This window comes from Salvelinus namaycush, chromosome 11, assembly GCF_016432855.1.
Source record: "Salvelinus namaycush isolate Seneca chromosome 11, SaNama_1.0, whole genome shotgun sequence".
Classification (NCBI taxonomy): domain Eukaryota; kingdom Metazoa; phylum Chordata; class Actinopteri; order Salmoniformes; family Salmonidae; genus Salvelinus; species Salvelinus namaycush.
Window position 1 is genome coordinate 33,183,217 of NC_052317.1, and position 70,349 is coordinate 33,253,565.

The 70,349-nt window shown below is 44.1% G+C and overlaps 5 protein-coding genes across 7 annotated transcripts; 2 read left to right on the top strand and 3 right to left on the bottom strand.

The window, feature by feature from the left end:
• The first annotated feature begins 296 nt into the window (after positions 1–296).
• Positions 297–2,428, top strand: LOC120056041 (microsomal glutathione S-transferase 3-like). 2 transcript variants are annotated; one of them, XM_039004180.1, is made up of 6 exons: positions 297–423; positions 1,286–1,420; positions 1,535–1,608; positions 1,740–1,797; positions 1,975–2,047; positions 2,143–2,428. In XM_039004180.1, the coding sequence occupies exons 2-6, from the start codon at positions 1,304–1,306 to the stop codon at positions 2,271–2,273; spliced, it is 453 nt and encodes a 150-aa protein (XP_038860108.1). In that variant the 5' UTR covers positions 297–423; positions 1,286–1,303; the 3' UTR covers positions 2,274–2,428. The 2 variants fall into 2 exon arrangements, with proteins under 2 accessions (XP_038860108.1, XP_038860109.1); XM_039004181.1 differs by lacking the exon at positions 297–423 and adding an exon at positions 656–773.
• A 5,714-nt stretch (positions 2,429–8,142) lies between these two features.
• On the bottom strand, positions 8,143–13,110 carry LOC120055621 (mucin-2-like). Its single transcript, XM_039003506.1, has 5 exons — positions 12,937–13,110; positions 11,241–11,567; positions 10,142–10,525; positions 9,871–10,028; positions 8,143–9,727 (listed from the first exon to the last, which is right to left on the bottom strand). The coding sequence occupies exons 1-5, from the start codon at positions 13,001–13,003 to the stop codon at positions 9,677–9,679; spliced, it is 987 nt and encodes a 328-aa protein (XP_038859434.1). The 5' UTR covers positions 13,004–13,110; the 3' UTR covers positions 8,143–9,676.
• Positions 13,111–13,707: 597 nt separating this feature from the next.
• Positions 13,708–30,853, top strand: LOC120056042 (importin-13-like). The gene is made up of 21 exons (XM_039004182.1): positions 13,708–13,984; positions 14,642–14,767; positions 14,929–15,602; positions 15,771–15,911; positions 16,114–16,255; positions 16,470–16,636; positions 16,885–17,005; positions 22,549–22,696; positions 22,855–23,036; positions 23,185–23,211; positions 23,339–23,473; positions 23,710–23,841; positions 24,015–24,095; positions 24,331–24,468; positions 24,682–24,778; positions 26,511–26,563; positions 26,887–26,953; positions 27,048–27,106; positions 29,307–29,396; positions 29,761–29,942; positions 30,154–30,853. Exons 1-21 carry the CDS (start codon positions 13,910–13,912, stop codon positions 30,251–30,253), a joined length of 2,937 nt encoding a protein of 978 aa, XP_038860110.1. The 5' UTR covers positions 13,708–13,909; the 3' UTR covers positions 30,254–30,853.
• On the bottom strand, positions 30,825–37,362 carry fzr1b (fizzy/cell division cycle 20 related 1b). The gene is made up of 12 exons (XM_039004183.1): positions 37,233–37,362; positions 36,889–36,990; positions 36,503–36,694; positions 36,308–36,390; positions 34,387–34,570; positions 34,076–34,141; positions 33,799–33,901; positions 32,952–33,133; positions 32,423–32,656; positions 32,029–32,133; positions 31,609–31,701; positions 30,825–31,496 (listed from the first exon to the last, which is right to left on the bottom strand). Exons 1-12 carry the CDS (start codon positions 37,305–37,307, stop codon positions 31,455–31,457), a joined length of 1,461 nt encoding a protein of 486 aa, XP_038860111.1. The 5' UTR covers positions 37,308–37,362; the 3' UTR covers positions 30,825–31,454.
• A 19,124-nt stretch (positions 37,363–56,486) lies between these two features.
• On the bottom strand, positions 56,487–66,871 carry LOC120056044 (cytochrome P450 2J2-like). 2 transcript variants are annotated; one of them, XM_039004185.1, is made up of 9 exons: positions 66,412–66,871; positions 60,534–60,696; positions 60,284–60,433; positions 59,919–60,079; positions 59,392–59,580; positions 59,017–59,155; positions 57,577–57,761; positions 57,181–57,322; positions 56,487–56,973 (listed from the first exon to the last, which is right to left on the bottom strand). In XM_039004185.1, exons 1-9 carry the CDS (start codon positions 66,586–66,588, stop codon positions 56,795–56,797), a joined length of 1,485 nt encoding a protein of 494 aa, XP_038860113.1. In that variant the 5' UTR covers positions 66,589–66,871; the 3' UTR covers positions 56,487–56,794. The 2 variants fall into 2 exon arrangements, with proteins under 2 accessions (XP_038860113.1, XP_038860112.1); XM_039004184.1 differs by having other exon boundaries at positions 59,017–59,158; positions 66,412–66,870.
• Between the last annotated feature and the right edge of the window lie 3,478 nt (positions 66,872–70,349).

The following is a 70,349-nucleotide window of genomic DNA, read 5'->3' on the forward strand; positions in this document are numbered from 1 at the left end:
AGGGAACTTCCCTCACGCATGACATTGTCACAATGACTAGGCTGAACAGAGAACCAGAGCTCAAGGGGTTTGTGAGTCAGATATGTCCCTGTTTGAACTCACATAGGGAAATGAAGAGGTTGCACTCAAATAAACATACTTTAAATAGGCTTGTGAAACACTAACTGTAAATAAAGTTATTATATTAATTTCACTCTATTTTATTATATTACTCAATGTCATGCTAAAACTCAGAATTATTGGTAGTAGTCCTACGATCTGATACAGCCCAAATGAACTCTACCCCACTAGGGGGAGGCACCACGCCTCTTCTGTGTGTTTTATATAGGACTGACTCCTTTACGAGTAGACGACACAGGATTACTGACTGACAGCAGACGGACCACTTTCAATTGCGAACATTATTCAGATCGTCATTAACAGGTAAATAACACTTATTTTACAAACGGTATTCAACGTTACGTATTGTTGCTGGATAGCTTATAATGTTGCACTCCAAGTTTTCCATTGGCTTCACGTTGGCCGTGTTCGAGAGGATCAACCACGCAATGTATTGATTGACTGATCTACAAATACTCATGAGTAGTTATTTATGATGCAAGGTGATTTGTAGATCAGTCAGTCGGCAGTCGCCTACAATCGTTCTGATGCTCTCAATCACGGCTTTTGTTTTGGGAGCTTTTAGCGTAGGGGTGTCAAACTCATTCCATGGAGGACCTAGTCGTGTCTGCCGATTTAGTTTTTTTCTTTTCGATTAAGACCTAGATAACCAGGTGAGGAGAGTTCCTTACTATTCAGTGACCTTAATTCGTAAATCAGTTACAAGGGACGAGTGAAAGCCCGCAGACACTTGGTCCTCTGGAGTTAGGCATGTGTTTTAAACTGAATTACTCGCTTGAAAATGCGAAGATATGCGCCTTTTACGTAGGCTATTGTCTATTTGTAACTTTTATGTGCGCCTTACTACATGCATAGATGGTTATTTTGTGTCACATTTTGAGAACTTTGCTGAGGGAAAGGGTTTTTGCAGTTTAGTATCCTAACAGTAAGTAGGCTACAATAGACAGAATAAGCACATTCCATATTAGCATAGAAGCCTATTTTCCAAGACAATGGAGTATATTCTGGTTTCAACGGCTTGACATTGATCTAATGTAATTTATTAATTTAGGGCCTACTAACTAATCCGTTTACTTATTGGACTTTCAACCAGTGTCTTATCTACAGTGAATGTGAAAGTGGGATTGACCAACTCACCTGTAGGCTATGTGTTTTTCTCTTGCAGCAGGAGATCAGTGCCAGAATGGTTGTGCTGTCTAAAGAATATGGGTATGTGGTTCTCACTGGTGTTGCCAGCATGGTCATGGTCGCCCACCTCGCTGTGAAAGTTGGCAAAGCTCGCAAGAAGTACAAGATCAATGTGAGTTGCCCGGGAACTGCCCCACTGTGTGTCAGCCAATGAATCATCTAAAGCTTAAACTAGGCTATAAAAACTCAGGATGGTTCCCCTGATTTTCTCTTCTCTGTTGGACAGTACCCTCAGATGTACAGCAATGATCCAGACTCTGGAAATATCTTCAACTGCATCCAGCGAGCCCATCAGAACACGTATGTACTATGTAGTATGAACATTTAGTATGTACTTCACAGAGGCAGCAGAGGAAACAACCAGATGTTTGTTATAAAAACCAAACATTTCTTGTAATATTAGGTCAAACTTATTATTTTTTTCTTTATAGCCTGGAGAGCTACCCTGCTTTCCTCTTCAGTCTGGCCATTGGTGGTCTGCATAGTCCTGTGAGTTCCACCATTTATTAATTTACTATATATGTTAGATTTGCGTACCATGCATCCCAGACTTTACAGCTAGTTAGTCAGAGTACTCCATAAAGACACTCATCTGGATTCCCTTTTATTAACACATTAAGACTCTTTAAGAGTCTTTTGTTTAACAGGGAGCCATTTGTGTTACAGCGCCTAGTCAGTGGACTTGGAATGACATGGGTTATAAGCAGGGAGATCTATGCATACGGATACTCCACTGGAGGTAAGACAATTGATAAATATGCTTATAATACAATAATTTATTAAAACAATATAGCAGCCTTTACTCAAGGGTTTTGTTCTATGTATTCCTTTCAGATCCTAAAAAAAGGATGCCAGGGTTATCCGGGAACATTGCTCTGCTGGGCATGATTCTGACCGTAGCCAACTTTGGCAGAACCCTGTTAGGCTGTGGTGACTGGGTGAGGCCTGGGATGAGACCAGGATGAGGTTCTCAGCTCCCTTTCCCGCTGCCATTCCTGCTACCATTCTTCAGTGAGAGGCACTGCAACCCCACCTGACCCCAGTCTATTAGTAATTGTAGGATGTCCTTTGTGTATGATATGTACAGACAGAGTTCAGTAAACATTTGGAAGAAGATGACCACGGCTGTTAGTTTATCATTCCATAACTACCACACCACACCAACTCCTCCCAGACCCCCTCCTCAACACTGATAGGCCCAGATAAGCTGTTCATGGTGCTTCACCAGCTATTCTTTGTTAGAGTGTGGTATTTTTTATGCATAATGTTGCCAAAACTGTATTCCACAGGAGGTTGGGGGCACCTTCATTGGAGAGGACAGGCTCGTGTTAATGGCTGGAGCAGAATTATTTGGAATGGCATGTAACTCATGGTTTCCAGGTGTTTTATAGAAAATAAAGGAGAGCCGCACACTCTAGGAGCTCAGATGCAAAAATATTTAATTACCAACGTTTCGACAGGCAAGCTGTCTTCATCAGGGTACAATCACAGACACTGCGGGATGACTCGTTTATATATAGTGTCAAGACACACAGGTGTCTGTAATCATGGCCAACAGTGGCCTAATATCATTGGTTAATTACTCATATTAAAACGGCATAGAATGAGCAACATACAATTAATACAAATGGATAGCATACGATCATAGACACACTAAAGACCACACAAGCCTACAAACAACCACAATGGCAAAGTCACAACAATCACAACAATCACAAGAATGGCTTCAGATCAAAGTCCACATTAAGACCGAAGGGAGCAAGGGTCTTTAAGTTAAATATCCAAGCAGCCTCTCGTCTTAACAATAAATTATCAAGGTCACCCCCTCTCCTAGGGAGGGTGACATGTTCGATGCCAATATAACGCAAAGATGAAATCGAGTGGCCTGCCTCCAAAAAGTGGGCCGCAACTGGGTAGGTCAAGTTTTTGCACCTAATGGTGCTACGATGCTCTGAGATACGTACTTTTAATTCACGCTTTGTTTTACCCACATAATTTTTACCACAAGGACAAGTTATGAGATAAATAACTGCCTTAGTGGAGCACGTAATAACACCTTTGATTGGGATCGATGTCCCTGTTTGTGGATGTTTAAAGGATCTGCATTTATAAGTGCCATTGCATTGGGCACAGCCATTACACTTATAATTACCATCCAATAGGGGCGCAAATAGACGTTGTTCAGGAATATCTTGGGGGGTTAAATCAGAGTGTACCAATTGGTCTCGGAGATTTCTGCCCCGCGAAAATACGACCAAGGGAAGGTCAGAAAACACATTACCGAGACTATCATCGGATTTAAGAATATGCCAATGTTTGTGAACGATTCCCTTAATTTGTTCAGAGCGCTTTGAATAGCGGGTAGTTAAAATGCAAGAATGCGTCTTTTTGCGAGACTGCACTTGAAAAAGGTCATGTCTCGTTTTGTTTTGAATTTTCTCAATGGCATTATTAATCTGATCATTTTTGTACCCCCTCTCCTTGAACTTTCTTTGCGTCTCAGCCATATTTCTGTCGAAATCTGATTGTTTTTTGCAAATTCTTTTGATTCGACAGAATTGGCTGTAGGGCAAACTATTTTTCAAGGGAAGTGGGTGACAACTGTCAGCCCTCAACAAACTGTTACGATCAGTAGGTTTCCTGTAAAGATCAGTGTATAGAACATTATTTTCACACAAGATCAGAAGATCAAGAAAACTGATTTGACGTGTATCAGATTGCATAGTAAATCTCAAATGTTCAGAACAGGAGTTAAGAAAATCATGGAACGCCTGGAGCTGTTTTACATCACCCCTCCATAGAACAAAAATATCATCAATATACCGTTTCCAAATAATGATGTTAGGCAAGAAAACATTTTTGAGAGGATTGAAAATAGACTGTTTCTCCATGTAACCAACATACAAATTAGCATAGTTAGGAGCCATGGGGGATCCCATAGCAGTACCCTTCGTCTGAATAAAGAAATCATTTAGAAACATGAAATAGTTGTGTGTAAGTACTATTTCAGCCAATGTTATAATGCATTCACTGGAAGGTAGTTTATTGGGGTCACGTTGCAGAAGAAAATGTTCCATAGCTTCAATACCGCCCTCGTGAGGAATATTAGTGTATAACGACTCAACATCAAAAGTAACTAACAATGTGTTCTCAGGGAGAGGATCAAGAGATTCTATGATAGAGATCATACTGCTGGTGTCCTTTACAAAGGAGGGGAGCTGTTCTGCGAGTGGTCTAATAAAAAAGTCAACAAAAGTAGAAAGAGGGGCCGTTACTGCATCAATGCCCGCTACAATAGGGCGCCCTGGAGGTTTAGACGAAGGGTACTGCTATGGGATCCCCCATGGCTCCTAACTATGCTAATTTGTATGTTGGTTACATGGAGAAACAGTCTATTTTCAATCCTCTCAAAAATGTTTTCTTGCCTAACATCATTATTTGGAAACGGTATATTGATGATATTTTTGTTCTATGGAGGGGTGATGTAAAACAGCTCCAGGCGTTCCATGATTTTCTTAACTCCTGTTCTGAACATTTGAGATTTACTATGCAATCTGATACACGTCAAATCAGTTTTCTTGATCTTCTGATCTTGTGTGAAAATAATGTTCTATACACTGATCTTTACAGGAAACCTACTGATCGTAACAGTTTGTTGAGGGCTGACAGTTGTCACCCACTTCCCTTGAAAAATAGTTTGCCCTACAGCCAATTCTGTCGAATCAAAAGAATTTGCAAAAAACAATCAGATTTCGACAGAAATATGGCTGAGACGCAAAGAAAGTTCAAGGAGAGGGGGTACAAAAATGATCAGATTAATAATGCCATTGAGAAAATTCAAAACAAAACGAGACATGACCTTTTTCAAGGGCAGTCTCGCAAAAAGACGCATTCTTGCATTTTAACTACCCGCTATTCAAAGCGCTCTGAACAAATTAAGGGAATCGTTCACAAACATTGGCATATTCTTAAATCCGATGATAGTCTCGGTAATGTGTTTTCTGACCTTCCCTTGGTCGTATTTTCGCGGGGCAGAAATCTCCGAGACCAATTGGTACACTCTGATTTAACCCCCCAAGATATTCCTGAACAACGTCTATTTGCGCCCCTATTGGATGGTAATTATAAGTGTAATGGCTGTGCCCAATGCAATGGCACTTATAAATGCAGATCCTTTAAACATCCACAAACAGGGACATCGATCCCAATCAAAGGTGTTATTACGTGCTCCACTAAGGCAGTTATTTATCTCATAACTTGTCCTTGTGGTAAAAATTATGTGGGTAAAACAAAGCGTGAATTAAAAGTACGTATCTCAGAGCATCGTAGCACCATTAGGTGCAAAAACTTGACCTACCCAGTTGCGGCCCACTTTTTGGAGGCAGGCCACTCGATTTCATCTTTGCGTTATATTGGCATCGAACATGTCACCCTCCCTAGGAGAGGGGGTGACCTTGATAATTTATTGTTAAGACGAGAGGCTGCTTGGATATTTAACTTAAAGACCCTTGCTCCCTTCGGTCTTAATGTGGACTTTGATCTGAAGCCATTCTTGTGATTGTTGTGATTGTTGTGACTTTGCCATTGTGGTTGTTTGTAGGCTTGTGTGGTCTTTAGTGTGTCTATGATCGTATGCTATCCATTTGTATTAATTGTATGTTGCTCATTCTATGCCGTTTTAATATGAGTAATTAACCAATGATATTAGGCCACTGTTGGCCATGATTACAGACACCTGTGTGTCTTGACACTATATATAAACGAGTCATCCCGCAGTGTCTGTGATTGTACCCTGATGAAGACAGCTTGCCTGTCGAAACGTTGGTAATTAAATATTTTTGCATCTGAGCTCCTAGAGTGTGCGGCTCTCCTTTATTTTCTAGTTTTCTACTCCGCTAGCCAGCACCTCGCCTACATAGGTGTGCGTTTCTTTTTTCTTCTAGATTCCAGGTGTTTTATGCCATTCCATTCTCTCCATACCTGCCATAATTAGGATCCGTCCTACCCTTAGCATCCTCCTGTGCTGTATTCTAAATGAAATTCTAATGTAGAAAATGACCATGGAAAATGGGCTTAAATAAAATTTCTAGGTTTTATCATGGACTTGTGTTTTAATGTTTGTATCCATGTGCGTGAGGTGTGTGGAGAATAAGGAGATGTTATTGCTTCAGAAGAACCAGAGTGAACCAAGAGGTTAATATGTGTGGTTGTCCTCATTGATCTGCATAGTTGTTCTAAGTTTACACCTTTTAGTCATTTAGCAGACGCTCTTATACAGAATGACTTACAGGAGCAATTAGGGTTAAGTGCCTTGCTCAAGGGCATATTAACAGATTTTTCAACTAGTTGGCTCGGGGATTCAAACCAGCAACCTTTTGGTTATTGGCCCAACTTTTGTTACCGCGAAGCTACCTGCTCCCCCATCACCTCTAAGCCTACATGCAGGCACAATAAATGCTTTACTATTATCTTAGCCATTAGGTAATGTTCTGTTCGTGGTTGGGTTAGGGCTGGGGACTGTACTACACTGAACAAAAATATAAACACAACATGTAAAGTGTTGGTCCCATGTTTCATGAGCTGAAATAATTTATCCCAGAAATGTTCCATACACACAAAAAGCTCATTTCTCTGTTAGTGAGTATTTTCTCCTTTGCCAAGATAATCCATCCACCTGACAGGTGTGGCATATCAAGAAGCTGATTAAACAGCATAATCATTTCATAGGTGCACCTTTTGCTGGGGACAATAAAAAGCCACTCTAAAATGTGCAGTTCTGTCACACAACACAATGCCACAGATGTCTCAAGTTTTGAGGGAGCGTGCAATTGGCATGCTGACTGCAGGAATGTCCACCAGAGTTGTTGCTAAAGAATTGAATGTTCATAAGCTGCCTCCAATGTCGTTTTAGAGAATTTGGCAGTATGTCCAACCGACCTCACAACCGCAGACCACGTGTATGGTGTTGTTTTGGCGAGCGGTTTACTGATGTCAACGTTTTGAACAGAGTGCCCCATGGTGGCGGTGGGGTTATGGTATGGGCAGGCACAAGCTACGGACAATGAACACTATTGCATTTTATTGATGTCCATTTGAATGCACAGGGATACCGTGACGAGATCCTGAGGCCCATTCTCATGCCATTTAGCTGCCGCCATCAACTCATGTTTCAGCATGATAATGCACAGCCTCATGTCGCAAGGATCTGTATACAATTCCTGGAAATTGAAAATGTCCCAGTTCTTCCATGGCCCGCATACTCACCAGACATGTCAACCATTGAGTATATTTGGAATGCTCTGGATCGATGTGTACGACAGCGTGTTCCAGTTCTCGCCAATATCCATCAACTTCGCACAGCCATTGAAGAGGAGTGGGACATTTGTTCCCAAGTATTCTCACACATAATAGAGAGACATATGTGATCTTACTCATTTTAAACCTTCCTTACATTTGAATATGTTTTAGTCAAACATATGTGTTTGGGTTTCTTGTGGTCAATTAGCAGTCTACAAATTATTTGTAATTATGTCCTGGGCCCCCCGACCATCCACTCGAGAAAAAAATCAGCCCTCGGCTGAATCTAGCTGATGATCCCTGTTTTAAGGTACTGTGACTAACAGATGCCAATCTGTATTACCAGTCATATGAAATCCATAGATTAGGGCCTAATGGATTTATTTTAATTGACTGATTTCCGTATGAACTGTAAATCAGTAAAATCTTTGAAATTGTTGCATTTATATTTTGTTCAGTATAATTAACAATACAATAGCTCTCTGAACTTGTGAATCACTTCCTCATTATGCTGTAGAGTCATAGGCACACAACAAAAAGGGTTTAGGTTTTATTATTAAAAAAGTCCTTATAACGTTCATTTTTTACAGTTAACCCTGCATCTGTATGTCAACCTCTTACATCACTTTTGGCACTTACAGGTAAATCACAAGTAAAACACTTAAACACTGTAAATATGATTTGTTGCGGTGCACGACAAAAAGTAGTTTTCTTCAGGTAATTTTCAATCTAAATGTAACTTAAAATCTCATAGTTCTAATACATACTCTGCTGTTATGCATTTTATTATTTCCAATTAACTTAAAGGATCATTTTCTGAGACACTCATAAATATCAAGTAAATAGTTAATAAATATCTAATTAAATAATTTCCTATGGCTTGTAAAGAAATACTAAGCATACATTTTGATAATACTATACTTTGCACCATTTGTGTTTAACAATGTTTATTAGCTGATCACTTCCACATGAAGCACCGCCGTCTCATCACCATTGGTGAAACTTTATCCCTTAACCTTTCTCCTCAAAGTAGTCCATGAATTGGATCTGTATCTATATGGCTTTGAATCAAGTCACGCTCATTGGAGGTGACCCTCTTTCTGCAGGAGCGGACTGGGACCAGAAATGGCCACTGGTATTTCGAACACACCAGCCCATTTTTTTTACCTTGAGGCCCCCATTATTAGCCAGATCATCATCATTTTGCACAAAAAAACAAAACAAGTTAGACAGGCCCACTGGGCTAAAAATGGACCAGCCGCCCCTGCCTTTCTACACCCCCAATCAAATTAGCTTCTCTGCATTCGTTGGTTGACTGTTTTTCTGACTGTTTTGGGTTACATTTACAGAATGTTTACTGGCTATCAAGTAAGAGCAAGTATGGATGTTTTTCAACCCACTAGGCATTCTGGTTTGAAAGAGCACTTCACTCATATTTGGTCAGTTCAAGGATTAGAATTGTTCTATAACATGGTTTATTGGAGACTGATAAACATTTAAATCAAGTACCTCTACAGTAAGCATCTTTCACTCCCTTTCCATTTCCCCTCGATCCTGGACTCAGGCAACAACATCCAACGTGACATTGTGTCTTCTTCATACAGTTCCAACTCATTTAGGGGCTTTGGAGACTGTGAGAGCACTGTGACTGTTTCTATAACACATTAAAGTGCAGCCTGTGCTGTGCATGACCTGTATCAGAAGAAGAGGATGCATTACAAAGGGAACTCGTCTCTGAAGAACAAAACAGACCCCTGTGCAGATGAGACGTCCGAGAGTTTCAAAGGGAATATTGAGGGTGTTGGCCTAATGTTTAAACGGAACCTCTGATGTTGGCCTAGTTTTGAAACTCCTCATTGGGTATTGAAAGCCCTCTCATTGTTAACAGAACACAATCAAATTGGAAACTGCTCAGAAGGGGGAATCATAGGGAGTCAACATGGGCGCTGGCGGAGGGCCTCGAGTCCAGTCAAAAGCTTTGCCAGGATCCAAAAATGGCAGCCCATTGGGTGTCTGCTGTGTAGCTGTGCTAGAAGAAAAGTTGACTGTTGTTGATGAAAAGTTTCCATCATCAGTAAGTGTAAGTGTATCTGGAAAGTGGCGTGTCTTCCATCAAGTCGTCCTGGACAGGAAGACAAAACAAGAGAGTCATAATGTTGCCAAACACTATATCACTTCAAATTAATTGAAATAATATATCTCACATTAACAAAATGTCATGCCACAGAAGACCTGAATCTAACATGTCAAGTATAGTATGGTCACCATGGGTAGATCCTGCAGCCGGTGGAAGTCCGGGTGGTCGGTCCGTTGGCGGAACTTGAGGAAGAGGATGACAGAGACTACGGCTGTGGTGACGATGAAGACAGAGACCAGGCCAGCCAGCACAGGGTCCAGAGGAGAGTGGAGATGTGGCCCTTTGTCTGGAACAACACGTTAACTGATTTATTGATTGATTGGCTAATTAGTTGTGTAATTTGTTAACTGGATAATGAGTGAATAATTTGATTGGTTAATTGGTATATTATCACCTTACCCTCATCTCCAACATTGAGCTCCGATGGAACCTCCTGTTGAGGCGGGCTGACAGGGACGTGGACTGGGGCAGAGGTCTGGGGGTGCTCCATGGTGAGGGGTTGGGTTGGGGAAGGGATCAGGGCAAGGGTGCTGGGTTGGACAGAGGACTGGATCGGTATTAAAACATGGGATGGAAGTAGGTTGGTATCTAAGGCAGGAGGAGTAGAGGTGGTGAGGTGGCCTCCAGCGAAACCAGGGTGGGTAGTGCCCCCTCGGGTGGAGGGGTGGCTAGTAGTGTCCCCTAGGTTGGAGGGGTGGCTAGTAGTGTCCCCTAGGTTGGAGGGCAGTCCTGCAGGGGAGGTGCTCTTCACAGGGGATGAGGAGGAGGAGCCATCTGGAGCGGCTGAGTGATAATCACATAGAAATATAATTACAACAGTTTTACATACTGTACAGTAATACACACTGTACATACAGTATATCAATGGAAGTAACAGATAAAGGTTCTGCAATGAGTCTTTTTTCATGTACCATCATTACTGCTTCTCCTAAATGAGTTTCTACTCATTGTTATTTGAAAGCAAAAGGAGAAGAATGAGAGAGAGACAGATATATTGAAATCTGGATGGTATTATGTCATATTGTATGTTTTGTCAGGCAGAAGAGGCATCAGACACAGCAGACTCGCTCAGCATTGACAGAGATAGTTATATTTGTGAAAACGACACCTCCTACATCAGGTTGCCACATCCCCCTCTATACCGCTCAACACCCCTCTACTCCCTGTTGCCAAGGCACACAGGTAGCCAGTCCCAGGGCATACTATGATAGAAGGGAAAGATGGAGACTTTCTATTCCCCTGGTAAGCTGTTTGATGCTGGGTGGAGCCTGAGGCAAGCTGTGTTTGCAAACAAGCAGCTTTTGCAGAATGCGGCTGTCTATTTTCAGACTGAACACTATATAAACAAGCTACTAGCTGAGTGGTGGCTGAGAGAAAATCACAGAGTAATATAATTACTCTAGTATTACATAGACAGGACTACCTCAGGGTAACCATGGGGAATATAGACAGGCTTAATGATGCTGATAGAAGTGAAATACCCTTTGGGTTACAGTACCTGCGAGAGTGGCATTGTCTTGGGTGGTGGTAACAGTGTTGACTGTGTGTGCAGGTGGAGACGTGGTCATCTGATTGGTCACAGCCATGTCATCGCTGTCACCAGCGTCTGTAACAGAATCTGATTGGTGCAGCTTGTCGCTGTTGGTAACAGCTGGTTTGGTTGGGGCTCTATCCGCTTGGTCTGGTGAGGTCTGATTGGCAGGACCTGGCTCTGGCCCCGGATCCCCATCTTCATTGATAATTGGGAGGGCTTGGGATGCAGTAGACACGTCCTCACGCTGGAGGGTAACTGGGATGAAGACAGGGGGCAAAGCAGTGCTCTGACCTACAAGAAAATAATGATGATGTCACTGTATAAATATAATGTCCTGGTTCTCCATGTTGTTGTGAATAGATGAATTACTGATACTGGTAGACATTACAAAAGCATGACTGGGAAATACATATTTATTGATTATTTTTCCTTTCCACTTAACCTGAGCAGGAAGAACTCAGGGCTCTGGTCAGGCCCTAGTCATGATTGTTGGCATTTTCATATATGTCTAGTGTATGTTCAAATGCCATTGAATTGATCATTGTTTTAGAGTATTGAGTGTTGCATAGATAATGTGCCAGTGGCCTGTAGCACTGTGGTGTTATATAATTAGGCATCTGTAGCCTGGTGAGCATACGTGGCTATTGCTGAGAGAGGGTACATCATTTCATCTTCCATTCTTATCAGCAATACTAATTGATCTGCTTGTTGATCATGTCATATGATATACTTATGTTATGAAATATTCATAATGAGAGCAGTTGGCAAACAATCCAAATGCAATAGGCTATACAAAAACATGTTTTCATAGGCTTACATTAGTATATGAGACTACAGTACTGAACGAGTATGCATTTAAATAAGAATGGAATATTCACAAGAATAATTGATTCAGTATATCAAGCAGGGTTAGGTTAAATTCCAATTTAATTTGAAATTCCAATTATATTATTGAATTCACTAATGAATTTAAATTGAATTTGAATTGTAAACACGAATTTGAATTCAATATTTGTACATTTCCCAGGTAATAGAATTAAATAATTTAAACTTGTATTTCTATATTTCCATTATAGCGAGGCTGTCTGAACAGTGAAATGATCAGCCTCAAACCCTGAGGGAATTTAATTCAAATTTGTGGAATTGTTTTGTTCATAATATTGAATTAGGAATGTAATTATTGGAATTTACCTAATATTGGAATTGTAAGGAATTGAATTATCTCTGAATTCAAAGACTGGCCTGGAATTTGAATTTAATTAAATGGAATTTACAGGGAGAGGTAATACAATTAGAATAGAATTTGGGCAATTAACCCCAACCCTGATATCAAGCAAAAGATCAGGCAAAATATGTTGAGAAATTCAAAGAATGTTCCTATTGGCCTCTTATGTCAATACAAATATCCTTACCTATAATAACCTCATAATAACCCGCACTGACAGGTAGCCCTAGTGTATGACCAGTCGATAAACACTGCCAAATGAGATTGGTAACATTACATTTACATTTAGCCTACATTATACAAATTGTCATCCGAATATCAGAATAACTGTTATCAGAATATTTTGTGATGATAAAGTAAGCTGAATGACGAGCACAAAATATATATTCTCAGCGGGCTGTCTATTCTAAACACAGCACACACACCGACACCTACCCTTTGTCTGCGATGATCTGGTAAGGATCACCAAAGCACAAACCACTAGATGCATTTCAATGTTCATTTCATGTGCCTCTTTCGTGGATACGATGAAAAAACGTTCAACGGCTTTTAACGCCTGTTCTCTTCTTTGCTAGAGAGTATTCTTTGCTGTTCTTTCGGTTGGTTATCTGACAGAGAACAGCATTGCTAAAAATACAGAAGGGTCTGGCATTAGAGGATATGAAAGAAGGGGTGGGGTTGAAATGCCTGTATGACGCGCGGTGCGCAATGTAGGACTAACGCACCGAGCAACACACAAAGTGAGTGTCTGCTCAGCTCTGTCAGGACGATGTCTGTCGATGTTAAAGGCCCACAGTGTGTTCTGAATGTGTCACTTACATTGCTTGCCCGCGACTGCCCTTCCCATTAAAGGGGGGCACGCTGCACCTCAGCCAGCTGTCACTGCAAGCCGCGTGCGCTCCTCATTGCTCCCTGATTAAAACAAGCATTTCTAGGCATTCCTTTATCAGAAATACTGATAGGCCCTACACAGGTAGAGTTATGGATCTGTTTTAAAGATTCACTATGTTCTTATGCTTATGAGAAAATTGAGAAAATTATAAAGACCAACATTTCCCTCTTAAACATTTCCCGAATTAGCCTTATCTACAAACAGAGGCCAGTGTTTCAATAGGCTGCTGTCATACGCTGCTAGACCTCTCGTTTGTGGTCAGCACTACGGTCAGCAGCACTACGGTCAGCACAGGTGTTAGTGACAAAAGGACAATGAATACTGAATCCGTTAACGACAACTAACTTTTAACAAGTAGCAGGCTGGCCTTCTGCCAGGGGGCGCCTCTGTGTCATCAACAGCACTGTCTGATAGAGGGAGACTTTTTAAAGCCCACGGATCGCGGGCAGCAAGCGCAAAAATATAAGAGCGGACATTAAAAGAAGAGTTCTCATTATAAAGCTTGTCATCTACGGGATGGAGCCCCCTGACAGCTCCATGCAGAGCCCCGACCTCGTGTCGTTACAATTAACGGTGGAAAACGTCGAAAAAGTAAGTTGTCAAACTCATACAGTGCGCGACAGAGAAGTGGTTCGTTTGATGCAGTAACCTACCAACAATGACAGCTCTCATTAAGTCTGAAAGCAATTTGTTCTTCTCAGTCAAGTCTTTCTAAATATCTCATCAGCATTGGGGTTTTATGCTTTGTGACAATGATATTTATTAGGCCTCCATATTATTTTCCAAATAGCCCAAATAGGCTACACAGATATAGGCCTATTGTTTGACAGTTGGAAAAATGCACAGACTAATTACAATGGAATTTTGACCTTTAACAAATAGGCTACAGAATAGCTTTTGAATTCATATTTCACAATGGGCAGTTCATATGGAGTAAGCTAGTTCAATGGGACATAGAGGGAAGGGGGCTGTTGTAATATGATATCAGTTACAAACATACTGTGCTAATTATAACCACCACCATGTGCTTGGGATTAGTTGCCATTAGCAACAGCCAGCACTCACTCATGCAGAGTTGGCCATCCTGTGTGATTTGGAGGCTGCTACATTACTCCCCTCGTACATTCCTTATCAGTGACAGTCATGCCTTCAAGGACACATTGTATGATAAGGACTCCGGTCACTTTTTAATTTCCCTCCCTATTGTAAATTAAGTTAATTGGAAATGTCCTCTCCTCCCTTCTCTAGGCCCTCCAGCAACTGTACTATGACCCAGACATGGAGCATAAGAATGTGGCCCAGAAGTGGCTGACTCAGGCCCAGACCTCCCGTCAGGCCTGGCAGTTCTGCTGGCATCTGCTCAGCCCAGACAAGGTCCGCTCCACAGCACCATCTTACAAACTCCCCTGTACTTTCTACAGACTCTGTTGTGTAGTAATCATTCCTTTCCTGCTTGTATTTCACTCCATGACGACACTCATAATAACCCTGTAGAACGCTCTATTCTTTTTACTATTACACCATTGTCAAAACAGCTTCCTGAGATCCAGTTCTTTGGCGCCAGCACCCTTCACACCAAGATCTCCTGTCACTGGGCCGACCTCCCCACAGACCAACACCAGACACTGAGGATGCAGCTCCTTTCCCACATCTCCCACTTCTCCTCTGGGCCAAAGATGGTGCTGACCAGGCTGTGTGTGGCCCTGGCCTCCCTGGCCCTCCACACCATGCCCCAGGGCTGGCCCCAGGCTGTGGCTGACATGGTCAGGGTCTACCAGCCAGAGAAGGCCGGGGATCAGGGCGGAAGTCAGGGTGGGGCTGGGGTTGGTGGAGGAGGTGGGGCAGAGGAGGAAGTGAACGCCCACGCACACTGCCTGGCCCTGCTGGAGCTCCTCACTGTGCTGCCAGAAGAGTTCCAGAGCTGCCGGCTGCCCCAGGCCCGTCGTGCCCAGCTGAGAGAGGCCCTGGCTGGGGAGTGGACGGCGGTATGTCCCCTGCTGCGCCAGCTGCTCCAGAGACAGGAGGGCAACAGTCAGGTGAAGGAGCGGGCCCTACGGTGCTTGTCTAGCTGGGTGGGACTGGATGTTCCTCTGCATGGGGAGAGCGAGGGGCTGCTGCAGGACTGTTTTGCTGCTCTGTCAGACCCAGAGCTGTTTGACACTGCCGTGGAGACCATTGTCAGCTCTATATCCCAACCTGACTGCCAGAGGTGAGATAGACACACACACACACACACACACACACATTGACAGAGACACACACACACACACACACACACACACACACACAGACAGATAGAGCACTTTGATAATGAGTTGTGTTGAGACACATTATATTGACTCAGCATACATTTGTGCGTGTGTGTGTGTGTGTTCAGATACACTGATGCTCTGGTGAACTTGATGCCCCTGGTGCTGGGTCTCCTTGACCAGCTGAAAGCCGCAGCGAGGGATGGAGACATGGAGACCTCCCATGGCATCTGTCGCATCGCTGTCGCTCTGGGGGAAACACACTCCAGGTACACATACCTTTAGGTTAGGGCTTGGGCTATGTTACTAGATAGTTAGTTTGCTAACTCTAGTAATCTAACTAAAGTTTGTTGATACTTATTTGAACATCTATGAACCATCGGTGGTGTTAGTATTAAGTGATAACCAGTTTTCTTGGCTCATTATGGACCTGTTTCACCTCATCTCCCTGGGTGTGACTTTGTGGAACAGGACTCTTCTGGAACAGGTGGAACACTGGCAGGGATACCTGGCCCTAGTCAACATGATCCTGTTCTGTACTGGCATCCCCGGGCACTACCCAGTCAACGAGACCACCAGCTCCCTCACACTCACCTTCTGGTACACTCTGCAGGTATGTACCCTACACCCTAACCCCTACACCCTAATCCTGGACACTATCCAATAAACAAGACCACCAGCTCCTTCACGTTTTGGTACACTCTGCAGGTATTGGTGTAGGGTTTGGGTTAGGGTTAGGGTTAGTGGTAAAACCTACAATGCTGGAAGTACCTCATCTGTACATTGTAGCATGGTCACTTCCTGATGTATTCTTCCTGTGGTTCCAGGATGACATCCTGTCATTTGAGGAGGACAAGCAGGTAGTCTACCTGCAGGTCTACAGACCAGTCTACTTCCAGCTGGTGGATGTCCTGCTCCACAAGGCCCACTTCCCCTCAGAGCAGGACTATACATCCTGGTCCTCAGATGACAAGGAGCAGTTCAGGATCTACAGGTAAACAGGAAGTCTACTTCTACAGAAGGGATGCGAGTTATAGTGCTTGGAGGAGCTCTTTGATTTTCACTTGAGATTTTACATTATTTGACCCAAGATTTTGTTGTACGATGTATGTTATGCTTTATCCAACACTAGTTTCTAGTCGACAGATCTGTTGAATGTTTTGACCAAAGTATTTCATTTTGAATAGAGCAGAGTGCCCAGGGCACATTGTGATTATACTGCATGTGTGTTTTGTGTGATAGAGTTGACATATCAGACACTCTGATGTATGTGTACGAGATCCTGGGGGCGGAGCTTCTCAGTAACCTCTATGATAGACTGGGCCGACTGCTGATGGACACGGAGAGACCGGCAGCATGGCAGGTCATTACAACCACCAATTTACATAAATACAGTGATCACACAACGTGTCACACATACAAAGACATACACTACCGTTCAAAGGTTTGGGGTCACTTAGAAATGTCCTTGTTTTTGAAAGAAAAGCTATTTTTTTGTCCATTAAAATAACATCAAATTGATCAGAAATACAGTGTAGACATTGTTAATGTTGTAAATGACTATTGTAGCTGGAAACGGCTGATTTTGAATGGAATATCTACATAGACGTACAGAGGTCCATTATCAGCAACCATCACTCCTGTGTTCCAATGGCATGTTGTGTTAGCTAATCCAAGTTTATCATTTTAAAAGGCTAATTGATCATTAGAAAACCCTTTTGCAGTTATGTTAGCACAGCTGAAAACTGTTGTACTGATTAAAGAAGCAATAAAACTGGCCTTCTTTAGACTAGTTGAGTATCTGGAGCATCAGCATTTGTGGGTTTGATTACAGGCTCAAAATGGCCAGAAACAAAGAACTTTCTTCTGTAACTCGTCAGTCTATTCTTGTTCTGAGAAATGAAGGATATTCCATGTGAGAAATTGCCAAGAAACTGAAGATCCCGTACAACGCTGTGCACTACTCCCTTCACAGAACAGCGCAAACTGGCACTAACCAGAATAGAAAGAGGAGTGGAAGGCCCCGGTGCACAACTGAGCAAGAGGACAAGTACATTAGAGTGTCTAGTTTGAGAAACAGACGCCTCACAATTCCTCAACTGGCAGCTTCATTAAATAGTACCCGCAAAACACCAGTCTCAACGTCAACAGTGAAGAGGTGACTCCGGGATGCTGGCCTTCTAGTCAGAGTTGCAAAGAAAAAGCCATATCTCAGACTGGCCAATAAAAGAAAAGATTAAGATGGGCAAAAGAACACAGACACTGGACAGGAACTCTACCTAGAAGGCCAGCATCCCGGAGTCGCCTCTTCACTGTTGACGTTGAGACTGAGGGTTTTCTAATGATCAATTAGCTTTTTTAAAATAATAAACTTGGATTATCTAACACAACGTGCCATTGGAACACAGGAGTGATGGTTGCTGATAATGGCCTCTGTACACCTATGTAGATATTCCATTAAAAATCTGCAGTTTCCAGCTACAATAGTCATTTACAACATTAACAATGTCTACACTGTATTTCTGATCAATTTGATGTTATTTTAATGGACAAAAACAAGGACATTTCTAAGTGACCCCAAATATTTGAACGGTAGTGTATGTATACATCCCAAAGCTATTTTGTAATGTTTCTTCCTGTGTGATCTCATCAAGCTACCTTCTCAGGAAAAAACTTTAAACTGTAACCAGTGCCTGCAACCTGGATCAGGTTGTCAGTCAACCTAGCAGGGTAGTTACAAACAGCACAGGAATTAAATCATCAACATGTATTGATCACATCTTTACTAATGCTACAGATATTTGCTTTAAAGCAGTATCCAGATCCATAGGATGCAGTGATAACAATATAGTAGCCATATCTAGGAAAACCAAAGTTCCAAAGGCTGGGCCTAATATAGTGTATAAGAGGTCATACAAGAAGTTTTGTAGTGATTCATATGTTGATGATGTAAAGAATATTTGCTGGTCTGTGGTGTGTAATGAGGAGCAACCAGACGCTGCACTTGACACATTTTATGAAACTACTTATTCCAGTTACTAATAAGCACGCACCCATGAAGAAAATGACTGTAAAAGACTGTAAAAAATCCCCTTGGATTGATGAGGAATTGAAAAATTGTATGGTTGAGAGGGATGAGGCAAAAGGTATGGCAATGTCCAACTGAATGGCAAAATTAAGAAATCATGTGACTAAACTAAATCAAAATCAAAATAAACTACACTATGAAACAAATATAAATTATATAAAGAATGATAGTAAATAGCTTTGGGGCACCTAAAATGAAATTTTAGGGAAAAAAGCCAACTCGGCTCCTTCATTCATTAAATCAGATGGCTCATTCATCACAAAGCCCACTGATATTGCAAACTACTTTATTTACTTTTTCATTGGCAAGATAAGCAAACTTAGTGATGACATGCCAGCAACAAACCTTGACACTACACATCCAAGTATATCGGACCAAATTATGAAAGACAAGAATTGTACTTTTGAAATCTGTGAAGTCAGTATGGAAACAGTGAAAAAATTATTGTTGTCTATCAACAATGACAAGCCACCGGGGTCTGACAATCTGGATGGAAAATTACTGAGGATAATAGCAGAAGATATTGCCACTCCTATTTGCCACATCTTCAATGTAAGCCTACTAGAGAGCGTGTAACCTCAGGCCTGGAGGGAGGCTAAAGTCATTCCGCTACCCAAGAATAGTAAAGCCCCCTTTACTGGCTCAAATAGCCAACCAATCAGCCTGTTACCAACCCTTAGTAAACTTCTGGAAAGAATTGTGTTTGACCAGATAAAATGCTATTTCACAGTAAACAAATTGATAACAGAATTTCAGCATACTTATAGGGAATGACACTCAATGAGCACAGCACTTACACAAATGACGGATGATTGGCTGAGAGAAATTGATGATAAAATGATTGTGGGGGCTGTCTTGTTAGACTTCAGTGCAGCTTTTGACATTATCGATCATAGTCTGCTGCTGGAAAAATGTATGTGTTATGGCTTTACACCCCCTGCTATAATGTGGATAAAGAGTTACTTTTCTAACAGAACACAGAGGGTGTTCTTTAATGGAAGCCTCTCGAATATAATCCAGTTAGAATCAGGAATTCCCCAGGGTAGCTGTTTAGGCCTCTTGCTTTTTCAATTTTTACTAACGACATGCCACTGACTTTGAGTAAAGCCAGAGTGTCTATGTATGCGGATGACTCAACACTATACACGTCAGCAACTAAAATAACTGCAACACTCAACAAAGAGCTGCAGTTAGTTTCAGAGTGGGGGGCAAGGAATAAGTTAGCCCTAAATATTTCTAAAACTAAAAGCATTGTATTTGGAACAAAACACTCACAAAACCCTAAACCTCAACTAAATCTTGTAATAGATAATGTGGAAATTGAGCAAGTTGAGATGACTAAACTGCTTGGAGTAACCCTAGATTGTAAACTGTCATGGTCAAACCATATTCATGCAGTACAAGCTAAGATGAGGAGAAGTCTGTCTATAATAAAGCGTTGCTCTGCCTTCTTAACAACACTATCAACAAGGCAGGTCCTACATGCCCTAGTTTTGTCACACCTTGGCTACTGTTCAGTTGTGTGGTCAGGTGCCACAAAAATGACTTAGGAAAATTGCAATTGTCTCAGAACAGGGCAGCACGGCTGGCCCTTGGATGTACACAAAGAGCTAATATTAATAATATGCATGTCAATCTCTTCTGGCTGAAAGTGGAGGAGAGATTGACTTTATCACTACTTTTATTTATGAGAGGTATTGACATGTTGAATGCACCAAGCTGTCTGTCTAAACTACTGGCACACAGCTCGGACACCCATACATACCCCACAAGACATTCCACAAGAGGTCTCTTCACAGTCCCCAAGTCCAGAACAGACTATGGGAGGCACACAGTAATAAACTCAGCAAAAATAGAAACGTCCTCTCACTGTCAACTGCGTTTATTTAGAGCAAACAGCAAACCTAACATAAATATATGTATGAACATAACAAGATTCAACAACTGAGACATAAACTGAACAAGTTCCAAAGACATGTGACTAACATACATGGAATAATGTGTCCCTGAACAAAGGGGGGGTCAAAATCAAAAATAACAGTCAGTATCCGGTGTGGCCACCAGCTGCATTAAGTACTGCAGTGCATCTCCTCCTCATGGACTGCACCAGATTTGCCATTTCTTGATGTGAGATGTTACCCCACTCTTCCACCAAGACACCTGTAAGTTCCCTGACATTTCTGGGGGGAATGGCCCTAGCCCTCACCCTCCGATCCAACAGGTCCCAGACGTGCTCAATGGGATTGAGATCCTTGCTCTTCGCTGGTCATGGCAGAACACTGACATTCCTGTCTTGCAGGAAATCCTGCACAGAACGAGCATTATGTCTGGTGGCATTGTCATGCTGGAGGTCCATGTCAGGATGAGCCTGCAGGAAGGGTACCACATGAGGGAGGAGGATGTCTTCCATGTAATGCACAGCGTTGACATTGCCTGCAATGACAACAAGCTCAGTTCGATGATTCTGTGACACACCGCCCCAGACCATGATTAGCCCTCCACCTTCAAATCGATCCCGCTCCAGAGTACAGGCCTCGGTGTAACGCTCATTCCTTCGACGATAAACGCGAATCTGACCATCACCCCTGGTGAGACAAAACCGCAACTCGTCAGTGAAGAGCACTTTTTGCCAGTCCTGTCTGGTCCAGCGACGATGGGTTTGTGCCCATAGGCGACGTTGTTGCCAGTGATGTCTGGTGAGGACTGACCTTACAACAGGCCTACAAGCCCTCAGTCCAGCCTCTCTCAGCCTATTGCGGACAGTCTGAGCACTGATGGAGCGATTGTACGTGCCTGGTGTAACTCGGGCAGTTGTTGTTGCCATCCTGAACCTATCCCGCAGGTGTGATGTTCCGATCCTGTGCAGTTGTTGTTACACGAGGTCTGCCACTGCAAGGACGATCAGCTGTCCGTCCTGTCTCCCTGTAGCGCTGTCTTAGGCGTCTTAGAGTATGGACATAGCGATTTATTGCCCTGGCCACATCTGCAGTCCTCATGCCTCCTTGCAGCATGCCTAAGGCACGTTCACGCAGATGAGCAGGGACCCTGGGCATCTTTCTTTTGGTGTTTTTCAGAGTCAGTAGAAAGGCCTCTTTAGTGTCCTAAGTTTTCATAACTGTGACCTTAATTGCCTACCGTCTGTAAGCTGTTAGTGTCTTAACGACCGTTCCACAGGTGCATGTTCATTAATTGTTTATGCAATATAATTGCATAAATATTGTAGACTGAATATTCACAGTTAAAATGAAGACTTGTTCCCTTTTAAAAACGTGTTAAGCTTTTTATTTTTATGAACAAGCATGGGAAACAGTGTTTAAACCCTTTACAATGACGATCTGTGAAGTTATTGGATTTTTACGAATTATCTTTGAAAGACAGAGACGTTTCTTTTTTTGATGAGTTTACATCGAGCCATGACTACATGGAACTCTATTCCACATCAAGTAACTGACGCAAGCAGTAAAATTAGATTTAAAAAACAGAATAAAAAAACACCTTATGGAACAGCGGGGACTGTGAAACAATATAAATATTGGCACAGACACATGCATACACACACACACACACAATAACATACGCGCACTATACATACACATGGATTTAGTACTGTAGATATGTGGTAGTGGTGTAGTAGGGGCCCGAGGGCACACAGTGTGTTGTGAAATCTGTGAATGTATTAATTTTGCTGGACCCCAGGAAGAGTAGCACCTGCTTTGGCAGCAGCTAATGGGGATCCATAATAAATACATATACAAATCTCACTCTCTAGCTTCCTCTTTCTGGGACATGTTTTCTATTTTTCTTTTGTATTTTTCCAGGACACTGAGGCCCTTCTCTTTGGCTTCCAGGCTATAGCAGAGACCATAGACGTCAACTACTCTGATGTCATCCCAGGCCTCATCGGTCTGATCCCACGGATCAGTATAAGCAACATTCAGCTAGCTGACACCGTCATGTACACTATAGGTGCTAGCCAACATCTTAATCCAAATGTATTATAGTTTTCTTTGCTACCTTTCTGTTTGTTCTGACCCTCTTTTCCCTACAATCTCTTTTCCTGTCTTTCTCCCTTTCTCTATCTGTCTCTTTCCTTTATCTCCCACCCCCTTTCTCTTGCTGTCTAGGTTCTCTAGCGGAGTGGCTGGCGGACCATCCGATGATGTTAGGCAATGTATTACCCATGGTGCTCCAGGGCTTGGTGAAGGCTGAGCTGTCCGTGTCCAGCGTGTCCACTCTGAAGAGAATCTGCAGAGAGTGTCGTCACGACCTCGCCCCTTACACCCATGACATCATGACCGTGTCACAGGTCTCTGTGACAATAAGATTCACAAAGCATGTGATGATAGATGCAGTGTACTGTAGCTCAAAATGTGGTGCGTGGTAACTGTGCTGTCGTTCAATGTTGCTTTGGTTCTTTTTTTACACTCATGTCAAGCATTCTCTTCCTTTCACAGGACGTACTGGTCAAAGATATCCACAAGGTCAGTATAAATTCTTTGTCTTTGAAAAAAATTATCAAGTTTTAGACTGTTGCTGCAGATTGTTTATTTTCTGTAAATATAGGGATGGAATTTAAAACTATATTTGTGAATCCATGTGTGTGTGCAGAGCAGCCAGTGTATGTGGCTGATGCAGGGCCTGGGCTTCCTACTCTCTGCCTTGCCAATGGAGGAGATCCTGGGCAGCCTGACCACCCTCATCACCCCCCACATCCAGAGGCTAGACACCCTGGCACACCAGGAGGTAAGAACAAGGAAATTATGCTTATACAGTGCACTTGGTCTATGCAACCACCTAAAAGATACATGTGTTGGACACAGACTTACAATACAGTAAAATTCAATGTAAATAGGTTCCATACTGTGTGTCTTTTCCTGCCTGTTTTATCCTCCCATCCACTCTTACTGTAACCTTTGCTCCCAATGTATCTCTGTATTCAGTTTGTCGGGATCTAACCATCTCCCTCTCCCTTTGTGTAGCCCAGCCCCACTGCCAAGCTGTCTATCATCCACATCCTGGGTATGCTGTCCAGTCTGTTCACTACGCTGGACATCAGCAGGCAGGACGAGGGGTCAGAGGGCACCACCCCAGCTCAGGCCAGGCCCAACCCAGTGAGTCTCCTCCCAACTCTGTCTTCCTCACTTTATTTTGCCCGCTCTCTATCTTTCTACACTCTCCCACCTTCTCTCATTTCCTGCCTCCCTCTTTCGCTCTCTCTGTCTCAGAACCTCTCTCACCACCCATAACTACTGTCATCCTGTTTACTTTGTCTGTGCTCTGTCAGGTGCTGGTGGTCTTACAGCAGGTCTTCACATTGATCCAGACCATCCTCAGCAAGTGGCTCAGTGACTCAGAAGTGGTGGAGGTAAGTACTGTAATCTATATGTACATGAGAATGTTGCAACATTTAAATGGGTCTGTATGTCTATCTGAATATGTACTGTACATAGTCATACTGTTCTTCATTAGCCTGGAATCAGAAGTGAATATTGCTCCATTTCACGATTGTTTAACTTCTGAAGCAGTAGTGAAATGAAGTGATATTCAGATTGGATTCCAGGCTAGATTCCTACTCTCTCACAGCATGTCTTCTCCCGTAGGCAGTGTGTGGGGTGTTTGAGAGGTCCGTAAAGACCCTCCTCAATGATTTTGCTCCCATGGTGCAACAGCTCAGTGAGATGCTGGGACAGATCTACAGCGCCTTCCCACAAGCCTCTGCTCTCGACCTCACACGCCAGGTGGGCCGCCACAGACCAACCATCCAAATCAGATTCAATGCTCCACAGGGTCGGGGTGAATCCCATTTCAACTCCGAATAATTTACTACATTTCATTGAAAAGACCCCATATGAAACAATGGCTGAATGGATATAGTCACTGATAGCTTGCCTTACACTTGAAAAATGTGCCCACAATGATTTCTATGAATTACTGGATCTCTTTCATTCTAGATGGTCCACATATTTGCAGGTGAAAAAGATCATTTCAGCCCCATCCAGGCCCTTATTGAGCTGGTCACATCCACCACCCTCTCTATCTTCCAGCAAGGTAAGAGAAAGTAAATTGAGATTTGATTCTCACATCATCTTCCACATACAGTTGAAGTCGGAAGTTTACATACACTTAGGTTGGAGTCATTGAAACTCGTTTTTCAACCACTCAACAAATTTCTTGTTAACAAACTATAGTTTTGGCAAGTCGGTTAGGACATCTACTTTGTGCATGACACAAGTCATTTTTCCAACAATTGTTTACAGACAGATTATTTCACTGTATCACAATTCCAGTGGGTCAGAAGTTTACATACACTAAGTTGACTGTGCCTTTAAACAGCTTGGAAAATTCCCGAAAATTATATCATGGCTTTAGAAGCTTCTGGTAGGCTAACTGACATCATTTGAGTCAATTGGAGGTGTACCTGTGGATGTATTTCAAGGCCTACCTTCAAACTCAGTGCCTCTTTGCTTGACATGATGGGAAAATCAAAAGAAATCAGCCAAGACCTCAGAAAAACAATTGAGACCTCCACAAGTCTGGTTCATCCTTGGGAGCAATTTCCAAACGCCTGAAGGTACCACGTTCATCTGTACAAACAATAGTACGCATGTATATACACCATGGGACCACGCAGCCATCATACCGCTCAGGAAGGAGACACATTCTGTCTCCTAGAGATGAATGTACGTTGGTGCGAAAAGTGCAAATCAATCCCAGAACAGCAAAGGACCTTGTGAAGATGCTGAAGGAAACAGGTACAAAAGTATCTTTATCCACAGTAAAACGAGTCCTATATCGACATAACCTGAAAGGCCGCTCAGCAAGGAAGAAGCCACTGCTCCAAAACCGCCATAAAAAAGCCAGACTACGGTTTGCAACTGCACATGGGGACAAAATTGCACTTTTTGGAGAAATGTCCTCTGGTCTGATGAAACAAACATAGAACTGTTTGGCCATAATGACCATCGTTATGTTTGGAGGAAAAAGGGGGAGGCTTGCAAAACAAAGAACACCATCTCAACCGTGAAGCACGGGGGTGGCAGCATCATGTTGTGGGGGTGATTTGCTGCAGGAGGGACTGGTGCACTTCACAAAATAGATGGCATCATGAGGATGGAAAATGATGTGGATATATTGAAGCAACATCTCAAGACATCAGTCAGGAAGTTAAAGCTTGGTCGCAAATGGGTCTTCCAAATGGACAATGACCCCAAGCATACTTCCAAAGTTGTGGCAAAATGGCTTAAGGACAACAAAGTCAAGGTATTGGAGTGGCCATCACAAAGCCCTGACCTCAATCCCATAGAATATTTATGGGCAGAACTGAAAAAGCGTGTGCGAGCAAGGAGGCCTACAAATCTAACTCAGTTACACCAGCTCTGTCAGGAGGAATGGGCCAAAATTCATTCAACTTATTGTGGGAAGCTTGTGGAAGGCTACTCGAAACATTTGACCAAAGTTAAACAATGTAAAGGCAATGCTACCAAATACTAATTGAGTGTATGTAAACCTCTGACCCACCTGGAATGTGATGAAAGAAATTAAAGCTGAAATAAATAATTATCTCTACTATTATTCTGACATTTCACATTCTTAAAATAAAGTGGTGATCCTAACTGACCTAAGACAGGGAATTTTTACTAAGATTAAATGTCAGTAATTGTAAAAAAAAAAAAAAACTGAGTTTAAATGTATTTTGCTAAGGTGTATGTAATATTCCGACTTCAACTGTATTTCCTATTTGACATCTTTTTGTGTGTTCTCTATTCCATCTATTTTTCAGGCCCAAGGGAACATCCTGATATTGTTGAGTCATTCATGCAACTCCATGCCCAGGTCTGTCTTATTCTTATTGTCCGATTCTCTGTCTCAGAGATTACATTCTGGATAAATATTTGTGTATCTATGTGTGTGTATCTTTAGCATCATTTATACCTGGCGCTAACATGTGTTCTTTGTCCTGATCTTGTCCACATTTCCGATTGTCCCCACATTTTTGACAGGTGTATATGATCCCAATCAGATCACAATGCATATTTTAATCATCTACACCTGTCAAATAATGTGGACACAATCAGAATGTGGACAAGATCAGGACAAAGAACGCATGTTACAACCAGGTAAAAAGGTGGCTTATGTGTGTGTTGTTGACTCCATAGGCCCTCAAAAGGAAGCCTGACCTCTACCTGTCTGACCATCAAGATGTAAAGGCTCTATTCTACTGCGGTGAGTGACTTTGCCATGTAACCCACACTGTAATTCCAAGTGCACTGTAATGTGGCAGGTGTATACAACTGGTTCTGCACCAACTCTTTTTCAGGGGTCCTGTCACTGAAGTTCCCGGAGACGCCTACAGCGAAGTCAGCCTGTATGTTCTTTGTAAGTTAAGTAGGTGCGATGATGACACTACCAATCACTTCACAAATAACTTTACCTCTTGTACTAACTCATGAACGGAAGTCATAACCATGGATGCAGACTGCTGAGGGCCCAAAAAGGTTACACTTTTTTTCACTGAAACATGCAAAAAATCCCTTTTCGGGGGAAATGCAGGTTTTAACTAATTAAACAACAAAGAATATGATCTACATGATCAGTCTCTGTGTGTAAAAAGTGGTTAATGTGAACCTAACTCACAGCAAAAAAATGTAAAGAAAGAAATCCAATGTTATTTGTTGCCTAGACTTTACTGCAAATGATACTCACGTCTTGAGACAAAAACAATACACTAATATTGCAGTTAGCCATGACAGCCTTTATAATAGAACGCTTGTGACCATGACAGCCTTTATAATAGAACGCTTGTGACCATGACAGCCTTTATAATAGAACGCTTGTGACCATGACAGCCTTTATAATAGAACGCTTGTGACCATGACAGCCTTTATAATAGAACGCTTGTGACCATGACAGCCTTTATAATAGAACGCTTGTGACCATGACAGCCTTTATAATAGAACGCTTGTGACCACACACATAAATATTGCACTTGGGGAAAAAACACCTTATAGTACAAATAGAATGAGACAAACAGGCATTCTATTTTTGCTCTATTATAGTGGCCACTATAGACATCGATCAAGTGCACAAGGCTACATGTGTGCAAAAATAACGTTCGCTGAGTAAAACATTAAATAGCCCCCCCCCCCCCCTCACTCACACGTGTTACTGTCAAGTTCAACACAACAAAAGCAATATCTTTATCTGTACATTGTACACTTTCTGCCTGTGGACATCTGTTCTACAATGTGCCAGCAGAGCATGCTACCCTTTCTTGGCATAATTGATCTCTTTCAGGCAGAGAGTACACCTGGCATACCCCTTTTTATCCACTGACTGAAAAAGTGAGAAAGTGTGGTGTTCCTTTCACCTCTATGGTGGCATCCAGCTTAAACCAGGCCCAGCTCCAGTTCATCCCTGAATCCACTTGTTTAACAAGCAACACCTCATTTTCAGGGGCGGCAGGTAGCCTAGTGGGTAGAGTGTTGAACTGAAAGGTTGCTGGATCGAATCCCTGAGCTGACAAGGTAAAAATCTGTCGTTCTGCCCCTGAACAAGACAGTTAACCCACTGTTCCCCCGGTAGGCCATCATTGTAAATAAGAATTTGTTCTTAACTGACTTGCCTAGTTAAATAAAGGTTAAATATATATTTTTTAAATTATTCACCTAATTCTCTCATTCAGAAAATTAACCACATACTTTAGAGGGAAAAGATCAGTTCACAGATAGTGTTTAGTTTGTTAGCTAGTTAACATTTCACACAGATTGACAGGGTCCAGTAAGCAACTAACGCGTTATAACTTGAAGAACAGCAAGGAGTTGTATACCAGTTAATACTACAGCGAATTGGTTAGGTTATTAATGTTAGCGCATCTGATGTTATAATGTTAGCTGTCTGACTATTAGCCAGCTAATTTCACACCATAAACTCAATTATTTGATCAGTTAAGTTGGCTAATGTTGCTCAACATTTCTCTGGCTAGCTAACGGAGAATTCAATCCAGCTAGCAAGATACTTCATGCTAACAATACTTGTTCCACCACACACTTTCCAAATGTCAGTTGTTTTTCGTTTATAGCTCATGAAATACGCTTCATCACCTCACCCCGTCTCCGTGATCAGGCTTCTCACCTACCTCTTTGTTATCATTCAGGAGACGAGCAAACTGCCTTTCCTATGGAGGTACATTTGTACAAATGTACCTCCATACTTTCCACTCTCCCGCTGTCTTTCCAGAGCGCACGCTGATGATGTAACTAGCAAATTGCTTGTCTTTTCTCTCTTCAGTCGCGTGCTGCATTCTGTTATGTGAACGATTGGCTGAGCCTTGGATACAACCAGTATTGCTCCAAACGTGTATCACTTGTTCGTCCTACAACCAGTAGTTATCCAAAGGCCCCTCCCAAACTGTTCTCAGATCTACACAAAGCACGTAGGTCACCTATTTTGGATTCAAGAAGGCGAATATCACCGAAAGGTGACTAGTTTGCATCCCTGCATAACTCCTGTTTATTCTGCACCCCTCCTGTCATAATGTGGCTGTTCCATACATCCTTCCTCTGTACCTCCCCATCAGATGGAGTTGGTCTGTCATTGTGGAGACATCCCTCCTATTGGTCAGGTGCTACAGAGGGACGGGAAGCTTCTCGTACACACCATCCTGGAGGTAACCAACTGGTATCTCCGTTAGTGTGTGGGAAAGAAATACCCTCACGAGTAGGACAAGACTGCAGTCAGTGACTCAGTCCTCCAGACCAGTGGTTCCCAACTAGGGGTTCTAGGACCCCTGTATTTGGACTATCCACAAGGGGTACTTGAGAAGACTCATGAGACCATAGGCTTACTGGTAAAATGCAAATGAGGGGGTACTCCGGGCAGTCAAATTCAGTTGGTAGTACAGTAACTGAAATAGGTTGGGAACCACTGCTATTAGAACAATAGTGGCCAATGAATGGGTATAATTATGTTTCAGTCAGTGCTCACCCTTGGGATTCTTGTTACGTCTTTCTCTCCCTCTGTGTCATCACCAGATGGTTGGAAGTCAGTCTTTCTGCTGTCTGACGGAGCACTTCTCGGAGGTGCTTTTCTGTCTGAACAGACATTGCCCTGTGCTGCTGGCCCAGTGGCTGAAGGAAGGACTACATGTCCCAGGGTTCCCCTCTGCCCAGGTCTCCATGGAGCAGAAGGACACCTTCAGCCAGCAACTCCTCAGGTAGCTTACACATCCATTCATTTGGCATTTCAGGTTCTTTGTAGTCACACTGCTCTGACCTTCAGATCTCACCGTGACAGATGAATTTAATGTCTCAGGAACAATATCATTATGTAGCAGTCCTCCAAGATGCACAAACAGCTATGTACCTGTTAGAACCCTTTTCTTATCTATTCAGACACATCTATCTCATTCACCCTATTTTTCCCAGGGAACAGACAAACAAGCGGCGTGTTAAGGAGATCGTGAAGGAGTTCTCGCTGTCGTGTCGAGGTCTGCAGGGCACTACTGGCTACTCTGCAGATTACTAGTGTGGCTGCAGTACTCGCCTTGTCTGAACCAAGACCTCCTGAGACCCAGGACCTGTTCAGGGGAACCCAGAGGATTGGAGTCTCCCGACAAGGACTTTGTGTGAATTGGATCAACTTTATGCTGGCGGTGCAATCACATGGCTGCAGTAGTGTGTATTCTGTGGGGGGTTGACGTTCCAAGGTAAAACTGTCCCTGTGCTAATGTCATGGGATGTTACTATTGTTATAGCCATGTGAAGAAAGGCATCATGGTTTCTTCAGAAAAGTGATTTACAGTTGTTTGTCTGATCAAGTTATATCCTGCTCTGGACTCTATGGCGTAGGCAGAACAGAGGGAAGAAAACTCTAATCCGGCCCAAAGAGAGCAGTGACAACATTGGGTTGTGGTGGGTGATGTGCGTGATACAAACCGACTGTTTTGAAGGATGATACTATGCAATATACATTTTTTTAAAGCCAATTTTCAACCAAGTATTGTGGGATCTGAGAGTTATGATCATGTTATAAGCATGTTATGATTGTGTTATAAGAAAGTTGAAGGGATGTTTAGAAAGAAAATAATAAACAGATCTGAGTCTCTGCAGCTGCTCGGGCAGGCTGACTGTATTGGTGTACTCGTTTATTATCATGACATTCTGTTGGATTCTAAGGTAGTTCAGATACATATTATCAAAATATAGAAAGTCCCCCAGGCCTCTCTCTCTCTGTTATGTAGGAAAGGCTGAGAAACGATACACCGTGATGAAAGGATTTTATATATTCAACTATTTTAGATATTATATTAGTGGAGGTATATGTCTAAAGACAGGACTTTTTTCCTGAACACGTGACCTGACCAGTAGAAACTCCGGGCCCTGGTCAGGTCACATGGTCAGATAAAAAAAATAATAACTGCTGGCCCTAATGATAATTCTAAAACATCTCAGGACATCCACGACAGAAATATAGGACAGACGTTGTACAGAGACAACAAGCCCCTCACTCTAAGGCTGTGTTCGTTTTTAATCAATGACATCACTTTAGTGGGACAGCTGCTCGCAGGCTGGTGGTGGTTGGAGCTGTCCTCTGTATAAAAAAAGTGGAATTGAGAGGTGAGGAGTTTGTTCGTAGTGATGGTTAGTAGAGTGGTAAAGGGGGGTTTATGCGGGGTTCAAGGTGGTGTCTCCCCGACCCCCTCTACTTTAGTCCTCCTCCCATTTCACTATCGTATCCTGGTAAAGAGATTCAACACCGACTTGGACTCCTGAAGGAAGAACACAACAACAAGGAAGTTCTTTATTTGACATAATCAAGCAGCAAACCTGTGACTGGCCAAATGAAAAAGAACAATGACAAGATGTGTTCTGTTCACTAACCTTGGTGCAGCGTGTCTTACTGAAAACATTCCAGAAACGCAGAGTCTCGTCTCCCGCCCCCGTCACAATGGCCTCTCCGTCTGGTGACACAGCCTTGAGAAAAAGGAACAGAAAGAGTTGAATATCGAGTTTGAGGTTGTACTTTCTACTAGGGTTGCAAAATTCTAGGAACTGTCCAAAAAAAATCCCTGGTTTTACAGAAATCCTGGTTGGAGGGTTCCAGATTTCCTGCTTATTCCGAGAATCCTCCAACCAGGATTTCGGGAAAACCAGGGAATTTAATGAAAGTCCCAGGAATTTTGCAACCCTAATTTCTACATATGTCATACTGAGGAAGGCGGCAAATTGGTGGTGGTGATGATGATTTGCTGTGTTATTCAACATTACAGACATCCAACTACTCCCCTCCATCAGTCTCACCAGGTAGAGAACTCTGTAGGAGTGTCCCGTCAGCTTGGCCACCTGGTTCAGAGATGGGTACTTCCACACCAGGATCTGGTTCTGAGAGTAGCCATGGGTGCTCACCTGAAACACATGATAGAGTGTACACCTATTCACTACTTATGAACACCGACCTGACTAATATCCTTTACGATCAAAACACTGTCAACTAATACAAGTATTTGTTGGAGCAATTGATTGTGCAATCCTTACTTCACTATTACAATATTTATTTCAGCCTAGTGTTCCATGAAAAGTGATGTGCGACGTTTGACTACATAATTCTACTCTGTGATGAAAGAAAATAACTTAGGACCGGATACGCAGGAAAGCTGATGCTTCGGGAGCAGGTATTAAGTAAGTAGTGCCTCACCAGCTCATTGGCGTGCTTGGACCAGGCCAGGTTGCAGACCTGGGAGCCTGTGTCAGTGCTCTGCAGGGGCTGGCCTGTCAAGGTGTTCCAGAAGCGTAGGCAGCGGTCGGCCGTGCCTCCTCCGGACACCAGCAGCCCGTGCTGGTGGGGTGACCAGGCGATGGCCTTCACTGCAGCCAGGTGGTCACTGTACTGCTGCATCGGGAGCAGGCTGGAGCTGTTCCACACCAGCAGCTGAGGATAAGGAAGGGTGTGTTCAGAATCACAAATGTTGTTAAAATGTTTTGAAATAGAGTTACGGATCCCGTTCAGTATTGTAAATCTTGCAACAAGTCGAGTTGAACTGAATGCAAAGGGTGGGGGGGTTAGATTCACAGTGTTGAGAGATTGTCTGAAACTGTTTGAAAACAAACATCTGTGTTATATTATTGGAGAAAATCATGTTGTACCTCCCCGCTGTCTCACTAAGTTTCTCCCTACTGAACAGGAGCCAGTGATGTGAATATGACCCTGAAGTGGTCCTGCTCACCTTGTTGTCGTTGCCCCCAGAGGCCAGGTGCTGGTGGTCGGGGGACCACTTGAGGCCACACACCTCCTGTCTGTGGCCCTGGAGCCTCCTCTCAGCGGATGGAGGGGTGCGGACGTCCCTCTGGAGGATCACACGGTCCCTGCTGCCTGAAGACAGCTGTTCTCCATTCCACGCCAGTGCTCCTGGAGAGTGGGAGAGAGAGAGTACATCCTCCATGTTACAGTCCCAATCCATCTGGCATTACCTAAGCAATTATATGTTTTATTTATTTTTTATCCAATAGACAAGCCGTGTCCGGAATCTGTCTTGCCTACTACTTACTAAAACTACATACTGTGCACTAATTGTACTACATACTAATTAGAACGTACTGTTTAGTAAAAATGTATGCAGTAAGCAAAACGATTAACATACCAGGCTTACCAATACAGAGAATGTCATCTAACGTGCAATTTTGCGTCATTCGTTAATTTTGGTACAGTGTCCCCTATATGACTATCAGCTGATTATCAACTGTTGTCAAACACACATGGGTCTGAAAATACTATTCTCTTCCTCAATAACATGCAACAAATTCGTACTGTACTCAATGAAAATCTAAAGGAGTATGACATCCTGGCATTTAAAGCATACTTCATTTTTGTAGTACTATAAAACATTCTATAAAACATACCTAATCATCCTACTATTTACGCAAGTATGGATAATGTATAAGAAAATACCAAGCAAATATCAGACTGTAAAAACTAAGTCCTCTCAAAGAATAGATCTTGTCACACACATGAACATATACACACGGATACAAAAACATATCAAATCGACACCTAAATCGACATGCATCACTGACCGACGCGAGCCGAGTGGCCTTCCAGACTGGTCAGCTTTCTCCCTCCGGCTGCGTCCCAGATCTGAACATAGCCCTTATGGGTTCCCACAGCAACGAGGCTCCCCTGAGAGGATGGATACAACCCAGGCCAGTGAGTGACTAGATGTAAGGTAGATGATACATGTCTTGTTAAGAGTGTCAGTCTTCCTTTATGAACACTAAATGTCCCAGTTTTTCTCCTCATAAAGGTATTTATCAACAGAATGATCACAGATATTGAGCAGGGCTGTAAACTCACCCTTTCATTCCAACACACTGATGTCACAGAGTCCCCATCCACTGACAGGTCACACAGTCTTGTCACCTACAGGGATAAATACATGGATAGAAAATATGCAATAATAGAGGTTTGTGTCCTCTTCCCAAGTCTCCCCTGGCCCCTCCCTCACTCTCCCCTGGCCCCTCCCTCACTCTCCCCTGGCCCCTCCCTCACTCTCCCCTGGCCCCTCCCTCACTCTCCCCTGGCCCCTCCCTCACTCTCCCCTGGCCCCTCCCTCACTCTCCCCTGGCCCCTCCCTCACTCTCACCTGGCCCCTCCCTCACTCTCACCTGGCTGGTGCAGGCGCTCCACAGGTACACACAGGCCCCCAGGCCCACAGACAGCAGGTTGCCAGCGGACCAGTCTACCAGGTTGAGGTAGAAGTCATCCTGCAGCTCAGGGGCGTCGAGCACTTTGAAGGGGATCTTGGAGATCTTACGGGCTGGCTTCCGAGGGGAACGAAGGAGCTTGTGACTACACAAACATGGGAGTGAGGGAGGGGTAAGTTCCAGCGATAGCATATGGACCTCTATGGAAGTTTATAAAAAGATTGGTGTGTATTGTATTTTTGCTTTAGCAGACATGTATATTGGATGGATATAACATACAGTAACTGTGCCTGTATAGTGGATGGATGTAACATACAGTAACTGTGCCTGTATAGTGGATGGATGTAACATACAGTAACTGTGCCTGTATAGTGGATGGATGTAACATACAGTAACTGTGCCTGTATAGTGGATGGATGTAACATACAGTAACTGTGCCTGTATATTGGATGGATGTAACATACAGTAACTGTGCCTGTATAGTGGATGGATGTAACATACAGTAACTGTGCCTGTATAGTGGATGGATGTAACATACAGTAACTGTGCTTGTATAGTGGATGGATGTAACATACAGTAACTGTGCCTGTATAGTGGATGGATGTAACATACAGTAACTGTGCCTGTATAGTGGATGGATGTAACATACAGTAACTGTGCCTGTATAGTGGATGGATGTAACATACAGTAACTGTGCCTGTATAGTGGATGGATGTAACATACAGTAACTGTGCCTGTATAGTGGATGGATGTAACATACAGTAACTGTGCCTGTATAGTGGATGGATGTAACATACAGTAACTGTGCCTGTATAGTGGATGGATGTAACATACAGTAACTGTGCCTGTATAGTGGATGGATGTAACATACAGTAACTGTGCCTGTATAGTGGATGGATGGAACATACAGTAACTGTGCCTGTATAGTGGATGGATGGAACATACAGTAACTGTGCCTGTATAGTGGATGGATGTAACATACAGTAACTGTGCCTGTATAGTGGATGGATGTAACATACAGTAACTGTGCCTGTATAGTGGATGGATGTAACATACAGTAACTGTGCCTGTATAGTGGATGGATGTAACATACAGTAACTGTGGCTGTATAGTGGATGGATGTAACATACAGTAACTGTGCCTGTATAGTGGATGGATGTAACATACAGTAACTGTGCCTGTATAGTGGATGGATGGAACATACAGTAACTGTGCCTGTATAGTGGATGGATGTAACATACAGTAACTGTGCCTGTATTTTATTTATTTATCCGTTATTTTACCAGGTAAGTTGACTGAGAACACATTCTCATTTACAGCAACAACCTGGGGAATAGTTACAGGGGAGAAGAGGGGGATGAATGAGCCAATTGTAAACTATATATATATATAGTGGATGGATGTAACATACAGTAACTGTGCCTGTATATTGGATGGATAGAAAACCCAACATCACACTTAAAGCCAGTTAAGGCTGGAATCCTTAGTGGTGAAACTGCCATGTCCGTTTGGGATATTACAACAACAAAGATGTTATTTCAAACCCCCCCCCCCAAACTCATAGATTGTTGCACATGGGACAGAAAAGCAGAAAATATATACAGATTTCTTTTTTACAACGTCCACGCTGCCGGACACTCCTCTTCCCGGTTTCATCAACAAAACAATAACAAAGGGTCTGGGACGAACAGTTGTGCTGTTTCACCAAATGCAGATTCTAGCTTTAAAGGGACATTTAACAAAAATTAAACGTCATATTCATCATCTTCAGCACCACCATATGTGAAAATGCTGGAGATGATGAATATGAAGTTGAATAATTGTGAAATGTCCCTTTAAGGCCAGTGGTTGTCACTAGTCCATAGAGTGGACTCATCCGTACCTCTTGTTGCTGAGTGGGGAGAGCGAGTATGGTGAGACTTCATTGCCACTGTCGAAAGGCACTCTCTTAGTGTGGACTGTGTACTATGGAGGAATAATTCAAATCAGAATGTTAATTGTGTGGATAGTTTGCCTCGCTGTATATCGGCGGTTTTGTGCTGGGGCTCGGGGGTTTCTCTCTCTCTCCGTGTCTCACCCTGAAGAGGCTGTGTGTGTCCTGGGAGAAGACGGTGTGGCGGCGGTCCTCAGTGTGGAGGTCTGGAACGCTCTCTATCCCCGCCCCCAGCAACTCGTTCCTCAGCAGGGCAGCATATGCCACAGTGTCTTTCCCCGTGTCTGACCCAGCATCCTTCGACCTGTGGTTCTGGTTAGGAGATTGACAGTTCTCCTATGGAGAATGAGCAGGTAAATAAGGGGTTGAAAATGGTATTGCCAAAGTTGTGAAAACCAATACACATGCGTGTAAACAGATATATCAATGAGACATATCAAACAGACATATCAATGAGTACGTGAGAGAGAGACAGTGGCTGAGAGTATATCATTTGTGGTACACGGTTGGAGGAAAGGTGTGTTGCTTACATTGGCATAGTGGAAGTTGATACACCAGTTGCTTCCAGCACGGGTAGGAATGAATCGGTCCCCAGATTTGACACTGAGAGGACTGCAGGTCGCACCTCCAGACTGAAATGGTTAGACACACAAACAGTGTCAACATGTGCAATAGGCAAAACATTTGGTTGAATGCACTACTACACAAAGCTTTTCACTCTCCATACATGACAACCGTCCAGATTGGTTCAAAATTGATTACTTGTTAGTATCTATTCAAACACATCTGTTTCTGTTCTCTCCCCAATCATCCCAATCCTTTTGCCGGCAGTTCTGTTTTTAATACCAGAGATACAGCTGATCGCCTTACTCACCTTAGCCAGCTGGCCCTCTGGTAGGTTCTGATGGTTGATTTGCTTCAGCAGCCTTCTCTCATATTCCTGGTCCATTTTACAAGAGCACCACCACTACCAGCAACTCTGTCCAGTCCCCCCCACCCTCCCACCCTACACGTTACTGGCCTCCCATCCCTGAAGGAAATAAAATGTCAGAGTAGAGGTGTAAGACAGTTATCCTGGTTAGTGGTCAACCACACTACTTACTGACTGACACAAATTAAAAGTAGCAAGGCAAGCTGCCCTGACTGCACACCAGGAAGCTGCACTGATTGACTAGTTAGCTCCTGCAAGAAAGCCAGATAACTAGCCACATTTCGACTGGTAAATTAGAGAATAACTATGATGACGTTTCAGGGTAAAATAAATATCGTCGCTGTGCAAGAACTCTGCAAAAATGTGTGCTGATGTCAGTCACACCGTTGTCATGGTATCATCCCCCTACAAACAAACTCTGGCTGCTAGCAGCAATAATCAGCTGACGACACACAATACAAGAAAGGTCTTTCTTACTACTGGTTAGCGCAAGTAAAAAGCAGACGTATCGCCATGTTTAGTTCTGGACAGACCACCCATAGCCTTTAAAATGCCTCAATCGCCCACGAGTTTGTTGACGTTTTCCCAATGACAAGGATCATTCCTGATTTTTGTCCTGAAGATACCAACATTAAATTGCCATCGCAACCACTGAGCCAACGATTTTTATAACTAAACCTTGCATTGCTCTATCTGTGACTGAGCTATAAAGATCACAACTCTTTGGTGTTGTTTATGTCTGAATCAAGATGGCGACGATCAGCTGGACTGCAATAGACGCAGAGCTCAACAGCGACACGTGGCGTATATTATTAGCACTGAGGTAGGTTATGAGAAATTGTTAATGAAAAGAAAAACATGGGAATTAACACAAAAGATTTAAAGTGTGGTAGTCTATTGCAAAAAGTAAACCATCATAATGATTTCACTAAACCAACATATCCTCATCCTGACACCCCTTCCTTCTCCTGATTTATTTTATTTTACCTTCATCATAGTCAAGGATTTCAGTTTGGTGTAAATCTATTTGTATTTTTTCAAATTCCCATAGGCTGGGGGCACATTCCCTCGGGGTTTTAGGCAGCTTTATTGCATAAGCAAGAGGCTCAACAAGTGCATGCACAGATTTAGAAAGGAAGCGGTGCATTAGTGCCCCCACCCCCGGTGTTCAGACTGGACTCCACTCCCTCTGGGTAGGAGATGTTGAACTTCTGGAGCAGGGTGGTGAAGAAGAGGAAGAGCTCCATCCGGGCCAGTTGTTCCCTCGACACACCCTCTTCCCTAGAGTAACACACAAAAACACACCCACAAGTTCAGTTTTTCTTATTCCATCTTGTTCTGAGGGCAGTTCTGCTTAGGGTGATTGGTTGGAATTAATATGATTGGTTGGAATGAGATGGAATAAGGAAAACTCCAATCTGCACACAAACGTGCTGCTGTATCCAATGGATTGTGTCTATGAGGCCCAGGTCTATGTGTGCAATTGTATCAGCAACATGCATGTATCTTTCAGTGCCTGACTCTTTCCTGGACGCATATTATTAAGACATATTGCTGGACTAAAACACACTTTCAATAGAGATTCTCCATTGACTGTGGTTTTTAGTCCAGGAGAAGGCTTAATGTATAAGTACCTGCAGAAAAGGGCATGAAAGCCTCCTTCCGCACAAACTTCCCATCAGCCACCAGGAAGTTCTCAGGTTCGAAGCTGTCTGGCATCTTCCATTCATTCTGATCAGCCAATACAGAGGAGAGGAGGAACACCACCATAGTACCCTTCACACCAAATACAGCAGGACCTTATCATAATCATCCTCATCATGATCATTAGTATTTGGGGAGTTTCTCCCATTCTTCTCTGCAGATCTACTCAAGGATCAGCTTTTTTCAGGTCTTTCAGAGATGTTCGATCAGGTTCAAGTCCTGGCTCTAGCTGAGCCACTCAAGAACATTCAGAGACTTGTCCTGAAGCCACTCATGCGTTGTCTTGGCTGTGTGCTTAGGGTCGTTGTCCTGTTGGAAGGTGAACCTTCACCAAAGTCTGAGGTCCTGAGCGCTCTGGAGCAGGTTTTCATCAAGGATCTCTCTGTACTTTGCTCCATTCACCTTTCCCTCAATCCTGAGTAGTCTCCCAGTCCCTGCCGCTGAAAAACAAGGATGATGCTGCCACAACCATGCTTCACCGTAGGGATGGTGCCAGGTTTCCTCCAGACGTGACGCTTGGCATTCAGGCCAAAGAGTTCAATCTTGATTCCATCAGACCAGATAATCTTGTTTCTCATGGTCTGACAGTCCTTTAGGTGTCCTTTATCAGAGTGACCATCGGGATCTTGGTCACCTCCCTGACCAAGACCCTTCTCCCCCGATTGCTCTTTTTGGCCAGGCGGCCAACTCTAGGAAGAGTCTTGGTGGTTCCAAACTAACTCCATTTAAGAATGATGGAGGCCACTGTGTTTGCTCTGACATGCACTGTCAACTCTGGGATCTTATATAGATAGGTCTGTGCCTTTCCAAATCGTGTCCAATCAATTGAATTTACCACAGCTGGACTTCAATCAAGTTGTAGAAACATCTCAAGGATGATCAATGGAAATAGGATGTACCTGAGCTCAATTGCGAGTCTCATAGCAAAGGGTCTGAATACTTAAGTAAATAAGGTATTTGTTTTTTATTTTTATAATACATTTACAAAAATGTCTAAAAACCTGTTTTCACTTTGTCATTATGTGGTACTGTGTGTAGATAGATGAGGGAAAAAAGAATGTAATCAATTTTAGAATAAGGCTGCAACGTAACAAAATGTGGAAAAAGGGAAGGGAAAGGGGGATACCTAGTCAGTTGTACAACTGAATGCCTTCAACTGAAATGTGTCGTCCGCATTTAACCCTTCTGAATCAGAGAGGTGCAGGGGGCTGCCTTAATCAACATCCACGTATAATTGTTGTGCGTTCTCAATGGACATTGTTCATTCGGGTGCGTTCGAAAATTCGCTCTGGCTATCTACTCCGATTTCAGAGCACTCTCGTCTGAGTGTGCCAGAGTGCAGAATAACTGTTGAATTTACGAACACTCAACACCCTTTGAATATGGCCGGTATCAGTAAACGTCGGCAAAAAGCGCTATTAAATTGTTGCCAGCAGCACAGTTAGTCACCAAAGCTCTGGATAACATGAAAACACCCAAACCAGCTATATTAGGGCGAGTGAGGTGTTCTCTCATTTGTGTCTGGAAGTAGCTAGCAAGCTAGCCAACTTTAGCCAGTTAGCTTGGGTGCTTTACTGCCGTTGTCAGAATGCTTGGATCAACCCTACTCCTCGGTCAAAGCGTCCAGTGTGCGCTCTGAATTTACGAACGGACAATCTGACAACGCTCTGAATTTACGAACACCCAGAGCACACTCTCTGGCACTCCAGATTGAATTTACGAACACACCTGAAGTCGTAAGATGTCTAGCTAGCAATGTTTTATGCTAACAAGCTAGTGTAACAGTATAACTTTACGTCCGTCCCCTCGCCCAGACCCGGGCGCGAACCAGGGACCCTCTGCACACATCAACAACTGACACCCACGAAGCATCGTTACCCATCGCTCCACAAAAGCCGCGGCCCTTGCAGAGCAAGGGGCAACACTACTTCTAGGTTTCAGAGCAAGTGACGTAACTGATTGAAACGCTATTAGTGCGTACCCGCTAACTAGCTAGCCATTTCACATCCGTTACACTCACCCCCCTTTCAACCTCCTCCTTTTCCGCAGCAACCAGTGATCCGGGTCACGGCACCAATGTAACAGTATAACTTTACGTCCGTCCCCTCGCCCCGACCCGGGCACGAACCAGGGACCCTCTGCACACATCAACAACTGACACCCACGAAGCCTCGTTACCCATCGCTCCACAAAAGCCGCGGCCCTTGCAGAGCAAGGGGTAACACTACTTCTAGGTTTCAGAGCAAGTGACGTAACTGATTGAAACGCTATTAGCGCGTACCCGCTAACTAGCTAGCCATTTCACATCCGTTACACTAGCAAGAGGTTGCATAGCAACAGCATCAACTTCCGGTAGACAGGCGAAGCCCTAGTACACTCAGCTGAAAGGATACCATTCGATTACAGTATACTAAAATGAACTAATAGTTTATAGTATATACTCATTAAGTATGTGGTATACAGTATGTTAGTATGGGTATTCGAACACAGCTCATGATTGTTGTTTGGAATGGTTTGCTCAAACTGGATGACCTATCAAAGTTACGGTAATGAAAATAGACTTTCCATTGGTTCCGTATAGCCTGTCGAGCACGGCGCCCAGAGTCTCCCACTAGATCCGCTTTCTCTGTGTTGAGGCCAGAAACACACACCATCTTCTCTGAGCCAAAGCTGATATGGAAGACATTTCCACGGATCTATGACACACAAAAAAGAGTACCTTCGTGTCTAATTGCTGTTTACTGTATCACGACCAGGTGAAATGTGGTACCTTCAGTGTGGATTTATAGATTCTTTATAATGTAGTTGATAAAGTACAGGTAACTGCCAAAATAAAGGAAACACTTGATTAAATGAAGGATACAACGTACTGTATATTGAAAGCAGGTGCTTCCACACAGGTGTGGTTCCTGAGTTAATTAAACAATTAACATCCCATCACGCTTAGGGCCAACAACATGATGACCAAAGAAAATCATTACAGAGACATTTGTTTTCCTTCCATTAATGAGAGAACTCACTGTTTGATCATTTGGCCAGCGTGAGCACAAGCCGGTTTATCAAGTTTCGTGTTGAGTTTGTTTGCCGGCACGGTTGACAAACCAGTGGATAGATCACTCAGAAGTTGAGACGTGGAACGAGCGTGCTGTTTCTGTGCGACCCATACTGAGGGAGAACCACTGTACTGCTAAATGCTGTACTGGTTCCATTTCACGTCGATACAGTGTGATCCATGTGAGCTGTTGGCCAGAGAACTGATCTCTCTGCCTGTTTGCCCTGGTCTGTCTCTCCCATTCTTGTACAGGTGCCCTCGCCCTGTACAAGAATGGGAGATATGTCATATGCAAACAAGGCACAGCCTAGGTCACAGTTTTTATATGCTGAAATATAACTAAGGGACAGATTCCTTGCTCACTTTTCTCTCTCTCTCTCTCTCTCTCTCTCTCTCTCTCTCTCTCTCTCTCTCTCTCTCTCTCTCTCTCTCTCTCTCTCTCTCTCTCTTACATCATACGCATACATCGCTGACCTTTTATTGATCAGCGGTTGGACTATTTGATTAGTGACTTTTAGGGCAATAAACAAACATGATGCTGTTGTTCATTTTGTTGGTGTCTACCCTTGGCTTTTACAATGTTGGCAATACTTTTAGAGCCCGTTGCACTGTGAATGAGGAAATATATGATTGTTTCTCCCTCGAGTATTGAGAGAAACCCCACGCTTGCTCCGGAAATGCACGTGAGAACTATGCACATTTCTCCCAAACAATATGGGAGAAATCGGACTCTTGCTCTTACATGTCAGGGCTGTTCTCTTGGTACTTAACCTTGTCTCTGGACTTCACACATCTCCTAAAATTTGTTGCGTTAAAGACTCTGGTGACTATGGATTCTCGTTCAAGTGCTTTCTGTCAATCCAAATGTTGTAACCCTCAATCTAGACTTTCCATTATCTTGCTGCTTCTATTGTCTGGAAATGTGCAGTCTAACCCAGGTCCTGACATTCTTACCCCTGCCGAATTAAGTATTCAGAGTGGACTGAAGTTTTTTCATATGAATGTAAGCAGTCTTCTGCCGAAGCTTGATTTTGTGAATATATGGATAAAAACTGCCAACCCTGATGTATTTATGCTTTCTGAAACCTGGCTTAAAAAGTCTATTACAGACATAAATATTGGCATAAATGGTTACAATGTTTTTCGTACAGATCGTAAATCTAAGGGTGGTGGTGTTGCTGTATACATGAAAGATGACAAGTTCTCGGTGGTCGTTCTGACTTCTGTTACTAAACCTAAGCAATTTGAATATCTGTCTTTGAACCTAAACCTTGGCTCATCTTTAAATATTGTTGTATATTGTTGTTATAGACCTTAATCTGCTACTGTTGGCTCTCTGGATTGTATTTTCGAATTGTTATCACAGAATGTAAATTCTGAGTTTGTCCCGATGGGTGATCAGAATCAGGACTGGTTAACATCTAGCTCTGATCAACTCAAAAATCTCACTCAGGGGCCTCCCGGGTGGCGCAGTGGTCAAAGGCACTGCATCGCAGTGCTAGCTGTGCCACCAGAGACTCTGGGCTCGAGCCCAGGCTCTGTCGCAGCCGGCCGCGACCGGGAGGTTCATGGGGCGACGCACAATTGGCCTAGCGTCGTCCGGGTTAGGGAGGGTTTGGCCGGTAGGGATATCCTTGTCTCATCACGCACTAGCGACTCCTGAGGCGGGCCGGGCGCACTGCACGCTGACCAGGTCGCTAGGTGTACGGTGTTTCCTCCGACACATTGCTGGCTTCTGGGTTGGATGCGCGCTGTGTTAAGGAGCAGTGCGGCTTGTCTGGGTTGTGTTTCGGAGGACGCATGGCTCTCGACCTTCGTCTCTCCCGAGCCCGTACGGGAGTTGTAGCGATGAGACAAGACAATAACTACTAATAATTGGATACCAAGAAATTGGGGAGAAAAAGGGGGTTAAAAAATATAAAGAAATCTCACTCAGATTGTCAACAGTGTAACTAGGTTGAATATAAAATATCCTCTGAAATCCTCTTTGATTTTATCTTAACCAATACTCCTCATCATTTTATTGCTTCTGGTATTTTTGCAAATGACATAAGTGATCACTGTGCGAGAGATGGTAAAATTCCTAAGAAATCTCCACGTGTTATTATGAAAAGAAACTGGAAGCGGTTTGATATTCAAGTTTTTTTTTACATTATGTATCTAGCATTGAATGGAATAGAATGAAATGAATCCCTGATGTCGAACTAGCCTTTTCTTACTTCCACAACGCATTCCAGGATGTATGCAATAGGCATGACCCTTTAAAAAAAAATCTGGATTAAGGGCAGAGGGTTTACTAAGGAACTTACAAAAATCATAAGGAAACGAAATGCTATGTGGGCTAAAGCAAGAGGGACTGGTTTGGCAGATGATTGGATGGCTTTTAAACGTCTTCGAAATATGGGTGTGGCTATGATCCGTAAATTGAAAGCAGACCACTACCTGAAATCTACTTCACATAATTTAAATAATCCATCCAAATTTTGGCAAGTAGTGAAGGGTTTGGAGTGCAAAAAAAGATACACAGCTTCCCAAACAATTGTTGGTAGACACACAGATTGTAACTGAGAGAACCTCCATTCTGAAAGCCTTGAATCAGCATTTTTTAGATACAGGCAGTTTATTTGAAAAGGTCAAAGGTATAATTGAGCCCCCTGTGAATTTACCTGACACCCCTGTGCACTCCTTCACCAGGTTCTCCTTTTCATCCTTCTCTGTTTCAGAAGTGTGTAAAGCCCTGAAAGAAATTGATGGGAAAAAATCCCCTGGCCCTGATGAATTAGACCCCTGCTTCCTACACCTAGCTGCAGACATCATTGCTCTCCCCTTAACATGTATTTTTAACCTCACGCTTGATGTTAAGGAAATCCACAAGTTATGGAAATCTGCTTTTGTACTGCCTCTCCTGAAAGGTGGAGATCCCTCGCTACTTGACAACTATCGACCCATATCAAAATTGTCTGTACTGTCAAAGGTACTGGAGTCCTTAGTTAGTAGGCAGCTGAAGGCCTGCCTCCAAGAAAACAACATCTTAAATGGAATGCAATCAGGTTTTAGGTCTGGCTACAGCACTGTTTCAGCAACATTGAAGGTTTTAAATGACATCCACTGTGCTCTTGATAAGAAGTTACATTGTGTGTCTGTCTTTATTGATTTGTCGAAGGCTTTTGACACCGTGCTGTGTTAGTGCAAAGGTTAAAATGTTGTGGAATTACTGGTCATGCTCTAGATTGGTTTATAAATTACCTATCAAATCGTACACAGTGTGTAATAGCGGATGGTTGTAAATCTATAGTCCATAGAGGTGTGCTCAGGTGTTCCGCAAGGTTCCAATTTGGGCCCACTGTTGTTCATTTTGTATATGAACAACATTGGGGATCTTATTGAAACAGCGGATGTTCATTTTTATGCAGATGATACTGTTCTTTATTCAAGTGGTAGTAGTTTATCTTTAGCTTTTGAAAATGCCCTAAGAGCATTTAACATCATACAACAGAATCTGTATGATTTTAAAGCTGGTTCTAAATTCAGGTAAAACAAAATGCATGGTATTTTCAAATGCCAGGCATGTTACTAATCATGTCATTGCTACATTGGCTGGACATACTATAGAGCAAGTTAAAGTGTACAAATATTTGGGTGTGTGGGTTGATAATACGCTGAGCTTCACTGTGCATGTAGAGAACTTGATAAGGAAGCTCAAGCTGAAAATAGGTTTTTATTACCGGCATAAGGCTTGTTTTTCTTTTGAGGCCAGGAAGGAGCTGGTACGATGTACATTACTGCCGGTTTTAGATTTTAGTGATGTTATATATATGCAGGCCTCAACCACTACCCTGAGAGCACTTGATTCAGTGTATCATGCAGCCCTCAGGTTCATTACAAATCAGAAACATCTAACACATCATTGTGATCTCTACAGCGCTGTTGGCTAGTCGTCATTGACCTTGCGTAGGCTTAAACACTGGTATACACTGATTTATAAGGCCATATTGGGTAAAATGCCATTTTATCTCTGTTCTTTTTTAGTCAGGTGGTAAATAAATATAAATTACGGTCCCACTCTCATTTGCTTCTAACAGTACCAAAAATTAGAACAGGTCATGGTAGAAATAGTTTAAGTTACTTAGCTCCGTGGTCCTGAACATTTTACAATTTGATGATCTAGTTTCATTGGTGGAGTTTAAACACTTGATCGATGTATATATCATAGAAGAGTGCAATTGTTTTTAGGCCAGCTGTTTTTGTTGTACTGTATGTGTGTTTATAGTTTTGTTTAATGTTGTGTTAGTGTATGTAAGTTGTTTTGTCTGAAACGTTGTTCCCCCTGCTGCTATTGGACCAGGTCTCTCTTGGAAAAGAGATGTTATCTCAATGAGAAAAACCTGTATAAAAAAAGCCCAGTTGTCCATTATTTTGGCCCTCATGGCTAGAAGAAGAGATCTCAGTGACTTTGAAAGAGGGGTCTCAAGGAGTATAGTGGGTTTAAAGTGTGTATGTCTCAGTCACCATATCTCAACCCCATTGAACACTTATGGGAGATTATGGAGCAGTGCCTGAGACAGCGTTTTCCACCACCCTCAACAACAACAAAACACCAAATGATGGAATTTCTCGTGGAAGAATTGTGTCGCATCCCTCCAATAGAGTTCCAGACACTTGTAGAATCTATGCCAAGGCACATTGAAGCTGTTCTGGCGGCTTGTGGTGGCCCAACACCCTATAAAGACACTTTATATTGGTTCTTTCAGTAAGGTATTCTGAGTTTCGATGCCAGCTTCCCCGCATAGGGCGACCTGCCATCAAAGCATCTGGCTCTCAGGATAATCCCCCAGAGACGAGGCCCTTCCCCAAAACTATTTTAATAAATGTTTATACTTGCCTTTTGTGTCTGTTGTTCATTCAGTTAGCCTGTCCTCGATTGAAATACACTTTCCTCACCTAGTCATTGTGTTCACAGTATCTCTCATTTTATTTTTTCAACTAATAAAAAGCTCTTGAAAGGGTAAACGCCTTCTCATCTTGTGTAGATACATGTGAGGGAGTTTAGCATCCATTTCAAATAGCTCGTGGTCCTGGAGGAAAGTTGGCGGGCTTCCTGTTCTTTAGGTAGTCAGTGACCAGGAAGAAGATGCAGAGGAACACCAGTATACCCTTAATGTCCAGTCCCTCCAACACAGACTGGAGTAACATGGTGAGGGTGGCTTAAAAACAGAAGGAAGATCAAGGTTAAAGTAAAATCCTTGAAAAAAAATGTAAACCGCGACGTTATGCTTTTTATCCAAGATGGCGTAGCAGTCAGACGTCTTTGTCCTGTCGTGTCCCTTGTATATATCTTTTTACATATTTTTCTTCGCATATCTTTTAAAAATATTTTCCTAAACCTTAACTTCTATATACTCTCCTGCAACCCGCCTCACCCAATGTGGCGTGGATCTGCTTTTTTCTAAAGTATTTATATTTACTTCGGATCTGGAATCCCTCAACTGAAGCTAGCCAGCTAACTAACTACCAGCTATCAGTTAGCAAACCATTGCTAGCGGTCATCAGCTAACCTTTAGCTCGGAAAGCTCTCGCCAGTTCGAACAACGTGACTCAAACCAGAGCATAACGGACCTATTTCTCTCCATATCCCCGGATTCCTACCGCAAACTCGGAACATTTTCATCTGGATCTTCGCAACTAGCTAACCGCAATCCCGGGTGACCACTCCTGGCTAGCGTTTCCATCCCGGAGCAAGCACCAATTAGCCTGAAGCTAGCCCGGCCAGGGCTCCTGTGCTACCACCGAAGCCCACTCCTGGGCTACAATATCCGGACCTGTCACGTTCCTGACCTTATTTCCTTTGTTTTGTCTTTGTTTAGTTGGTCAGGACGTGAGCTGGGTGGGCATTCTATGTTATGTGTTTCTATGTTGGGTTCATTGTTAATTAGCCTGATATGGTTCTCAATCAGGGGCAGGTGTTTTAGGTTTCCTCTGATTGAGAACCATATTAAGGTAGGCTGTTTTCACCGTTTGTTTGTTGGGTGATTGTTGCCGTGTCTGTGTTTGTGCGCCACATGGTACTGTTTTCGTTCGTTCGTTTGTTCACGTTGTTTATTTGTTTTGTATTTTGTCAAGTGTGTTTTTCGTCTTCGTTGCTTCATTAAAAGATATGTATTCAACCCACGCTGCGTTTTGGTCCGATCCATGCTCCTCTTCAGACGAGGAGGAAAACGACCGTTACAGAATCACCCAACCAACCAAGGACCAAGCAGCGTGGGAGAAAGCAGCGGCAGAAATCTCAGGACTCCTGGACATGGGAGGAGATTTTGAACGGAGAAGGACCCTGGGCACAGGCTGGGGAATATCGCCGCCCCAAAGCTGAGCTGGAGGAAGCGAAAGCTGAGCGGCGGCGATATGAGGAGGCAGCACGGCAGCGCGACAGGTACGAGAGGCAGCCCCAGAATTTTTTTTTTGGGGGGGGGGGGGGGGGGGGGGGATAAAGAGGAGTGTGGCTAAGCCAGGTAGCAGACCTGAGCGCACTCCTCGTGCTTATCATAAGCAGCGCGTTACTGGTCAGGCACCGTGTTATGCCGTTAAGCGCACGGTGTCGCCAGTGCATGCCCATAGCCCGGTGCGCTATAGGGCAGCCCCCCGAAAGTGTCATGTGAGTGTGGGCATCCAGCCAGGGCGTATTGTGCCTGCTCAGCGCGTCTGGTCTCCGGTACGCAGTTTCGGTCCAGGGTATCCTGCGCCGGCTCTGCGTGCTGTGTCTCCGGGGCGCTGGGAGGGTGCAGTGCATCCTATGCCTACGCTCTGCTCGTACCGGACAAATGTGGGAGTGGAGCCTAAGGGAGAGGTGCGCGTAGTAGGCACTAGATCTCCAGTGCTCACCCACAGCCCGGTTCAACCTGTGCCTGCACTCTGGAGGGTCCGGGCTGGAGTAGTATTCCAGCCTGGGGGAGTGGTGCCAAGGCTGCGCACCAGAGCTCCAGTGCTCCCCCACAGCCCGGTCCTTCAGGTGCCTCCTCTTAACACCAAGCCTCCTGTAGGTCTCTCCAGCCTGGTGGGTCCTGTGGCAGCCCCACGCGCCAGGCTGTCTCTCCGTCTCCTCCCTACAGGTGTGCCCGTCTGCCCAGTGCCGCCTGCACTGCTCGTCTGCCCAGAGCCGCCTGCACTATCCGTCTGCCCAGAGCCGCCTGCACTATCCGTCTGCCCAGAGCCGCCTGCGCTATCCGTCTGCCCAGTGCCGCCTGCGCTATCCGTCTGCCCAGCGCCGTCTGAACTGCCCATCTGTCCTGAGCCTTCAGAGCCGTCCGTCAGTCAGGAGCCGCTAGAGCCGTCCGTCAGTCAGGAGCCGCTAGAGCCGTCCGCCAGACAGGAGCCGCTAGAGCCGTCCGCCAGACAGGAGCAGCCAGAGCCGGCCGCCAGACAGGAGCAGCCAGAGCCGTCCGCCAGACAGGAGCAGCCAGAGCCGTCCGCCAGACAGGAGCAGCTAGAGCCGCCCGCCAGACAGGAGCAGCCAGAGCCGCCCGCCAGACAGGAGCAGCCAGAGCCGCCAGCCAGCCATGACCTGCCAGTGCCGTCAGCCAGCCATGACCTGCCAGAGCCGTCAGCCAGCCATGACCTGCCAGAGCCGTCAGCCAGCCATGACCTGCCAGAGCCGTCAGCCAGCCATGACCTGCCAGAGCCGTCAGCCAGCCATTACCTGCCAGAGCCGTCAGCCAGCCATGACCTGCCAGAGCCGTCACTCAGTCCGGTGCTGCCCCTCAGTCCGGTGCTGCCCCTCAGTCCGGTGCTGCCCCTCAGTCCGGTGTTGCTCCTTAGTCCGGTGCTGCCCCTTAATCCAGTGGGGTTTATATGGAGGGTCGACATTAAAAGGAGGCCACGGAAGCGGGGATTAACTATGGTGGGGTGGGGACCACGTCCAGAGCCAGAGCCGCCACCGTGGACAGATGCCCACCCAAACCCTCCCCTATAGGTTAAGGTTTTGCGGCCAGAGTCCGCACCTTGGGGGGGGGGGGGGGCACTGTCACATTCCTGACCTTATTTCCTTTGTTTTGTCTTTGTTTAGTTGGTCAGGACGTGAGCTGGGTGGGCATTCTATGTTATGTGTTTCTATGTTGGGTTCATTGTTAATTAGCCTGATATGGTTCTCAATCAGGGGCAGGTGTTTTAGGTTTCCTCTGATTGAGAACCATATTAAGGTAGGCTGTTTTCACCGTTTGTTTGTTGGGTGAATGTTGCCGTGTCTGTGTTTGTGCGCCACATGGTACTGTTTTCGTTCGTTCGTTTGTTCACGTTGTTTATTTGTTTTGTATTTTGTCAAGTGTGTTTTTCGTCTTCGTTGCTTCATTAAAAGATATGTATTCAACCCACGCTGCGTTTTGGTCCGATCCATGCTCCTCTTCAGACGAGGAGGAAAACGACCGTTACAGGACCCATTCTACTGCCGGTACGGGGCACGGAACCCGCCGATCCTCTATGACTGGAATACCGACATAATCTGCCCGAGGACTCCAACAGGCCCCTCAGGCGCGACGCCCGCTGAAGGCCCATTCTGCTAACCTGCTAGGCCTGCTAGCTACCTAGAGCTACCTGGAACCCTAATAATTCCATGACTGGTCTATCGACGTCACCGCACGAAGAGGCAAAAACAGACTTACCCCCATCGCGACGTCCCCCAAAGGCTAACTTGCCTGCCCCGGTCTGCTAACTGCTAGCTTGCCTGCTCCGGTTTGCTAACTGCTAGCTTGCCTGCCCCGGTCTGCTAACTGCTAGCCCCTGCTAACTGCTTGCTTGCTAACCCGGTCTGCTAACTGCTAGCTTGCCAGCCCCGGCCTACTAACTGTTAGCTTGTTAGCATCGGCCTGCTAACTGTCTGAATTGCCGTGTCCCCAGTCAGCCCAACCACTCACTGGACCCATATGTTCACTTGGATACGCATGCTTTTCTCTAATATCAATATGCCTCGTCCATTACTGTCCTGGTTAGTGATTACTGTCTTATTTCACTGTAGAGCCTCTAGCCCTGCTCAATATGCCTTAACCAACCATGTTGTTCCGCCTCCTACATATGCAATGACATCACCTGGTTTAAACGTCTCTAGAGACTATATCTCTCTCATCATTACTCAATGCCTAGGTTTACCTCCAATGTACTCACATCCTACCTTACCTTTGTCTGTACACTATGCCTTGAATCTATGCTATCGAGTCCAGAAACCTGCTCCTTTTACTCTCTGTTCCGAACGTGCTAGATGGCCAGTTCGTATAGCATTTAGCCGTACCCTTATCCTACTTCTCCTCTGTTCTTCTGGTGATGTAGAGGTTAATCTAGGTCCTGCAGTGCCTAGCCCCACTCCCACCCCCCAGGTGCTCTCATTTGTTGACTTCTGTAATCGTAAAAGCCTTGGTTTCATGCATGTTAACATTAGAAGCCTACTCCCTAAGTTTGTTTTACTCCCTGCTTTAGCACACTCTGCCAACCCGGATGTCTTAGCCGTGTCTGAATCCTGGCTTAGGAAAACCACCAAAACCCCTGAAATCTCCATCGTCAACTATAACATTTTCCACCAAGACAGAACTGCCAAAGGGGGCGGTGTTGCAATCTACTGCAAAGATAGCCTGCAGAGTTCTGTATTACTATCCAAGTCTGTACCCAAACAATTCGAGCTTCTACTTCTAAAAATGCACCTTTCCAGAAACAAGTCTCTCACTGTTGCCGCTTGCTATAGACCTCCCTCTGCCCCCAGCTGTGCCCTCGATACCATATGTGAATTGATTGCCCCCAATCTATCTTCTGTGCTCATGCTACTAGGTGACCTAAACTGGGACATGCTTAACACCCCGGCCATCCTACAATCTAAGCTTGATGCCCTCAATCTCACACAAATTATCAATGAACCTACCAGGTACAACTCCAAATCCGTAAACACGGGCACCCTCATAGATGTCATCCTAACTAACTCGCCCTCCAAATACACCTCTGCTGTTTTCAATCAAGATCTCAGCGATCACTGCCTGCATCCGTAATGACCCTGCGACCAAACGACCACCCCTCCTCACTGTCAAACGCTCCCTAAAACACTTCTGCGAGCAGGCCTTTCTAATCGACCTGGCCGGGTATCCTGGAATGACATTGACCTCATCCCGTCAGTAGATGATGCCTGGATATTCTTTAAAAGTGCCTTCCTCACCATCTTAAATAAGCATGCCCCATTCAAAAAGAATTGAACTAGGAATAGATATAGTCCTTGGTTCACTCCAGACCTGTCTGCCCTTGACCAGCACAAAAACATCCTGTGGCATTCTGCATTATCATCGAATAGCCCCCGTGATATGCAACTTTTCAGGAAAGTTAGGAACAAATATACACAGGCAGTTAGGAAACTGCAGTGGGCCCCAAATAGACGGGAGACTCTGGCAGCGCCGGAGTGAAGGGCGACTCTGGCAGCGCCGGAGTGAAGGGCGACTCTGGCAGCTCCGGAGTGAAGGGCGACTCTGGCAGCTCCGGAGTGAAGGGCGACTCTGGCAGCTCCGGAGTGAAGGGCGACTCTGGCAGCTCCGGAGTGAAGGGCGACTCTGGCAGCTCAGGACAGACGGGCGGCTCTGGCAGCTCAGGACAGATGGGCAGCTCAGGACAGACGGGCGGCTCTGGCAGCTCAGGACAGACGGGCGGCTCTGGCAGCTCAGGACAGACGGGCGGCTCTCGCTGCTCCGGACAGACGGGCGGCTCTCGCTGCTCCGGACCGGAGTGCGACGCTGGAGGCTCCGGACTAGAGGGCGACGCTGGAGGCTCCGGACTAGAGGGCGTCGCTGGAGGCTCCGGACTAGAGGGCGTTGCTGGAGGCTCCGGACTAGCGTCCCTCGTTGGAGGCTTCGTGCCATGGATCCTCACAGGAGGCTTCGTGCCATGGATCATCACTGGAGGCTTCGTGCCATGGATCATCACTGGAGGCTTCATGACATGGATCATCACTGGAGGCTTCGTGCCATTGATCATCACTGGAGGCTTCGTGCCATGGATCCTCATAGGAGGCTTCGTGCCATGGATCCTCACAGGAGGCTTCGTGCCATGGATCATCACTGGAGGCTTCCTGCCATGGATCATCACTGGAGGCTTCGTGCCATGGATCATCACTGGAGGCTTCGTGCCATTGATTATCACTGGAGGCTTCGTGCCATGGATCATCACTGGAGGCTTCGTGCCATGGATCATCACTGGAGGCTTCTTGCCATGGATCATCACTGGAGGCTTCGTGCCATGGATCATCACTGGAGGCTTCGTGCCATGGATCATCACTGGAGGCTTCTTGCCATGGATTATCACTGGAGGCTTCTTGCCATGGATTATCACTGGAGGCTTCGTGCCATGGATTATCACTGGAGGCTTCTTGCCATGGATTATCACTGGAGGCTTCGTGCCATGGATTATCACTGGAGGCTTCTTGCCATGGATTATCACTGGAGGCCTGGCTCTGGGAGAAGGCACAGGACTCACCAGGCTGGGGAGACATGCAGGAGGGTTAGTGCTTAGCACAGGCACAGAACTCACCAGGCTGGGGAGACATGCAGGAGGCCTTGTCCTTGGCCGAGGCACCGGATGCACTGGACCGTGGAGGCGTACTGGCGGTCTCGAGCGCAGAGCTAGCACCACTCGTCCTGGCTGGATCCCCCCTGTAGCCCGGCAAGTGTGGGGAGTTGGAACAGGCCGCACTGGGCTGTGCTGGCGAAATGGAGACACCATGCGTAGGGCTGGTGCAGTATACCCCGGGCCGAGGAGACGCAATGGAGACCAGATGTGCTGAGCCGGCATCATCCCTCCTGGCTCGATGCCCACTCTAGCCCGGCCGATTCGAGGAGCTGCGATGTAGCGCACCGGGCTATGCGTGCGCACTGCATAACACGGTGCCTGCCCAGTCACTCTCTCGCCACGGTAAGCACGGGGAGTTGACTCAGGTCTCCTACCTGAGTCCGCCAATCTACCCGTGTGCCCCCCCCAAAATAAATTTCTGGGGCTGCCTCTCGTGCCCGTTACCTCGCGCCAATTCATCGTAGTGGCGCCGCTCCGCTCTAGCTGCCTCCAGCTCCTCTTTCGGATTTCCAAAATTTCCTCCCATGTCCAGGAGTCCGTGTTCCCACACTGCTTGGTCCTTTGTTGGTGGGTGGTTCTGTAACGGCTTTCATTGGTGGAAGGAGAGGAGGACCAAAATGCAGCGTGGTACGTATCCATAATATCGTTTAATCGAGAATGAATACAAAATACAAAAACAGAACAAGAGAATAAATGAAAACCGAAACAGTCCCGTATGGTGCAAACACTGAAACGGAAAATAACTACCCACAACCCATAGTGGGAAAACAGGCTACCTAAGTATGATTCTCAATCAGAGACAACGATCGACACTTGCCTCTGATTGAGAACCATACTAGGCCAAACACATAGAAATATAACGTACAGACCAAAACATAGAAAAACAACATAGAATGCCCACCCCAACTCACGCCCTGACCAAACTAAAATAAAGACATAAAAAAGGAACTACGGTCAGAACGTGACACTAGGTGTCTGGTTAGACTGTAAACTCTCCTTCCAGACTCACATTAAGCATCTCCAATCCAAAATTAAATCTAGAATCGGCTTCCTATATCGCAACAAAGCATCCTTCACTCATGCTGCCAAACATACCCTCGTAAAACTGACCATCCTACCGATCCTCGACTTCGTGATGTCATCTATAAAATAGCCTCCAACACTCTACTCAACAACCTGGATGCAGTCTATCACAGTGCCATCTGTTTTGTCACCAAAGCCCCATACACTACCCACCATTGCGACCTGTACACTCTTGTTGGTTGGCCCTCACTTCATACTCGTCGCCAAACCCACTGGCTACAGGTTATCTACAAGTCTCTGCTAGGTAAAGCCCCGCCTTATCTCAGCTCGCTGGTCACCATAGCAGCACCCACTCGTAGCACGCGCTCCAACAGGTATATCTCACTGGTCACCCCCAAAGCCAATTCCTCCTTTGGTCGTCTTTCCTTCCAGTTCTCTGCTGCCAATGACTGGAACGAACTGCAAAAATCTCTGAAGCTGGAAACACTTATCTCCCTCACTAGCTTTAAGCACCAGCTGTCAGAGCAGCTCACAGATTACTGCACCTGTACATAGCTCATCTATAATTTAGCCCAAACAACTACCTCTTCCCCTACTGTATTTATTTATTTATTTTTCTCCTTTGCACCCCATTATTTCTATTTCTACTTTGCACATTCTTCCACTGCAAATCTACCATTCCAATGTTTTACTTGCTATATTGTATTTACCTCGCCACCATGGCCTTTTTTGCCTTTACCTCCCTTATCTCACCTCATTTGCTAACATTGTATATAGACTTATTTTTCTACTGTATTATTGACTGTTTCTACCTGGTTAAATAAAGGTTAAATAAAAAAAATGAATAAAAAAAGAATAAACCGTCCCTCGAGTGAGCCTCTTTCCCACTTACAGATTCCTCAATGACTGCTGGGGTTGGTGGATTCAAAACTCCACTATCAAACAGAAGAAACAGAAGAATCACATGGGATTGTTCAGTGATGGCTAAAGTCCAGAGCCTGTATTTGTGGAGCCCAATTATTGTGCTGTCTGAATAGCTGAAGTGATCACACGAGATGAACTAGCATGAAATGTAAATAAGACATACATTTGTTCTGTTGTACAGAATTGTGACTTTAATCAAACAATGCTGTAAGACTGGATCTTTTCAAAATGCTAGAAGGGTTACGTTCAAAGTACAAATTACTTAAACCAGGGGCGCAACTTTGGTTTTAGAAGTGGGGGGGACATAACTTTTTTTTTTTTATTATTATTATTTTTCATCTTCTATCCAGTCGGAAAACACTCCAAAAAGTCTACCCGACCGCTCGGAGGCATCCGCATGATCCTAAAACACACTGTTGCCTCGTTTTGTATCACATTCCAATGATAAAACTGGGGAGACAAAAATGTAATTTCAGAATGTGGGCACATTGATGCTGTTCCCAGTGAAATGTGAGCCCCTGAATTAAACTATTAAAGGCCCAGTGCAGTCAATAATGTGATTTTCATGTGTTTTATATATATATATATATAATATATAGGTTGGGATGATATTGTGAAAATTATGATAATGCCCTTTTAGTGTGAGAGCTGTTTGAAAAGACCGCCTGAAATTTCAGCCTGTTTTGGTGGGAGAGAGTTTTGGCTTTCCATGGTGACATCACCATTCAGTAAATTAGTTAATAGACCAATAAGAAAGAGAGTTCCAAACCTCTCTGCCAATAACAGCAAAATTCTTGCTTGAGAAATTGCTATTTTCTAAGGAGCTATTTTTGTTTATTTTTGACCATTTTAATTTAAAACAATCACAGTAAGGTACTTAATTGTTACCCAGAAATGATTTGATATTGAGATAAAAATGGCTGCGTTAGACCTTTAAGAAAGGGGGGACACTGTAAATATAATACTGTGTATACATTATGTTAAGCATGCAGACAGTGCTCAGTAATTCAGTGTATCATACAATCTGCCGTTGTGCCCTTAACCTGAAACTTCTCCAGTGGCGCTGCACCATGGCTGACCCTGTGCTTCCAACCCTTCGAGGGTGTGTGTGTTTGATTTGGGAGGGGGTAGGGTGAAAAGCAAAAAGACCGATTTCCATAGGAAAATGGACAATAAAATGTATTCCTCTTCTTCTCCAAAACGGAACTATAATGGTGGTGAACCATCACCATGTGGAGGCACAGATAGTGAAGGGTTTAGGGGACTGGATGGCCACTCCCTGGGGCTCCAGGCTTGGTGGTTCCTCTCCAGGGGATGTAGAGATGGTGAACCTCTGGAGGAGGGAGGTGAAAAAGAGGAAGAGCTCCATGCGGGCCAGCGACTGCCCCAGACAAGCCCTCTTTCCTAGGAGCAGAGAGAGGGAGAGAAATGGGTATACGCAGGGTACAGGGACAGAGTTATTATTACCGCTACTGTATCACATAACACAGGCTTTGTAGGCAGGCTGGGTTTTTTTTCATTTTGTGAAAGCTAGAATAGAGTTAGTAGAGCTACATTGTATGTGGGTGGAATTTAGGGCAAGAGCGGATGAAATTGAATCTAGGGACCAACCTGCAGAAAATGGGAAAAAAGCCTCCCTTTTCCGGAAGTGACCATGCACATCCAGGAAATGTTGTGGGTTGAAGTGGTCTGCCGTCTCCCATTCTGTCTGGTCACGTAACACTGAGGAGAGGTTGACTATCACTTTAGTGCCCTATGGAGGGGATGATGAGAAAGCATGCTTGAAATAACCTTTTAAAACCATAGAACTTCAAACAAAAAATGTAAACATCACTTCCATGGGATGGTGTTTGCCATAATGTAACAAATACACTGAACATTTTATTCACCAGAGTTCTCGCATTAAAACAGCACTAAAGAAAGTGTGGAAGTTCAGGACAAATGAGCATATCTTCTAACTCCCCCACAGAGAAATGAATTGAGGTGATACTGTACAGTCTGTCTCACCTTGGGTATGAAATATCCCCCCATGGTAGCATCTTTGCTTGACATCCTGATATTGAGAGGCAGTATGTTGGCCATTCTCTGTGTCTCGTGGATCACAGCGTCTGTGTAGGGCATGCTCACCCTATCAGCAAGGCAGGGCTGGCGAGACTGGCCAATCACACTTTTGATCTCTTCCTGGACATTCTCTGGGAAGATGAAGAGGGATTCAAATGGCTTAGAACTCAGTTATGACTCAACTTAGTTTTGTTGATGTGCTGTTTGGTCAGAAAGTGGTTGTTTGTTGGTTGGCTGTAGCTGCTTAGTTATTCAGAGGCTGTTTGTAGGTTGGTTGGTGTATAGCATAGCTTTAAGAATTGGATATACTGTATACAGTGAGCTCCAAAAGTATTGGGACAGAGATAAAAAATAAAAAAAATTGTCTCTGTCTTCCAGCACTTTGGATTTGATACAATGAGGTTATAGCGCAGACTGTCAGCTTTACTTTGAGGGTATTTTTATCCATATCGGGTGAACAGTTTGAAAATTACAACACTTTTTACCCATAGTCCCCCCAGTTTAGGGGACCAAAAGTATTAGGAAAAATTCACTTATGTGTATTAAAGTAGTAAAAAGTTAAGTATTTAGTCTCATATTCATAGCATGCAATGGCTACATCAAGATTGTGACTCTACAAATTTGTTGGATGCATTTACTGTTTATTTTGGATGTGTTTCAGATTATTTTGTGCCCTATAGAAATTAATGGTAAATAATGTATTATGTCATTTTGGAGTCACTTTTATTGTAAATAAGAATAGAACGTTTCTAAACACGTCTACATTAATGTGGATGCTACCATGATTACAGATAATCCTCAATGAATCGTGAATAATGATGAGTGAGAAAGTTACAGACGCACAAATATCATATCCCCCCCCCACACACACACACACACAAATGCCAGCCTCCCCTGTTATTGCAATGGTGAGAGGTTAGCATGTCTTGGGGGTATGATATTTGTGAGTCTAACTTTCTCATCATTATTCACGATAGAAATAGAAATTAACTGACCATTCATTTCTATTGGGCAAACAGCAAATGCATCAAACACATTTGTAGAGTCACAAGCTTGATGTAGTTATTGCGTGCTATGAATATGGGACCAAATACTTTACTTTTTACTATTTTAATACACATAAGTGAATTTCCCCCAATACTTTTGGTCCTCTAAAATGGGGGGACTATGTATGAAGAGTGTTGTAATTTCTAAACGGTTAACCCGATATGGATGAAAATACCCTCAAATTAAAGCTGACAGTCTGCACTTTAACCTGATAGTCATTGTATCAATTCCAATCCAAAGTCCTGGAGTACAGAGCCAAAACAACAACAAAAAATCGTCACTGTCCCAATACTTTTGGAGCTCACGGTATGACTCTAGTCTATAGAGCACTATACCTACCCTGAACATCAGGGTACTTCACCATGTAGAGCAGAGCCCAACGTAAAGTGTTGGTCATGGTCTCTGTTCCAGCCTCAAACAAGTCCAGACTGCAGTACACCAAGTTCTCTGAGTGGAACCCAGCCTCGATGTCCCTCTTCTTCTGAAGGAGGTATTATCAAATACAAGAACAGGATGAAACATTACTATCAACTGTCTCAGATGTTGTACCTAAAAGGCCCATGGCAGTAGTCAAAAGCTTTTATGACTGTTGAGACCATTAAAGATGGCAAGTCAATATTCAAGTTAATTTCATGACTGAACATGTTGCACAGGCAATAAAAGTGACAATATACTGTACATACACAGACAAAGAAACTGATATACAGGCATCACCTTGTCTATTTCTCCGATGTAGGAGTCAATGTAGTCCCGGTGATCAAAGGGATCCCAGTCCTTCTTATGTTTCTCTATTTCTTTTCTCAGGAATGACACAATCGTTGCATAGTTGGAAAGAATTGTCACATGGGGACCAGAACGCAGCCCAGGCAAACGCTTGAACAGCCATGGAAATACATCATACAGCTAAGAGAAAAAGGGGACATAATTATATATCCTGAAGTTGTGCTTCAAAGAAAAATGTGAGATGTATACTAGGGGCTAATGAGAAGGTATGGTGTATGGTGAACACAACTAATACGTGTATCACTTTACTGAGCTGCATATAGCAGAGGAGGCTGATGGGAGAAGCAATAGGAGGACTGGCTCATTGTAATGGCTGGAATGGAATCAATGGAACGGAGTCAAACAAGCTGTTTTTATGTGTTTGGTACCATTCCATTTATTCCATTCCAGCCATTACAATGAGCCCATCCTCCTTCTATAGCCTTGTTGCGTTATCTCATCAGCACAGGGGAACCCACCTGAACCAGAGGGTTGCCTATCAATAGCATGGACTCCTGGCTCAGTCGCAGACGGTTCTGGAAGTCTGTAGCGTTGTAGTCAAATCGCTTTCCAAACACCAAGAATCCAATGCTGTTTGCAGCAGCACTGTTTATTATGAGTTGGGGGTTGAATGGCCCTCCTGTTGGGTTACATTTAAGTACTGTTCTTAAGTAGACACAATGTTACCTTTGTATTACATAGAACTTGAAATGCACAATGTACAGTTACAATAATAAGGAAAATGCACTGAAAACTCTTAATTTGTATTCTAAAGTCACAACCAGAAATCTTATTGTAATGTTTTTCACTGTAAATTGTGATTGGTTTGTTTACAGCAGCTCACCCATTTCCTGTTGGAAGGCCTGACACAGGAAGTTACACTCCTGCTGCACATGAAGCTCCAGGGTTCTCTTCCCCTCACCAACGTGTTTTAGGTGGGCCACCGAGAACTGCCGTTGCCTCCTCCATCTGTATCCATTACTTACAGAGATTCCTTTTGAAATAGAGTTTCATGGTTACTTGAAAATAATTTTAATTAAACAGTAACGATGGTGAGTGAAATTATATACGAAAATGTAAATAGCAGGTCTTACCACAGTCTTTGAAAACATCACTAAAGAGAGGAGATGCAGGTCGGTCTAAAAAGTTATCTCCCTGAGTCATTAAAACATCCTTCACCATCTTGTACCCAGACACAAACACCACCTTCTCCCAACCCCACCGAAGGCTGAAAATATTGCCGAACTGTTCAGCAACCTAAAAACAATCGCAGGAAAACTTAAAGAAAGATCTTTGTAACAAGCAACAAAACATTATTTGCATAAATTGATCGGCCTTGAATTTTTTGATGCTGTTTGTACAGTACCAGTCAAAAGTTTGGACACAAAAATCTCAAATTAGACCAAAGGACAGATTTCCACCGGTCTAATGTCCATTGCTCGTGTTTCTTGGCCCAAGCAAGTCTCTTCTTCTTATTGGGGTCCTTTAGTAGTGGTTTCTTTGCAGCAATTCGACCATGAAGGCCTGATTCCTGCAGTCTCCTCTGAACAGTTGATGTTGAGATCTGTCTGTTACTTGAACTCTGTGACGCATTTATTTGGGCTGCAATTTCTGAGGTTGGTAACTGTTATGATTTTTATGAATAATGACTAAATTATGTATACATTTAACGTAGAACTATAACTAACAGAATTCTACCCTGTCACTGTATGATTGTATGAAATTTATTAGAATTTCAGCTTGTAGTAGATTGTATAACAGGTGGCAGGCAATGTATGAGAAGGAGAAGACTTGTGAACTATATTGTCATTGTTTCTGAGAGGAGGGACATTTATAACGAAATGTGAGGTATATAGACCAATGTACAGGAAAATGTTAAGCAGAGCTCTCGTAAATAAACCTGCTGACTAAGTAGACTGTTTCATTTTAATAAGAACCTTACAAATTCTTAGTAACAGACAGAGTATTTTAATTGAAGTTCAGTTAATGAACATGAGAACAGAATTCTCATAACAGTAACTCGAATGAACTTATCCTCTGCAGCAGAGGTAACTCTGGGTCTTCCCTTCCTGTGGCGGTCCTCATGAGAGCCAGTTTCATCATAGCGCTTGATAGTTTTTGCGACTGCACTTGAAGAAACTTTCAAAGTTCTTGAAATGACTGACTGACTGACTGACTGATTGACTGACTGACCTTCATGTCCTAAAGTAATGATGGACTGTCGTTTCTCTTTGCTTATTTGAGCTGTTCTTGCCATAATATGGACTTGGTCTTTTACCAAATAGGGCTTTATTCTGTACACCACCTCTACCTAGTCACAAAACAACTGATTGGCTCAAACGCATTAAGAACGAAAGAAATTCCACAAATTAACTTTTAAAAAGGCACACCTGTTAATTGAAATGCATTCTAGGTGACTACCTCATGAAGCTGGTTGAGAGAATGCCAAGAGTGTGCAAAGCTGTCATCAAGGTGGCTACTTTAAAGAATCTCAAATACAGTTGAAATCGGAAGTTTACTGTCAGAAGGTGGTGTAGCTGGTGCATGAAGTCAGGCGCAGGAGAGCAAAATGAGTGAGCAATGTACTTTACTCAGAAAATAAAGGCACAAGGTAAACAAATACACTTGACCAATAACCAACGGTTATGAACACGGGTGAACACAGCACCCGTCGAAAAACCAGCCATCATGAACCGAACTGAACATAGAAATAATCACCCACAACAAACATGGGGGAAACAGAGGGTTAAATACATGAACATGTAATGGGATAATGAAAACCAGGTGTGTAGAAAATAAAGACGAACCCAATGGAAAATTAAAGATGGGTCAGCGATGGCTAGAAGACCGGTGACGTCGACCGCCGCCCGAACAAGTAGAGGGACCGACCTCAGCGGAAGTCGTGACATTTACATACACTTAGGTTGGAGTCATTAAAACTTGTTTTTCAACCACTCCACAAATTTCTTGTTAACAAACTATAGTTTTGGCAAGTTGGATAGGACATCTACTTTGTGCAAGACACAAGTAATTTTTCCAACATTTGTTTACAGACAGATTATTTCACTTATAAGTCACTGTATCACAATTCCAGTGGGTCAGAAGTTTACATACACTAAGTTGACTGTGCCTTTAAACAGCTTGGAAAATTCCAGAAAATGATATCATGGCTTTAGAAGCTTCTGATAGGCTAATTGACATCATTTGAGTCAATTGGAGGCGTACCTGTGGATGTATTTCAAGGCCTACCTTCAAACACAGTGCCTCTTTGCTTGACATCATGGGAAAATCGAAAGAAATCAGCCAAGACCTCAGAAGACAATTGTAGACCTCCACAAGTCTGGTTCATCCTTGGGAGCAATTTCCAAATGCCTGAAGGTACCACGTTCATCTGTACAAACAATAGTACGCAAGTATAAACACCATGGTACCACGCAGCCGTCATACCGCTCAAGAAGGAGAAGTGTTCTGTCTCCTAGAGATAAATGTACTTTGGTGCGAAAAGTGCAGATCAATCCAAGAACAACAGCAAAGTACCTTGTGAAGATGCTGGAGGAAACGGATACAAAAGTATCTATATCCACAGTAAAACGAGTCCTATATCTACATTACCTGAAAGGCAGCTCAGCAAGGAAGAAGCCACTGCTCTAAAACCGCCATAAAAAAGCCAGACTACGGTTTGCAACTCCACATGGGGACAAAGATCGTACTTTTTGGAGAAATCTCCTCTGGTCTGATGAAAAAAATATATAACTGTTTGGCAATAATGACCATCGTTATGTTTAGAGGAAAAAGGGGGAGGCTTGCAAGCCGAAGAACACCATCCCAACCGTGAAGCACGGGGGTGGCAGCAACATGTTGTGGGGGTGCTTTGCTGCAGGAGGGACTGGTGCACTTCACAAAATAGATGGCATCATGAGGATGGAAAGTTATGTGTATATATTGAAACAATATCTCAAGACATCAGTCAGGAAGTTAAAGCTTGGTCGCAAATGGGTCTTCCAAATGGACAATGACCCCAAGCACACTTCCAAAGTTGTGGCAAAATGTCTTAAGGACAACAAAGTCAAGGTATTGGAGTGGCCATCACAAAGCTCTGACTTCAAGCCTATAGAAAATTTGTGGGCAGAACTGAAAAAGCGTGTGAGAGCAAGGAGGCCTACAAATCTAACTCAGTTACACCAGCTCTGTCAGGAGGAATGTGCCAAAATTCCCCCAACTTACTGTGGGAAGCTTGTGGAAGGCTACCCGAAATGTTTGACCCAAGTTAAACAATATAAAGGCAATGTTACCAAATACTAATTGAGTGTATGTAAACTTCTGACCCACTAGGAATGTGATGAAAGAAATAAAAGCTGACATAAATAATTCTCTCTACTATTATTCTGACATTTCACATTCTTAAAATAAAGTGGTGATCCTAACTGACCTAAGACAGGGAATACATTTTTACTAGGATTAAATGTCAGGAATTGTGAAAAATGTAAACTGTTTAAATGTATTAAAAAAAATGTTTAAATGTAAACTCAGCAAAAAAAGAAACGTCCCTTTTTCAGGACCCTATCTTTCAAAGATAATTCTTAAAAATCCAAATAACTTCACAGATCTTCATTGTAAATGGTTTAAACACAGTTTCCCATCCTTGTTCAATGAACCATAAACAATTAATGAACATGCACCTGTGGAACGGTCGTTAAGACACTAACCGCTTACAGATGGTAGGCAATTAAGGTCACAGTTATGAACACTTTGGACACTAAAGAGGCCTTTCTACTGACTCTGAAACACACCAAAAGAAAGATGCCCAGGGTCCCTGCTCATTTGCGTGAGCGTGCCTTAGGCATGCTGCAAGGAGGCATGAGGACTGCAGATGTGGCCAGGGCAATAAATTGCAATGTCCGTACTAAAACAGCGCTACAGGGAGACAGGACGGACAGCTGATCGTCCTCGCAGTGGCAGACCACTTGTAACAACGCCTGCAGAGGATTGGCACATTCGAACATCCGGGTGATGGTCGGATTCGCGTTTATCGTCGAAGGAATGAGCGTTATACCGAGGCCTGTACTCTGGAGCGGGATCGAGGTGGAGGGTCCATCATGGTCTGGGGCGGTGTGTCACAGCATCATCGAACTGAGCTTGTTGTCATTGCAGGCAATGTCAACGCTGTGCGTTACATGGAAGACATCCTCCTCCCTCATGTGGTACCCTTCCTGCAGGCTCATCCTGACATGACCCTCCAGCATGACAATGCCACCAGCCATACTGCTCGTTCTGTGTGTGATTTCCTGCAAGACAGGAATGTCAGTGTGCTGCCATGGCCAGCGAAGAGCCCGGATCTTAATCCCATTGAGCACGTCTGGGACCTGTTGGATCGGAGGATGAGGGCTAGGGCCATTCCCTCCAGAAATGTTCAGAAACTTGCAGGTGCCTTGGTGGAAGAGTGGGGTAACATCTCACAGCAAACACTGGCAAATCTGGTGCAGTCCATGAGGAGGAGATGCACTGCAGTTCTTAATGCAAATCTGGTGGCCACACCAGATGCTGACTGTTACTTTTGATTTTGACCCCCCCTTTGTTCAGGGACACATTATTCCATTTATGTTAGTCACATGTCTGTGGAACTTGTTCAGTTTATGTCTCAGTTGTTGAATCTTGTTATGTTCATACAAATATTTACACATGTTAAGTTTGCTGAAAATAAACGCAGTTGACCGCTAGAGGACATTTCTTTTTTTGCTGAGTTTATTTGGCTAAGGTGTAAACTTCTGACTTCAACTGTATAAAATATATTTTGATTTGTTTAACACTTTTTTGGTTACTACATGATTACATGTGTTATTTCATAGTGTTGATGTCTTCACTATTAGGTCCTATGATTGAGTGTAGTCTGGCCCAGGAGTGTGAAGGTGAATGGAAAGGCGCTAGAGCAACGAACCGTCCTTGCTGTCCCTGCCTGGCCTGTTCCCCTCTCTCCACGGGGATTCTCTGCCTCTAACCCTATTAAAGGGGCTGAGTCACTGGCTTACTGGTGCTCTTCCATGCCGTCCCTATGAGGGGTGCGTCACTTGAGTGGGTTGAGTCACTGACGTGATCTTCTTGTCCAGGTTAGCGCCCCCCTTGGGTTGTGCCGTGGGGGAGATCTTCGTGGGCTATACTCGGCCTTGTCTCAGGATGGTAAGTTGGTGGTTGAAGATATCCCTCTAGTGGTGTGGGGGCTGTGCTTTGGCAAAGTGGGTGGGGTTATATCCTGCCTGTTTGGCCCTGTCCGGGGGTATAGTCGGACGGGGCCACAGTGTCTCCCGACCCCTCCTGTCTCAGCCTACAGTATTTATGCTGCAGTAGTTTGTGTCGGGGGGCTAGGGTCAGTCTGTTATGTCTGGAGTATTTCTCCTGTCTTATCCGGTGTCCTGTGTGAATTTAAGTATGCTCTCTAATTCTCTCTTTTTCTCTCTCTCGGAGGACCTGAGCCCTAGGACCATGCCTCAGGACTACCTAGCCTGATGACTCCTTGCTGTCCCCAGTCCACCTGGCCGTGTTGCTGCTCCAGTTTCAACTGTTCTGCCTGCGGCTATGGAACCCTGACCTGTTCACCGGACGTGCTACCTGTCCCAGACCTGTTGTTTTCAACTCTCTAGAGACAGCAGGAGCGGTAGAGATACTCTGAATGATCGGCTATGAAAAGCAACTGACATTTACTCCTGAGGTGCTGACCTGTTGCACCCTCGACAACCACTGTGACTATTATTATTTGACCCTGCTGGTCATCTATGAACATTTGAACATCTTGGCCATGTTCTGTTATAATCTCCACCAGCCAGAAGAGGACTGGACTATTCTACAATGTAGAAAATAGTCAAAAGAAAGAAAAACCCTGGAATGAGAAGATGTGTCCAAACTTTTGACTGGTACTGTATATGTCATTACCGTATAGCCTAAGGTATAAGTCTTTGTAATATAGTAGCTAAGTGTTACCTTGTCCATGTCCTGGTAGCCAAACCCAATGAAGATATTTCCAAGGAAAGGTAGAGGCCATGGTCCAGGAGGGAACTCAGGTGGGTTTCTGTGCTTCAGGAAGTCCACCAGCAGTAGGAACAGAAAGATCACAAGCAGGCAGCTCTTCAGGTCCAGACAATCCAGAGATAGTAGCATGGTAGGAGGCAGCTACAGCAGGACTGTGACAGACACTAGGAGGCTGTGGAACACTGGCAGCATGCTCCTTCCAAAGTTCACCTCCCGTTTAAATTCTCTCAAGACAGTTTTTTTTGCTATTCATATGAAATCCGAAATTAAGTTACAGATTTATGATATTTGAGGTTTCTCTCTCTCTCTCTTTCTGTAATTAAATATTTGCTTGTGCTACTCCCCTCCCCCTCTTTATTTTTTCTCTATTTCTCCCTCTATTTTATTTATTCTGTCTCTGTCCTTTCCCTCAGTAGTTTGTTGCCAACTATTCAGGAGTTCAAACCCTTATGTAAGAGCTGCAGAACAAACAGCCAGCATCACTGAAACAGGGGAACAGCCAGCAACACCGAAACGGGAATGCAGAAAAAGGAAGGAAAGTAAGGAGGAAAAGAGGAAGTGGGAAAAGTTCAATTAGCAAAGATTATTTTTGATTCCTTTCAATGGGTGCACTACAGAAAAACATACAATAGTATACATTCTGTACTTGTCTGGTTCCTCTATACGTTGAAAGATTTTCACATTTTGGGCCCATGGATTTTTATGGACGATTTCACAAAGTTCTGTTGAAGAGGCACCTGCAGACATGTACCCATGCATATTCAAATCCTACCACTTGGTGGCACTCTATCTCTAGAATGATGGCGACTTTACCTCTGTTGAATTTAGAGCTCTGAACCAGGAGGTCAAATCAAATCAAACTTTATTTGTCACATGCACCGAATACAACAAGTGTGGAATTTACAGTGAAATGTTTACTTACAAGCCCTTAACCCAACAGCGCAGTTCAAGAAGAGTTAAGAAAATATTTAGGTGGCAGTATTAGAGGGGAAAACTCATCAGGAATATGTGTGTGCTTGCATGTGTGCGAACGAGTGGTGAATGTGAATGCATGAGAGAGAGAGAGAGAGAGAGAGAGAGCGAGCGAGAGAGAGAGAGAGAGAATGAGAGAAAGAATGAGAGAGAGAGAGAAAAGTGAGCAAGGAAACTGTCCCTTAGTTATATTTCAGCATATAAAAACTGTGACCTAGGCTGTGCCTTGTTTGCATATGACCTCAGCTCCAACGCCTAAGGCTAAACAGAAAAACCATCCATTATTTAAAGCGGTTAACCACACTCTCCCAAATTACAGTGACTTTGGGTTCCCTTTCGCCAGATTTAGTGGTTGTGTAGTTCCCCCTCTTAAGTTACTCTGTTTTGTTTTCGCTTAACATTTATGACAGCAAATTGAAATAAGACTTTTAAAAATCACTGCGTTTTTGTCTTTCGAGCTTCTAGTCATGAAATCTATGCAGCCTACTCAATCACTTTTTATAGCTACTGTTTATATGCCTCCTGGGCCGTATACAGCGTTCCTCACTGAGTTCCTGGAACTCCTATCGGACCTTGTAGTCATGGCAGATAATATTCACATTTTACATTAATAGTCTTTAATAGTCACATGGAAAAGTCCACAGACCCACCCACATCATCGAGTCAGTGGGTTTTGTCCAACATGTCTCCAGACCTACTCATTGCCACAGTCATACCCTGGATCTAGTTTCGTCCCATGGAATAAATATTGTGGATCTAAATATTTTTCCTTATAATCCTGGACTAACGGACCACCATCTTATTACATTTGCAATCACAACAAATTATCTGCTTCGACCCCAACCAATGATCATCAAAAGCTGTGCTTTGGCAAAGTGGCTGGGGTTATATACTGCCTGGTTGGCCCTGTCCGGAGGTATCGTCAGACGGGGCCACAGTGTCCCCCGACCCACCCCTGTCTCAGTCTCTAGTATCTATGCTGCAATAGTCTATGTGCCGGGGGGTCAGTCTGTTATATCTGGTGTAATTCTCCTGTCTTATCTGGTGTCCTGTGTGCATTTAAGTTTACTCCCTCCAATTCTCTCTCTCTCCCTCTCTCCCTCTCTCCCTCCCGGAGGACCTGAGCCCTAGTATCTTGCCTCAGGACTACCTGACCCGATGACTCTTAGCTATCCCCAGTCCACCGAGTCGTGCTGCTGCTCCAGTTTCAACTGTTCTGCCGGTGGCTAGGGAACCCTGACCTGTTCACCGGACGTGTTAACTTGTCCCGGACCTGATGTTTTTGACTCTGAATGCTTGGCTATGAAAAGCCAGCTGACATTTCAAATCAAATCAAATCAAATTTTATTTGTCACATACACATGGTTAGCAGATGTTAATGCGAGTGTAGCGAAATGCTTGTGCTTCTAGTTCCGACAATGCAGTAATAACCAACAAGTAATCTAACCTAACAATTCCATAACTACTACCTTATACACACAGGTGTAAAGGGATAAAGAATATGTACATAAAGATATATGAATGAGTGATGGTACAGAACGGCATAGGCAAGATGCAGTAGATAGTATTGTGTACAGTCTATACATATGAGATGAGTAATGTAGGGTATGTAAACATAAAGTGGCATAGTTTAAAGTGGCTAGTGATACATGTGTTACATAAAGATGGCAAGATGCAGTGGATGATATACAGTACAGTATATACATATGAGATGAGTAATGTAGGGTATGTAAACATTATATTAAGTGGCATTGTTTAAAGTGGCTAGTGATACATTTTTACATAATTTCCATCAATTCCCATTATTAAAGTGGCTGGAGTTGAGTCAGTATGTTGGCAGCGGCCACTAAATGTTAGTGGTGGCTGTTTAACAGTCTGATGGCCTTGAGATAGAAGCTGTTTTTCAGTCTCTCGGTCCCTGCTTTGATGCACCTGTACTGACCTCGCCTTCTGGATGATAGCGGGGTGAACAGGCAGTGGCTCGGGTGGTTGTTGTCCTTGATGATCTTTATGGCCTTCCTGTGACATCGGGTGGTGTAGGTGTCCTGGAGGGCAGGTAGTTTGCCCCCGATGATGCGTTGTGCAGACCTCACTACCCTCTGGAGAGCCTTACGGTTGTGGGCGGAGCAGTTGCCGTACCAGGCGGTGATACAGCCCGACAGCATGCTCTCGATTGTGCATCTGTAGAAGTTTGTGAGTGCTTTTGGTGACAAGCTGAATTTCTTCAGCCTCCTGAGGTTGAAGAGGCGCTGCTGCGCCTTCTTCACAACGCTGTCTGTGTGGGTGGACCAATTCAGTTTGTCCGTGATATGTACACCGAGGAACTTAAAACTTTCCACCTTCTCCACTACTGTCCCGTCGATGTGGATAGGGGGGTGCTCCCTCTGCTGTTTCCTGAAGTCCACAATCATCTCCTTTGTTTTGTTGACGTTGAGTGTGAGATTATTTTCCTGACACCACACTCCGAGGGCCCTCACCTCCTCCCTGTAGGCCGTCTCGTCGTTGTTGGTAATCAAGCCTACCACTGTTGTGTCGTCCGCAAACTTGATGATTGAGTTGGAGGCGTGCATGGCCACGCAGTCGTGGGTGAACAGGGAGTACAGGAGAGGGCTCAGAACGCACCCTTGTGGGGCCCCAGTGTTGAGGATCAGCGGGGTGGAGATGTTGTTACCTACCCTCACCACCTGGGGGCGGCCCATCAGGAAGTCCAGGACCGGGGTCGGGGTCGAGACCCAGGGTCTCGAGCTTGATGACGAGTTTGGAGGGTACTATGGTGTTAAATGCTGAGCTGTAGTCGATGAACAGCATTCTCAAATAGGTATTCCTCTTGTCCAGATGGGTTAGGGCAGTGTGCAGTGTGGTTGCGATTGCGTCGTCTGTGGACCTATTGGGTCGGTAAGCAAATTGGAGTGGGTCTA

Coding starts and splice junctions, on each gene's coding strand:
- LOC120055621 (XM_039003506.1), bottom strand. CDS start 13,003: ATGAACATTGAAATGCATCTAGTGGTTTGTGCTTTGGTGATCCTTACC. Junction 11,568..12,936: donor CAGATCATCGCAGACAAAGG/GTAGGTGTCGGT, acceptor ATTTTCTTGTAG/GTCAGAGCACTGCTTTGCCC. Junction 10,526..11,240: donor AGACAATGCCACTCTCGCAG/GTACTGTAACCC, acceptor ATTATCACTCAG/CCGCTCCAGATGGCTCCTCC.
- fzr1b (XM_039004183.1), bottom strand. CDS start 37,307: ATGGACCAGGAATATGAGAGAAGGCTGCTGAAGCAAATCAACCATCAG. Junction 36,391..36,502: donor ACACACACAGCCTCTTCAGG/GTGAGACACGGA, acceptor ATTCCTCCATAG/TACACAGTCCACACTAAGAG. Junction 34,571..36,307: donor TCCCCACTCAGCAACAAGAG/GTACGGATGAGT, acceptor ATGTTTGTGTAG/TCACAAGCTCCTTCGTTCCC.
- LOC120056041 (XM_039004180.1), top strand. CDS start 1,304: ATGGTTGTGCTGTCTAAAGAATATGGGTATGTGGTTCTCACTGGTGTT. Junction 1,609..1,739: donor CAGCGAGCCCATCAGAACAC/GTATGTACTATG, acceptor TTTTCTTTATAG/CCTGGAGAGCTACCCTGCTT. Junction 1,798..1,974: donor TTGGTGGTCTGCATAGTCCT/GTGAGTTCCACC, acceptor TTTGTGTTACAG/CGCCTAGTCAGTGGACTTGG.
- LOC120056042 (XM_039004182.1), top strand. CDS start 13,910: ATGGAGCCCCCTGACAGCTCCATGCAGAGCCCCGACCTCGTGTCGTTA. Junction 24,779..26,510: donor CCTCTCTATCTTCCAGCAAG/GTAAGAGAAAGT, acceptor TCTATTTTTCAG/GCCCAAGGGAACATCCTGAT. Junction 29,397..29,760: donor TCGTACACACCATCCTGGAG/GTAACCAACTGG, acceptor TGTCATCACCAG/ATGGTTGGAAGTCAGTCTTT.
- LOC120056044 (XM_039004184.1), bottom strand. CDS start 66,588: ATGCTACTATCTCTGGATTGTCTGGACCTGAAGAGCTGCCTGCTTGTG. Junction 59,159..59,391: donor ACATCGGAGAAATAGACAAG/GTGATGCCTGTA, acceptor TACCTCCTTCAG/AAGAAGAGGGACATCGAGGC. Junction 57,762..59,016: donor GAAGTACCCTGATGTTCAGG/GTAGGTATAGTG, acceptor TCATCTTCCCAG/AGAATGTCCAGGAAGAGATC.